Raw genomic sequence first — 70,927 nt, forward strand, 5'->3', positions numbered from 1 at the left:
TTCCGGCCTGAGTTCCAAATACAGATTTACAAGTAACGTATCAGCTACATTTTCTAGGATTTTCTTCTCGTTGTCTTGGTATCAGAGTGAAAGAGAAACAAATTTGAGAGACAGAAATCTAAGATGAACAAGCTATCTTTCTCATAAAATTAAAACACACTCTTCAGGCTACTTCACAACTTCATCGTCTAAGAAGGCTTGACATTCAGTAGCTCTTAGCTCAACACAGCAACATATTAGTCAATCAAACTAAATTTCTCCACCGGATCATTCATAAATCAGGAGACTTCGGAGTGTACATGGATAGTCTCGCAATCGTGAAGAAAAAATTTCAAATAATAATAATTAGAATATTTTATAGATTGTATGTTCCCTATATAAAGCCTGTAACTCTCTTACTAAATGAATCAATGAATTGAAAATATACGATTCTTCAATTAAACATAATTCTCTCTGCTTTCTTCTACAAGTTCATTTTCCATAATACTTTGTCACTTAATCTCATGTCTATTATTTATGACAATATGAATTTTGCCTGGTGAGCTCCAGTTAAATTGTCCACGCTAATAAAAAAATATTATATATATAATTATTTTACTTTTTCAGAGGAATAACCTTATTTTATATATATATAATTATGTAAATGCTAAACTAGTGATAAACTTGAACAGAGTGTCTTTTGTACAATAGACTAAAGATATACAAAATACTATGCTTACAAATAAATCTTACAAATATTTTCATACAAAGTGAGGTAGCAAAATATGAATGGAAGAGTGAAACAAAAAGTCAAACTCATTAAATTCACTCTTTCATTCATTTTCTGTCACATCACTTTGTATGGAGGTCTTTGTAAAATTTATTTATAAGTATAGTATTACTCAAAGATATAAGTAATATAATATACTAATATAGTATAACATTTTTAAATTAATAACATTAGGATTTGATAAATTCTATTAATTAAAAGAGGTATTAATTAATCGATAAATTAATAATTTATTAATTTATAGAACATACATTTAATTAACTAAAAATTCATTATATTTTACCAATCTAATCAATTGAATATAAATTAATCCACTAAAGATACATTAAAGCATTAATTTAAATTCATTGTACTTATGTACTTAATTAAATAATGTTCATTGTATATAATAAATTCATTGCACTTATTTACTTAATCAAATAATATTCATTGTATATAATTGCATTAATTTAATTAAATGTATTCAACAAAAAAATCTGTGTATAATTTAATTGAATTAAATGTATTCATTGTACTTGATATTTTTAATTGTATTAAATGTATTCAACTAATTAGATTAAAAATAATCTTTATACTTTATAAACAAATACAATGTCTTACTATATTTCATAATTATAATGGCTTCCCATCTAAAATTGCTAAAAAATCAATCATGACAGATTTAATAAAATATCATAGTCAATTAGCAAATTATTTAGTTATGATATGAATGAGATTATAGAGTTATGTAAGATTTTCAAGAAAAGTATTATTTTATTAATTTATTGCAATTATCAATTTAACCCACTAGCTCAAATCGGAACCGTAAGAAATTATTATATAATAGATGTTATTAATTTATCGAGTATTAATTTATAGAGGTTATATTGTATAGTGTTAAAGAATATACCCCCCCTGGGGTAATATAAAATAACAAAAATACCCCTTTCGTTAATATACTATTAGTTGATCATTAAATTTTCCTTGTTAAAAGTTCATAAATATTACCAAGTTGCCTCTCTACCCTTTTTTTTAACACCCAAACCTTAAAGGCGGGGTACTTTTATTATTTCTGAAACCTCAAAGAATTATTTGTTACTTTAACAAACTTTTATGAAATAGTTGTGCAAATATTATGATATAAGAGATCAATGTATCTGAAATTTAAACATTCAAAACATAACTCTACTTCAAATAGTTCTTCTTCCAAACAACAACAAACACTCAAATATTGAACTAATACATTATTATGAATAACTCTTAATTAAATAGGAATTGGGTGAATGATAAGCTTGGTGATGTAATCTTTCAAAGCCTCTGGGCATGTAACTCCATCTTTTTCTTTGTAGAGAATTTCTATTACGCGCGCACTATTGATAAGTGTAATTAGGACTTTTGATGACGCAGCTGTTGGCTTCATGCACTCCTCATTCAGATCCTTCCATCCATCACTCTTAATTCTCTTAAACTTTTCAACTGTTTCCTCTTTCGAGATGTCATATTCCTTCATGCAACATTCCACGGTAGAGGCAACATGTCCCCTCTTTTGCTCATCCTTCAAATATCAATTTATAATTAATTAGATACATACAAATTCAACACATTTATAGGGTCGGAATTGAGTCTAGTTTTTATATATTACTTCTTTAAGCAAGTTCTACTGTATTACACGAATTGATATTGCTACAAACAAATTAAAGATTGATATATATATATAAAATACCTCGTGAGATACAATATCACACTGGAGACGGCCGATTATATATGCAGCTCTAACAATTTTAGGGTCGCTCTTCAGCCATTCAAATTCTTTATTCCCTGCAGCTCCCATTCCAACAAAATAAGTTGCTGCATAGAAGGAAATACTACCAGCTGGGGCTAACTCACTGTTCAAACGTTCCTCAAATGGCGGGACAAAGCCTTTACGGAACCATTCAGCCTCAAGAAGGGAGACTTTCAGCAGGTCCTTTATCTGAATATTATAAACGAAGTATATAAATAAATAACAAACATATACACCTGAGATGGAATACTCATTAAGAGTAAACTTCTCTACGCAGATTTTATCTCTGATTTTTCATCCAAAATGATTTCTATTTATGTTACAATGTTTTCATAAAAATAATGTCATGATGTGGTATATACCTAACAAGGCGGTATTATTGCTGTTAATTTGTAATAAAAAAATTTCCATGCTACAGAGTTTGCACAAATAATTCCTCAATGCCTTACATATGGAAGAAGTTGATTACAAAAATAAATATTTTTAAACTCTTACGTTAAATTAAAGAAGAAAAGCCGTAGTAGTTTAGGAACTCTTCTGTTATATGCACTTTTTGGATCTTCAGAAAGAAAATATATTCATATATATGTGAGAAATTTATAATAAATAAATAATTAATAGCGAAGCAGACGTACTGTATCCTTCATGCAAGAAACACAATAAGATCTTCCTTCCTTGCTCTCCTCATCTTCCAGTTCATCATAAAAATTCAAGAGCGTGGTATAAAGAAGTTTCATATAATCTGGCAAAGTACCAACAGCATTAATATCCCACCTGAAAAGTAATTGAACACGTTAATTACACATCAGATACAAGCACAACTGGAAATCTAGCTCTCGACAAATTTTATACGATATTTTTCTTCATCTCTCTCTTTTGTTTTGATTTGTTTGTTTGTTTGCTTGTATTTAAGGAAACATATAAAAAAATGTTCGATCTATATATATTTGAATAAAAATTTTAATCGCAGAAGCATAAGACGATTGCATGCTGAATGTGATATCCTAAAATTTTCCTTTGTGTATATTGGAGTAGAGCTTTTATAAAAAGTTTGTTAGTTGTTTGGTTAGGAAAATATAAAAGAGCTTTCTAAAATTAATTTATTAAAAAAAGTTTTAATATAATAGATCCAAAGTTATTTTTGAAATTTCAACATTTTTAATGAGGGCAAAAAGAGTTTTTGCTTGAGCTTCTCTTAGAAGTCACAAAATAGTGTTTTTTATAACTGTATTAGCACTTTTAAAATGCAACAAAACAACCTAAAAAAATTCTAAAATACTTATAAGATTAAAAAAAAAAAATTATTTTGTCCAGTAAAGAAATCCAACCAAATAGGCTCCTAGGCCCTAGCATGGGTGAAGCAAACAAATTCCAGAGTATATTTTATTGGTTAATATTTTTTTCTCAGTATCTCCTTTTTTACATGTGTAGCCTAGGCATGGTAATATTCCCTAGGATTTCGGGACCATCTTGCCCCGCCCCATATAGCCTTGGTTTTTTTTGGGGATAGGGCAGGGGTGAGTGATGCCTTTCCTCAACCTTGCTTCGTCCTATATATAATATATAAATTTAAAAATTATATATATTTACTTTTTATTAATACCTTTATATTTTATCTAATTACACAATTATCCTACCTATATAAACTCATATTTTCTCAATTCTCTCACCCTAAATAATTGAACAAAAACAAACACTGACCCATATTTATGTATATATAATTAATTATGTTTAAACGATTAATTTAAGTATTTATCATGTGGACGAGAATTAACTATCGTGTTTAGTAATACTCAAATTAATTTATGTTTATATAAAATTAACGAGATAAGGACGGGCCTCTAACATTCTCCTTTGGGGCATAGAAGGAGGATAGGCGGGGGTGGAAAGTGATTTTGAGGGCGAAGATGGATATAATGAATGAGATCCCGTCCCGTCCCGCCCCATTGCCATGCCTAGTGTAAACAGTCAAATTTAATAGAAAATCGGTGGAAGATAAATATTATATAATAAGATAATATTCACCGTCCACCGACCAGAAATTTTATTAAGGTTCATATATATATATATATAATCCACCTAATTTTCTACTACATTAAATGAGAACCCATACCTTTCCCATCACATGGATGATGGCATCAACTTAATAGAATGATCACCTTCTAGGTCACTCCTTTGACAAGTATTAATTCAGTTTTAAACCTACTATTTCAAGATGCTTTCGAGATAGCTCCTTTATCTTTTTCACTCCAGAACGGAACATTGATTTGATCCATACATGATTCCGGCCACAACCAAACCAAACCAAACTCTCAGTATTTTCACTCTCGAAAAGCCAAATGAGAAGTTGTATATTATATAGCATTCCTTTTAATAATACGACATGGGCTAGTGGTTTGATCAATATGGTACTTCAATGTAATGTTTTGCAATATTTGGGAGCTTTTAAGATTATGAAATATATTGTATATGGTCATCGGTCAAAGCCAAAGTCGCGTTATCGAAACAGTCAATTCATCTTTCAGGACAAAAAAATGGGAATCTGTGAATATTTCTTGGATCGTGTAAAACAATTATTTTTGTTCTTAATGATTCCTCCTGCCCTCAAAATTGAGTATATCAACTGTGGTGGGTATGAAAGATAAAATATGGTACACTTCATTTGGGAGTGTTTGAGAATCATATGGATGTGTTTGAGAAAGGAAAACGAGAAGAGAAGAGCGAGCGCACAGATATTCTGCAAAAAAATTAATTATGAAAATAGCCGCTGGCTACCACGTAGCATTTTGAACGTTGTGTATAGTTTATTTAGTCACCTCAGCGCATCATCGAAACTTTCAATTCATCTTTCAGGTTCAGGACAAAATAATGAGAATCCGTGAAAGAGTTATTGATTTATTGCAATTTTTCAGGACAAAATAATGGGAACCCGTGAAAGAGTTATTGATTTATTGCAATCGTATATGCACTCAAATTTTGGTCGATCAATTATAAATAAAAATATATTTTATATTATAATTTTTTTATCCTGTCTTACAGATTTTATTTCTTTATTATAATACTAATTTATATTATATTATGTTCAATTTTTATATATCCTTAACTTTCAACTTTAAAAGTTATAACCAGGTTTGAAAACATGGTCCAAGTAAACCCGATAAAATAAAATCTCTAGTTAACCGGTTGAACCAACAGACTGATGACATCATCATTGACCCATTTTTATCCCAGTAATACTACACTTACCGATCAAGCTACCGATTTTCACATACCGACCCACCTGTTCAATTACCCAAATCTCAAAATTTAACTCAATTCACATGAGTCAGTATGTCAAATCGATAGTTTAATCGGTAAGTCAAGTATTATAGTTTTTATCCTCATCACTGCATTTATGTTTTCTGTTGCATGCACTTCTCCTTTTATCTCATTGGGCCATCAATCCCTCGCTCTTTGATGTATCCACTTCTCCTTCCTTTGTCTCATTGACCATCAATCCCCCACCTCTAGTTCTTTTTCAATGACATTTATTAAGCCTCTTGATGACATTTAGGCATGGTATGGGGCAGGGCGGGGGAAAGGCATCACCCACCCCCGCCCCATCCCCGAGAATGGGGATTAAAACACCCCCCACCCCTATCCCCAAAAAAACCAAGGCTTCTCTGCTCCATATGGGGCAAGGCAGGGCGGGACGGGTCTCAAAATCCCGAGGAACATTGTCATGTCTAATGACATTTAATAAACCAAACTCTGTTGACTTTTTCTACGAAAGTTTATTGAATGCAATTTATTTTTAATCTCTTCCATGTTAAAATTGTAGGAACGAAGAACAGTAGAGAGAGAGCTTCAACAGCTTCTTTCTCCATCTTTCTTTCTTGTTCTTCACTCTTTCATTTTTACTGTTTTAATTTTTAAAGCTCTTCCGGCTCTTCAACTTTCTTCTAATCAAAGGGTGCACGCCTTCTACACCAAAACACACAAACACATTCACTCTTCTCTTTTGACAAAATCCTCATTTTCTTCTCTCTTATTAGTTGTGTGTCGCTACTATTATATGCGCCTCCACCATTCTCCACCACCATCGCCACCGCAGCAACAACGGCTTAGGGTTTCAACTCCTCTCATTTGTTAGTTAGTCTTATTTTTTCCTTGATTAGCCTAAAGTCTTTAATTGAAAATCATAATAGGGATTTTAGATGCTAGAATGTAGTAATTTGAGTTGACCTGGTTTTGTGCCAAAACCAGTTGGACCGGCAGTTAGCTACAGTAATCTCAATCTAACTACGGCTCATACCAAGTGAATTTATATCACCAGTTTTTATGCGGCTCGACTCGGTTTAATTGCCAGTTCCTAGTCGAATTGGTTAAACTAATTAGGCTGGATCGAGTTTTAAAATACTGATTATAACCTCATCATAGTAATAAAATTAGTTTGATCTCATTATCATGACTATTGAGATGTTCTTTCTCTCTCTCTCTCTCTCTCTCTCTCTCTCTCTCTCTCTCCCTCTCTCATCTCTCTCTCTCTCTTCTCTCTCTCTCTCTATATATATATATATATATATATATATTATATATATATATATATATATATATATATTAATATATAATATATATATTATAATATATATATATATATATATATTATATATATATATATATGAAATTGTCTTACTAAGGCACAAATTTATGTATACTTGTTCCAAGAGGGGTAAACATAAAACTATGTTGAGTAGGGTTTTTTTTTTTTTTTTTTTTCAAATAAAACACAAAAAATATTAAGAAGAAAAAAAATTTATTAGATGAATCTTAACTATATAAGAGCCTTTTCAACAAAATAAAAAAAATAAATAGAGACAACACTTTCTAATAGATGATATAGTGAGGATTACCTTAAATAATAAGATATATTCACTGTCCACTGACCAGAAATTTGTTAAGAGTTCATACCGTTATTATCTAAAATCCACCTAATTTTCTATTAAACCTGACTCTCTACACATGCCAAAAAGGAAATACAGAGAAAAAAATTTGACCAATAAAAATTTGTTTGTTTCAGTTTCACATATGCTGAGAGCCTGTTTGGTTGGGCTTCTTTACTAGACAAAATAGCTTTATTTATTTATTTTTATTCTTTAAGCACTTTCGAGTTTTCTTTAGGTTGTATGGTTGCCTTTCAAAAGTGCTTATACTGTTATAAAAAAAGCTAGTTTACGGCCTATGGCCTATGGGAGAAGCTTAAACATAAACTCTTTTTGAGCTTATAAAAAATGTTGAAATTTCAAAAATAACCCCGTTCAATCTTTTAAATTTCTCTTGATCTGTGTATATTAAAACCCCTTTTCGTAAATTAATATCACAAAGCCCTTTTACTTTTTCCTAGCCAAACAAACTCCTCTAATAAGCTCGTCTTCTATAAACTCTTTTTCTTTAAGCTATACCTGAAGAAGCCGTATAACTCGGACCTTGAAATTTGCCGGAAATTGGATTTGAAATATAAGTTTGAGCCTAGCCCAAATAGAAAATAGTATGGGCGAACTTATAAAAAGGATGAACTCACTCAAGTAAAGCCCAACAAGGCAAAGCCCAGAAGTTGAATTTAGAGAAGGAAAGCTGACTTTGGAAGATGATGGAAGAATCTCAACATCTTCAAGCAATAAATTCAAAACTCTTTTTCAAGGATTATCCAAGCTTGAAATAACATTGAGCAATTGCATTTGCCTCGTTTGTCACATGTTGGATTTCCATGTATGTCCACCCTCAGTATTCTCATACATAGTGTTCATTGAAAAGCAACTCTTCTCCAAATCGAACTCAGGTTTCAACTTTTATCGCACCATGTTCTCCATCAAGCAACTCTTGTCAAAATCTCGAAGGGTGTTGAGTTGGATTCTGTAATAGAGTTTAATTACTAGACATTGCTTAAACAATGAGTTATCGTCATCCAAATTCTCTATGAATGTTTCAAACAAATTCTATTAGCCCAAGTTATGAACTACAAACACTTACAAATTCTATTACGCCAATGTAATACTCTTGAATTCCTGAAACAAATCCACGCTCAAGCAGTAACACTTGGAATTCTCCACCATCACCAACCTTTTGCGTGCAAATTACTTAACTCTTACGCCAAATTGGGAACCTCACAGGAACCCAACACACTCTTTAGTCAAATTCAAAACCCAGATATAGTTTCATGGACATGTCTCATTAATCTTCACGTGCAAGTTCGAGAACCCAGAAAAGCTTTGTGGGTATTTTCTCGTTTAATTTGTAAAACTATAGAACCTGATAGCTATTCTGTTGTTGCTGCTTTATCAGCTTGTAAATGTATAAAAGATTTGGCTTGTGGTAGGATAGTTCATGGGATAATTGTCAAGTTTTCATTAGGGTTTGACCCAATTGTGGGTAATGCGTTGATTGATATGTATAGCAAGAATAAAGATATTGAATCGACTGAGAAAGTTTTTAAATGTATGGAATGTAAAGATATTGCTTCATGGAATAGTTTGCTTAATGGGTTTGCAATGGTCAATGATTTGGAATCTTCTCGCCTGGTGTTCGATGAAATGCCTCAGAGAAATTCGGTTTCTTGGAATGCAATGATAACGGCTTATGTTCGAGGGAGGGAAATAGTTGAGGCATTGGAACTTTTTAGGGAAATGAAAGCAGGAGGAGAGTATTGTACGGTGATTACTATTGTGGCTGTATTGTCGGGTTGTGCTGACATTGGAGCTCTTGATCTTGGTAAATGCATTCATGGTTATGTTAGTAAAAGTAATCTTGGTTTTGGTGTTACTGTGAATAATGCTTTGATGGATATGTATGCAAAGAGTGGATGTCTTGATATGGCATTGAAGGTTATTAGTGAGATACGGGAGAAGGATGTGTTTTCATGGACTACTTTGATATCAGGATATGCATTTCATGGTAAAGGAAAGAATGCTCTAGAGGTTTTTGGTGACATGATAGAATTGAAGATCAAACCGAATGAGGTTACATTCTTGTCAGTTCTATCAGCTTGTAGTCATGCAGGGTTACTTGTTGAGGGTCAGAGATTGTTCAATAGGATGAACAAATTCTATGGTTTGCAACCCAAGATTGAGCATTATGGTTGCATGGTGGATCTTCTTGGCCGAGCTGGGCTTTTAGAAGAAGCTAAAGATTTTATTGAACAGATGCCAATCAACCCGGATGCTGTTATTTGGAGATCATTACTTAGGGCTTGTTTGGTCCATGGGAACTTGAATTTAGCTGAAATGGCTGCAAAAATGTTAATTGAATTAGAACCAGATGATGATGGGGTTTATATACTATTATGGAATATTTATTTTGCTGCAAATAGGCAGGAAGATGCATTAAAGATGAGGACGTTTATGCAAAATCAAAAAGTAAAGAAAAAATCTGGGTGTAGTTGGGTTGAGGTGAATGGTGTTACTCACGAATTCAAGGCTGACTATGTGATGCACCACGCCGGAACAGAAATTTTCTTGGTTCTAGAAGGGATCAATGAGCAAACAAAGTTGGATGGCCAATTTTTCGTTTTGGAATGAAAGTGGACAATTATGTTGAGGGTGAATCATTTTTGGAAGACATTATGGCCATCGAGAACCTAAGGTAGGAAATAATTCATTCATCTCTGGTTTTTTTGTTTTTCCAATTTCTGTTTCAAAATGAGGAAGTGTTACACTTCCTTTATTACAATCTTTCTTATTGTGATAATAAACACACCAAACAGTTTATTCTTGTCATTCCTTTTATATTATTCAAATTAGCACTTCAGGGTTCAGTCAGTTATTGGCGCCAAAAAGCTCCTACATGTGCACGTGTTAGGTGAATTTTTTATACTTTTTCTCATTTTATACAGCATTATGTTTGCCATATATTTAAGTGATTGTGTTTATATGTAAGGGTAGTTGGTTTCTAAAAACTGTGTTTTTATTTTTGGTATTCTGTACTTCTGTTTATTGAGATCAATCTAAAACTATGTAATCAACTCAAAATTATGAACTATGATACAGAATGTGCTCATTATTAAAGGGTTAACTTTTGCCTGGGGTAATGGTAGCTGAATAGTATGGCTTTGATTGTTTGATTGACAACTGTATTAATACCATTTCAGGTTTTAAACCAAGGGAACAAGACTACAGCCTCCATGAATTTATAATATAGTTTGTTCAGGTTTCTTCAAGCAGTCTGTAAAACTCATTGCAAAGATAAATAGTTCCTTTTGACATGATTTATCTCGAGGTAAATCTCCTTTGCACTTAATTTAGTGAATAAAAAGCAGCCAATTGGAAATGTTTTATCTCTGATATTTAATTCTTCATGCAGAAACACGGCACAGAGTTACCAGGTTTGAATCATATGGCAAGCTTGTCTAACACATGCAATCCTGTTGAAAACAATGACACTCTTGCATGTAAATTCCATCAACAATTTCAAGTAAAAAAACTCAACACATTAATTCAGCACAAACTTGATTAGCCTTATTTTTTCAGGTTTGTTAATTAGTCTTATTTTTTACTTGATTAGCCTAATGTCTTTAATTAAAAATCATAAAAGTGATTTAGATGTTAGAATGTAGTAATTTGAGTTGACATGGTTTTGTGCCAAAACTAGTTGGACCGGCAATTAGCTACAGTAATCTCAATCTAACTACAGCTCAAACTGGGTAAATTTATATCACCGGTTTTTATGTTGGCTCTGGCTTAATAGCCGGTTTCTGATCAAACCGACCAGGCCAGGGCGAGTTTTAAAATACTAGTTATAACTTCCTCATAATAATAAAATTAGTTTGGTCCCACTATCATGACTAACTATATATATACACTTTTATTATAACAATTAATAAGTTTATAATCTATAACATACATTCAATTGTTGGATCAGGAAATTGTGTTATTAAGTCACAAATTTATGTATACTTGTTCCAAGAGGGGTAAACATAAAATTTTGTTAGATAGGTATTTTTTTTTTTTTTTTTAAACAAAAAGGTCTGATTATTTAAATATTTTTAACTATCCTATTCATACTATTTCCAGAATACTAGTTTGTTTCTCTATTCTGAAAATACTATTATATTTTCTTCAACTACATTTTAAACCCCTTAAGTTGATTAATTTAACTAAATACCCCCATAAAAAAGTTTAGAAATTGATAAAAACACCCTCACCCACCCACATTTGTCAAATTCCAGCTACCACAAACAGAATGTGGTCGGAATCTGGTTTAATGACTCACTACCTACTGGATATGGCCGGTAGTGCGCCGTTCTATCATTTTCTGGCCAGATCCCACGGCCAAAGATGACAGCCAGATCTTTCACCGTAGCTGGTCTTCAATGAGGACCATATCTTGGCCGTCGTTGATGACCAAACATGGCTAGATCTAGCCGTAGATTTGGCCTTTTCCGGCCAGATCGATTGTGGATCTGGCTAGAAAATGTCATCTCGGCGCACGATCAGGGAATGTTGGATTACTGGAAAGTTAGATTACCTTGAATATTACTGGAAATCTTTAGGAAAATGTGTTTGGTTAATTGGTGGGTATGTTATATTAATATGTTTGGTTGGGAGGAATAAATTAGTGGGTATGTTATATTAATATGTTTGGTTAGGAGGAATAAATTGGTGGGTATGTTATTTAAATTACTGAATTGTCCTCTAATTAAATATTATTATTATATTAATTTTTAATATTGATTGTTATTTGGATTATTATAACCCCCCAACATTTAAAAACTTAGCAAAAACAACCCCATAATAAAAGTTTAGAAAATCAATAAAGCACCCCCACCAACCCAGCCGCTGTTGACAACCATTGCAGGTCGTCGGCAACCTAACGGCGCACGGAAGGCAGGAAGTGGCTTCTGTGAGTTGTCTGGCCGGAAATGGCCAGACGTGACAGATCTGGCTGTCGACGGCCAGATCGATGACGGATCTGGCCATCAACGGCTAGATCAATAATGAATCTGGCAGTCAAAAACCAAATCGATGGCCGTTGACGGCCACAGACGTGGTCGTTGGCGGCCAGATCCACGCACGACGACCATTTTCGGCCTTCAGTGTGTCGTTCCGATGGCGGTCGCGGCAGTGGGTGCTAGCGGCAGCAAGTGGGTCGGGGTGGTGGCTTGGGTGGACTACAATTTGTTTTGAATTCAAGGGTAATTTTGCCTAAAAAATTAATTAATTGGAGTGAAATAGTAAAAATCATATTCATGTAAATAAATTTAAAAATAAAGGCATTATTGTCTTAAAATTTTATTAATAAGGGATATAATTATAACAAAAAAAGATAACCTTGGTAATCTTAGAATACCTAAAAAAGTAAAGGGAATCAAATTACCTCTAATATTACTAATAGTAACCACTATTGGTATTTGAAGATTACCAGTATCTTATATTACTTGACAGTCAAACATGGTAATCAAGTAATATAAGATGACTTAACTCCAGTAATCTCATGTAACCCCAACTAAACGCTCCATAAATAATAAGATATATTCACTTTCCACTGACCAGAAATTTGTTGAGAGTTCATACAGTTATCTAAAATCCACCTAATTTTCTATTAAACCTGACTCTCTACACATGCCAAAAAGGAAATATAGAGAAAAAAATTTGACCAATAAAAATTTGTTTGTTTCACCTATGCTGAGAGCCTGTTTGGTTGGGCTTCTTTACTAGACAAAATAACTTTATTTATTTATTTTGATTCTTTAAGCACTTTCGAATTTTCTTTAGGTTGTATGGTTGCCTTTCAAAAGTGCTTATACTGTTATAAAAAAGCTAGTTTACAGCTTATGGGAGAAGCTCAAACATAAACTCCTTTTGAGCTTATCAAAAATATTGAAATTTCAAAAGCAACTCTTCTCCAAATCGAACTCAGGTTTCAACTTTTATGGCATCATGTTCTCCATCAAGCAACTCTTGTCAAAATCTCGAAGGTTGTTGAGTTGGATTCTGTAATAGAGTTTAATTACTGACATTGCTTAAACAATGAGGTATCGTCATCCAAATTCTCTATGAATGTTTCAAACAAATTCTATTAGCCCAAGTTATGAACTACAAACACTTACAAATTCTATTACGCCAATGTAATACTCTTGAATTCCTGAAACAAATCCACGCTCAAGCAGTAACACTTGGAATTCTCCACCATCACCAACCTTTTGCGTGCAAATTACTTAACTCTTACGCCAAATTGGGAACCTCACAGGAACCCAACACACTCTTTAGTCAAATTCAAAACCCAGATATAGTTTCATGGACATGTCTCATTAATCTTCACGTGCAAGTTCGAGAACCCAGAAAAGCTTTGTGGGTATTTTCTCGTTTAATTTGTAGAAATATAGAACCTGATAGCTACTCTGTTGTTGCTGCTTTATCAGCTTGTAAATGTATAAAAGATTTGGCTTGTGGTAGGATAGTTCATGGGATAATTGTCAGGTTTTCATTAGGGTTTGACCCAATTGTGGGTAATGCGTTGATTGATATGTATAGCAAGAATAAAGATATTGAATCGACTGAGAAAGTTTTTAAATGTATGGAATGTAAAGATATTGCTTCATGGAATAGTTTGCTTAATGGGTTTGCAATGGTCAATGATTTGGAGTCTTCTCGCCTGGTGTTTGATGAAATGCCTCAGAGAAATTCGGTTTCTTGGAATGCAATGATAACGGTTTATTTTCGAGGGATGGAAATAGTTGAGGCATTGGAACTTTTTAGGGAAATGAAAGCTGGAGGAGAGTTTTGTACGGTGATTACTATTGTGGCTGTATTGTCGGGTTGTGCTGACATTGGAGCTCTTGATCTTGGTAAATGCATTCATGGTTATGTTAGTAAAAGTAATCTTGGTTTTGGTGTTACTGTGAATAACGCTTTGATGGGTATGTATGCAAAGAGTGGATGTCTTGATTTGGCATTGAAGGTATTTAGTGAGATACGGGAGAAGGATATCTTTTCATGGACTACTTTGATATCAGGATATGCATTTCATGGTAAAGGAAAGAATGCTCTAGAGGTTTTTGCTGACATGATAGAATTGAAGATCAAACCGAATGAGGTTACATTTTTGTCAGTTCTAGTAGCTTGCAGTCATGCAGGGTTACTTGTTGAGGGTCAGAGATTGTTCAATAGGATGAACAAATTCTGTGGTTTGCAACCCAAGATTGAGCATTATGGTTGCATGGTGGATCTTCTTGGCCGAGCTGGGCTTTTAGAAGAAGCTAAAGATTTTATTGAACTGATGCCAATTAACCCAGATGCTGTTATTTGGAGATCATTACTTAGGGCTTGTTTGGTCCATGGGAACTTGAATTTAGCTGAAATGGCTGCAAAAATGTTAATTGAATTAGAACCAGATGATGATGGGGTTTATATACTATTATGGAATATTTATATTGCTGCAAATAGGCAGGAAGATGCATTAAAGATGAGGACGTTTATGCGAAATCATAAAGTAACGAAAAAATCTGGGTGTAGTTGGGTTGAGGTGAATGGTGTTACTCACGAATTCAAGGCTGACTATGTGATGCACCACGCTGGAACAGAAATTTTCTTGGTTCTAGAAGGGATCAATGAGCAAACAAAGTTGGATGGCCAATTTTTCGTTTTGGAATGCAAGTAGACAATTATGCTGAGAGTGAATCATTTTTGGAAGACATTATGGCCATCGAGAACCTAAGGTAGGAAATAATTCGCTCATCTCTGGTTTTTTTTGTTTTTCCAATTCTGTTTTGAAATGAGGAAGTGTTACACTTCCTTTATCACAATCTTTCTGATTATGATAATAAACACACCAAACAGTTTATTCTTGTCATTCCTTTTATATTATTCAAATTAGCACTTCAGGGTTCAGTCAGTTATTGGCGCCAAAAAGCTCCTACATGTGCACGTATTAGGTGAATTTTTTATACTTTTTCTCATTTTATACAGCATTATGTTTGCTATATATTTAAGTGATTGTGTTTATATGTAAGGGTATTATTCAAATTAGCACTTCAGGGTTCAGTCAGTTTTTATTTTTGGTATTCTGTGCTTCTGTTTATTGAGATCAATCTAAAACTATGTAATCAACTCAAAATTATGAACTATGATACAGAATGTGCTCATTATTAAAGGGTTAACTTTTGCCTGGGGTAATGGTAGCTGAATAGTATGGCTTTGATTGTTTGATTGACAACTGTATTAATACCATTTCAGGTTTTAAAGCAAGGGAACAAGACTACAGCCTCCATGAATTTATAATATAGTTTGTTCAGGTTTCTTCAAGCAGTCTGTAAAACTCATTGCAAAGATAAATAGTTCCTTTTGACATGATTTATCTCGAGGTAAATCTCCTTTGCACTTAATTTAGTGAATAAAAAGCAGCCAATTTGGAAATGTTTTATCTCTGATATTTAATTCTTCATGCAGAAACACGGCATAGAGTTACCCGGTTTGAAGCATATGGCAAGCTTGTCTAACACATGCAATCCTTTTGAAAACAATGACACTCCTTGCATGTAAATTCCATCAACAATTTCAAGTAAAAAAACTCAACACATTAATTCAACACAAACTTTCAATTTAAACATGCAAGCTTGAATTTGAAGGAAAATCTTAGTTTTTGCCACTCACAACTTTTGATGTTCAACCATTAAGCTGAAGAAGGTTTGTGGTCCTCTAACGGTGCTCCCGGCTTGTCTTTCGGTATACAAAATCCAATAATTTCTTCGTACAGAGGTCTCCCTGTGTTAACACATCAATATTAATAGACTCAACTGAATTGGCTTGGTTTTGTAGCTTGTTCTCTGAAATTGGACTGCATTTGACTGAAGTTCCTGTCATCTGGTGTGATAACCAGAGTGCTGGTTCCCTGGCTTCCAATCCTGTCTTTCATAGGAGGACTAAACACATTGAGTTAGATACTCACTATATAAGAGAGCAAGTCACATCCAACAAGCTTAAGGTACAGCATGTTCCTACTGAATACCAAAAGGCTGATATTTTCACTAAAGCTCTTCCATTTTCCAGGTTTGAAATTCTTAGAGAAAAATTGACCATCAAAGCTCCTGCTGCTGCTGCTAAAATCTGTGATTCTGTTGCTTCTACTTCTGCTAAATAATTTGTTGATTTGTCAAATTGTCTCATTTGAGCTTGTTGAAGTGTTTACAATGTTTACCAGTATATGGTAAGATGAACTAACTGAGAGGATCAGTTACTGAGTAGTATAGTTATTTTACAGGTTCTGAAATGTTGCTCTATGCTGAAACTGTGATGTTCTGCAATGTTGCTCATGACACTGTGATGGTTTTATAACATAAACCTGACATGACTTACTTGGGCTGCTTTGATAAGGACGCTGAGAAATCTGTAGTTTGTGTGATAATTTGAAAATTTATTGATTGTTGAAGCTGCAGAACAATTAGTATTTTGAAGACTAAGTCGTTTGTGTACTTTGAAGACTAAGCCATATGTATGCTGAGAAATCTGTAGTTTGTGTTGATAAAGTTGCAGAGCAATTAGTACTTTGATGACTAAGTCGTTTGTATACTTTGAAGACTAAGTCATCTGTATGCTAAGAAATCTGTAATTTGTGCTGATGTTTTGAAGATTTATTGATAGTTGCTGAAGTTGCAGAGCAATCAGTAGTTTGAAGACTTGAATTCCGAAGTCTCAAGAAAGATTAAAGAATTCAGAAGCTTAAATTAAGGAGAAATGTTAGTAAGTACTGAAGTAGTGGCAAGTTGTGGAGTGTTTTTTAAGGATGTTAGGTTATGAAAATGATGACTACTGAGGTAGTGACAGGTTGTGGAAGTTTTGTTTAAGGGAGGATGTTAGGATATGGAAATGTTGACAAAGTTGGCCAGTTAGCTAACTGTTTCAGTAGTTACTTTTAAGTTTTGTTTAACAAAATTGTATATAAATGCTTGTAACAACTATTTCAATAAACTAATAAAGAATTACAAGTCTTTCTTCTAAAACATTTTCTCTGTTTTCTTTCTTCACTATCATCATTCTTCACTTCACTATAAAGATATTTTACTGTATATACAACCTCTTTAATTCAGTATATACATGGTTATGCATGTTATCTTAAAGTCGAATAATTTTCTCATATTCATATTAAAATTCAAAATAATTAACAACATATATGAAAGATAGTCTTGTGAATGACAGACGAAAGAGGTACATAACAAGTTTTTATTGCATTGTAGTACAAAAACAGGCTAAAATATAGCCAATTAAGCTAGACGTAAACAGTCACAACCCTAATAACTTAAACAAACCACGTAACTAAAAAGTAAAATACATAGCTCTGATCAAACAGGTATTGGATCCACGAACAACTTGATGATGTAATCTTTCAAATCCTCTGGAAATGTGAATCCATCTTGGTTCTTGTACAGTATTTCTGCTAATCGTGCAAAATTGACAACTGTAACTAAGATGTTTCTTGAAACATCAGTTTGTTTCATGTACTCTTCATTAATATCCTTCCAAGCATTAGCAATCAATATTTTTTCAAACTTTTCAACAGTTTCCTCTTTGGAGATGCCATATTGCTTCATGTAGCAGCCTACGGTAGACGAAACATGTCCTCTCTTTTGCTCAAACTTCAAATATGTTTTGTATTGGTAATTAATTAGATGGCCTACATGAAATAAATACAGAAAATATTTGTGCAAAAAAAATTAATTTTTTTTTTAATTTACCTCGTGAGCTTTGATGTCACCCTTGAGACGACCGATTGTAAATACAGCTTCAACAATTTTAGGATGATTTTGTAGCCATTCAAATTCGTTGATCCTCGCAGTTTCTCCCATCCCCACAAATGATGCTGCTATTACGAAACCAGTACCTGCTGTGATTATTGCATTGCTTAACCGTTGGTTGAATGATGGAACAAAACCTTCATTGAACCATTTGGCCTCTTCAAGACAGGCTCTCACATACTCTTTCAGCTGGTTATTAACAAAAATAAATAAATAGATAGATGTTAATAAAATTAAAAAAATTGATTTGCGAAAATTTACAATTATGAGTTTTGAAAAGTAATAGCAAACAGATATGATTTACCTTATCCTTCGTAATTGATACACTATAAGATCTTCCTTCCTCGCTCACATCATTATTTAATTCATCAAAGAGATTAAGGATAACACTATATAGTGTTTTCATATAATCTGGCAAGTCACCAGTGGCATGAGTGTCCCACCTGAAAGTAACATTATGATTTTTAAGATTTGAATTAATTACACAGATTACCTTGACCATACACACACACCCACACACATACACACACATACATATACCTTTCTAAGGCGTCTGTAAAACTTTGAAGCTCTTCAAGTGTACCATATGCATCATATGTATCATCTGTAATCGTTAATATCATCATAAGTTTGGTCTGTACTATACGGGCACGTGAATAGCGAGGCTCAAAATAATTTGCAGTCGTCCAGAAGTACATCTCCACAATTCTATCTCTTGAGTAAGAAAACTTTGATGCAAATTTATTATCTTTCCACCAACTGAAATAAGAATGACAACACAATCTAGATTTATTATTATATAAAATAGCTACCTGATCTTCAAAAACACGTAGCTAGGTATCCAATCATATGAAAGATGTTGGTCTTAGGGGTTGACATGGTCAGCACTAATTACTAAAAAAATTCAGCAAACTTACCGGGTGACATGTTTGAGCTCTTGTTGGTGCAATAATTGTACCCGATTAAAATCTAGTTTTGCAAATATGAGTAGAGTTTCATTTCTGTATTCGCCTAGATCTTCTTGGTAGAAAGAGATGTATTTGTGTGTCTCCAATCTTGGTACATTTTTGTGCAAGGGCGCTTCTAGAGCACTTGTTATATGTTTTGCTAGATGATCTGGACTTGATTTAGCCAAGGACTTGAGATTAGTTGTTGTAAAATCAAGGGCCTCCTCAAGAATATCTTCTCCACGTACTCTCAAATGAGTAGCTTCATACAAACTCAGCATGCCCCTTGCATCCCCGGCTAAGTTTTCCTTGAACGTACCATTACTATCCTTAAATTTGTCAAACACACCTGATACTTACAAATATATATATATAAGAGTTGTTTAATCATTATGTTTATTTCTTTAATTTATATAATAAAACTTGAGATCTACTTACCGCAAGACATCTTGAAACCATGTTGTCTAAAAACTCGAAATAGAAGAGCAATAGTGTAGAGATCATAATCATTATCTTCCGCAAGGTTAGGTTGTGCTTCAAAAATTTGATTTAGTTGTTCTTCAATTTCCGTCTCAAAGTGATATGACACACCAAGTCGACATATAGAGTCAATGAAACAAACTTTCTCCGCCGGATCACTCGCAGAAGCAATTAACATTTCTTTCACCTGTTGCTTAAGCTCTTCAGCGAGTTTATCATTTGATTCAATTTCCTAAAATCAAAACAACATAAAATTTATGCATCAGAATTTAGTAAAACAAAGAGAATAGAATATTCATATTTCAAAAAATAACTGGTAATAGGAAATTAATTAGATAGAGCTAATTATTTACGATGACCAGTACTACTATAGCATAATTAACTTAATCAATTTGCTAAAACACGAAGATTAATATGGCATGGAAAGGAAACTAATATAAATTAATTATACCAATTGAGGTATTTCAGAAGTGAAGATGTTGGGGTCTTTCCAAATGGAAGGGGCAAAGTTTGCCAATGGACGATAAGCTTCTTGGTTGTTATTAGATGCTAAACATGGCTGCAGCCTCCTTGATGCTTGCAGTGATTTTGCAGAATGCTTAACAATATTGCTAGGAGAAGCAAAAAAATCATGAACAAATATTTTAGAGGGAGGATTTGCGGTTGATGGTGGAAAGCATTTCGAGGAGTTCAGTGCTGATACATGAGTTTGCAAAGCCATTGATGAGTTCATGGAAATGTAAATGAAGTAAGATAGATGACCAACTTGTGCTAATCAAAGGCTCAAATGGACCCTATTTATAGAAAGCGTTCCGTCATGTTCTGACTAGTGAATAACTTGCTCCATATTTATCAAGCTCTTAGATCATCCTCTGACAGCCTATTTTAATGTGTTCAGGCTCTCAGATTATATTCTGACAGGCTATTTTGATGTGTTCATATCGACCTTATCCTTTTGTAAATAAGTAATGCTACCAATCCGACTATGAAAAATGAAAATGACCACATTGTGAAAGAGAAATTAATATCGTTTTGACTGTGAAATATATTGATCGGCCATTGACGCGTCATCTAATAATAAATGTGTACAGCAATAAGTCTAAAACTCTTTTATCACAAGTTTTGCCAACAGCGGGCGAAATGGAACATTGCCTTCCTCCGTGTTCATCGCATGTTGGAAAAAAATTTATAGGCCCTATCTTTTTGTGAAATAACACTTTCTTACCCTTGGTTTTGGAAACTATCAACCGACGTCCATGCATCTTTTTGTGAATAGTAATCTCCCATCTAATCTTAATTATTTAGTGTGTTTTACTAAATCCCCTCCATTTCTTTACTGTCTACATGTGACCCAGTAAAATAAGAACATTTCAATTAGAACCCGACCTTTCCCATCACATGAATGATTTCTCACCCAATTTAACATCATCAACTTAATATATTAAAGTTATAAGTAATACTACATCAGTAACCCTTTCTCACAAACTTTCTCTCACAACCCTGACGTGGTAACTCGTAATTGGTCAACTCGTAATTAATTAGTAAGACTCATGTGAGACCCATTATGAATTAACCAATTACAAGTTATCACGTCAAGGTTGTGAGAGAGAGTTGTTGGTATAGTATTACTCTAAAGTTATTGGCTAGTAGTTTGGGCAATATGGTACTTCAATGTAATATTTTGCAATATTTAGGTGTGTTTGAGATTCAAGACAAGAAGAGAAGACAGAGCAAAAATATTTAGAAGCAAACAGCTTTCTGCAAAAAAATCACTTTCAGGACAAAATAATGAGAATCCGTGAAAGAGTTTTTGATTTATTGCAATTTTTAGCCAATAACCTGCTTGAATTATATATATTTCCTAGTAAGGCTAGGCTCAAACTTATATTTGGATAATGATTGCTCACAACCAAATTTTATTAAGATCTAAAATCCCTCTGATTTTTTGCTACATTAAATGAGAGAAACCCCTACCTTTCCCATCACATGGATGATGGCGTCAACTTAATATAATGATCACCTTCTAGGTCACTCCTTTGACGACTATTAATTTAGTTTTAAACCTACTATTTGAAGATGCTGTTAAAATAGCTCCTTTATCTTTTTGACTCCGGAAATGAACATTGATTTGATCCACACATGATTCCGGCCACAACCAAACCAAACCCTCAGTATTTTCACTCTCGAAAAGCCAAATGAGAAGTTGTATATTATATAGCATTCCTTTTAATAATACGACATTGGCTAGTGGTTTGATCAAATATGGTACTTCAATGTAATGTTTTGCAATATTTGGGAGCGTTTCGGATTCTGAAACAAGAAGAGCCAACAACGTCCTACAAAAAAAAAAATTAATTGTGAAAATAGCCGCTGGCCACCACGTAGCATTTTGAACGTCGTATGTAGTTTATTTAGTCACCTCACTGCTCAGACTGAAAGCCGCATCATCGAAACTTTCAATTCATCTTTCAGGTTCAGGACAAAATAATGAGAATCCGCGAAAGAGTATTGATTTATTGCAATTTTTCAGGAAAAAATAATGGGAACCCGTGAAAGAGTTATTGATTTATTGCAGTCGTGTATGCACTGAAATTTTGGTCGATCAATTATAATAAAAATATATTTTAGATTATAATAAATTATAATTTTTTTATCCTGTCTTACAGAATTTATTTTTTTATTATAATACTAATTTATATTATATTATGTTCAATTTTTATATATCCTTAACTTTTAACTTTAAAAGTTATAACCAGGTTTGAAAACATGGTCAAGTAAACCAATGTTCTGAAAATCAGACCGGACAATGACCCGTTCAAGAGTCCAGTTTTCAGTTTGACCGATTGGATCGGTCGGTTTGACCGTAATTTATAAAATTATTTTTAGTCCCTAAAGGTTTGAAATTCATAAACAACACCCCTTATAATACTCCCTTAAGGTTTGAAATCTATCTAAAACACCCCTGTCGCGAGAAGATTCTGGTGAGTGTGGGGCAGCGACGATCGACGGCCAATCGAAGCTGGAATCTCGGGGCTTTTGATGTGCAGGTGCCGACGACTCTGATGGTGGTGCGACGGAGTTCCATCAGCGTCGGAACTCGCTGGAATCAACGAAAGAAATCCGACGTCGCGTAAAGCCGTAAACTTTAGGTGGACGGCGATTGACGAAGGCTAGACGACGGCGACTGAAAATGGATGGGTTTGGTCGTGGAAATGTCGTCAGTCGAAAGATGCCGGAATCCGACGGTGATTGGACCGCGATTCGGCACTATTCTGGTGGTTCAACCGCAGTCCAATCCGGTTTAACTTCAAATAGCGGTTTTTTATATATACCGGACTGGATTTGCTGTCGGTTGCCGGTCTAACCGGTCCGACTAGGTGGTCCGATCCGGTTTTCAGAACACTGAAGTAAACCCGATAAATAATCAAATCTCCAGTTAACCGGTTGAACCAACAGACTGATGACATCATCATTGGCCCATTTTTATCCTCATCACTGCATTAATGTTTTCTGTTGTATGCACTTTCTCCTTTCAATAATGCTACATTTACACCACCCATTACACCATTTTCATTACACCATGATATAGCATATCCCACATCCACACAAATTTTTAATTATTTTTAATTTTTAATATTATAATAAAAAAATTATTAGTAAAATGGTGATGGTGTAATGAAAATGATGAATGGGTAGTGTAAATGTAGCATTACTCTTCTCCTTTTATCTCATTGGCCATCAATCTCTCACTTTTTTATGTATCCACTTCTTCTTTTGTCTCATTGACCATCAACCCCCCACCTCTAGTTCTTTTTTAGATATGGTAATGAGCTCAATATTTTTTGGTATTCAGTCTAGTTTGATCCAAAAAAATCAGATTTTATCTAATATTTATGGGTTTGAGCTTGAGCCTAGGCCTGATTTTAAAGCTCGATTTTTGGTACGGGTCAGGTCTGAGTATGTTTTCAGGCCCGGCTTGGCCCAATAATTTTAATATTAATTATAATAAATTACCCTTATACTATATATTTAATTACAAGATTATCATATATATATATATATCCCCTCATTTTTCCCAAACCCTATATGGATAGATGGATGCACTTTGTGGAAAGTTATTTATATATTTGCTGAGTATTAAAAAATAAATTAATATTTAAAAATTGTTTCTAGAATTAAAAATATAAAAAAAAATTAAAATTTATTAATATTTAAAAGTTCATATTATAAAAATGAGCGGGCTTGGGCCGCGCTTGAGGTTACAAAAAGCCTGTCGAGCTGAGCTTGGGCTTTACTTATCATACCTGCGACGGACCCGGATCAAGCTTGGGCCTTTGTCATGAAGTCGAGCTTGGGCCTAGGCCAAGGGGTACTCAATCACTATTCTTTTTCAATAACATTTATTAAGCCTTTAATAATTCAATAGCTTTTTTCTCTATCTTTCTTTCTTGTTCTTCACTCTTTCATTATTACTGTTTTAATTTTTAAAGCTCTTCCGACTCTTCAGCTTTCTTCTAATCAAAAGGTGCACACCTTCTACACCAAAACACACAAACACATTCACTCTTCTCGTTTGACAAAATTCTCATTTTCTTCTCCCTCATTAGTTGTGTGTCACCACTATTATATGCACCTTCACCATTCTCCACCACAGCAACAACGGCTTACGGTTTCAACTCCTCTCGTTTGTTAATTAGTCTTATTTTTTCCTTGATTAGCTTAATGTTTTTAATTGAAAATCATAAAATTAGTGGCAGATCCGAGATTTTTATAGAGGGGGGCTCTGCAGCTCTTTCATTGTTTGCTAAACAACTAGTAAAAACTTTAAAAAATTATCAAACATTTAGCAAAGAAAATAACACGATATCAAAAACTTGAGAGAAAAAAATATAATAACGCAATACTTTCCTATTTGAATAAATCTATGAGAAGCAAAATTTTGAGTAAATATATTAAGTAAACCTTGAGCAAAACCTTCTTTTAAGTTTCATTTTTTTTTTTTTTTTAAGCTTTCAAAGATTATTATATTAATTTAATAACTTTGACCATTATAATATTAATTTAATGACTTTGACCAGACCTGACTTAAGCTAAAGTCAACCAAAACTTAAATAAAGTCAACTTTGCATTGACTTTTAATATGAATTAATAAAAAATTAAAAAAGAATTTTCTTGATATAAACATAGATAGTAACTCAAATTTCTTTAATTATTTTGAATAACAAAACGGTGAAATTTGAAATGTAGGAAAGTAATGGGTGAAGGGTAAAGAATAACGTTCTTTAAAATATAGTTAAAGTTTTAATTTAGGAAAGCAAGTTCATTCTTAGATACAAAACACAAAATAACCTCTTAAGATCCATATATTTTCCCCTCAAATTTGAATTAAAAAAAAAAAATCATTCAACCCTAAAATAAACTAAATTGAAATGAGCAATACACATACTTAAAACTGATAAAATAAAAAAAAAAAAAGCTAATTGTGATATCTTGAGTAGTGAAAGCTTCAACAATTTTAAATTTCAAAAGTTTTAAGATTAAATAGCATGAGGAAGAGAAAAAAAGAATGAGAGAGTAAATAATTTTGAGGATAAAATCATAAAAATTAGTTAAAGTCGTGGAGAAGAAGAGTGGAGAGAGTATTCAACTTTTAATATAATGTGGACTTTGAATATATATATTAATAGCAAGTTTTTTGTGAGCTTAAATATATGTATAATAATTATCATTTTTTTTTTTAAATCCGAGAGTGAGCCTAGGTATATATATTAATAACAATTTTTGTGGGTCTATATATTAATAATTTAAAAAAAAAAAAAAAAAATACTTGAGGCCTACCTCAAAGAGGTTGAATCTGCCTCTACATAAAAGGGATTTTAGATGATAGAATGTAGTAATTTGAGTTGACCTGGTTTTGTGCCAAAACCAGTTAGATCGACGGTTAGCTACAATAATCCCAATCTAACCACGGCTCATATCGAGTGAATTTATATCACTAGTTTTTATGCTAGGTAGACCCAGCTTGATAGTCGGTTTTTTATCAAACCAGGTTAAACTAACCGGGTCTGGGCAAGTTTTAAAACACTAATTATAACCTCCTCATAGTAATAAAATTAGTTTGGCGCGACCCAACCTAATAGCTGGTTCCTGGTCAAACCGGTTAAACTAACCAGGTTGGGTCGAGTTTTAAAACACTGTTTATAACCTCTTTATAATAATAAAATTAGTTTGGTCCTACTATCATGACTATAGAGATGTTCTAATATATATATACACACACACACACATAACATTCAATTGTTGGATCAAGAATTTGTCTTAGAGTCTGTTTGGCTGAGTTTATGAAAATTAGCTTATAAGCACTAGCTGCTTATAAGCTAATTTATAATTACATTTTATTATTAAAATAACTAAAAATGATGCTATATTATTTTATCAAATAATAAATTATACCATGGAGCTTTAAAATTAAATAGGGATAATGTGGTAATATATTTAGTCAAATTAGCTTAAAAGCAGAGTGCTCATAAGTTGCAAATTTTTTTTTTTTTTTTTTTTTTGGCTTATAAACTCAACTTATAAGCTCAAACAAATATGTTAGTTTAATTTTAGAGCTTATAAACTAATTTGACCAGCTTATAAGCTCAGACAAACACCTCCTTACTAAGTCACAAATTTATGTATATTTGTTCTAAGAGGGGTAAACATAAAATTGTGTTAAGTAGGTTTTTTTTTTTTTTTTTTTTTCAAATAAAACATAAAAAATATTAAGAAGAAAAAAAAAATTATTAGATGAATCTTAACTATATGAGAGCCTTTTTAACAAAATAAAAAAAATAAATAGAGACAGTACTTTCTAATAGATGATACAGTGAGGATTATCTTAAGGGCCGTTTGGATCGGGTTTAAATTTTTTAACAAGAGTAATATTTGTTTAATTGAAATTTTTTAACAAGGGTAATATTTGTTTAATTGAGTAGATTACCATGTTTGGCATTTTTGTACAAAAATATTACGGGAAAATAAGATGACAAACCGTGCTCAAAGGGGAGTAAATTGCCGGGAATATTTGTACCTCATTGGGGGGCTATTATTAAAACATTACCCAGGTAATCATAATTTATGTCCAATCTTGCCCCTAAACAGTATATTATGCGGACGAAAATATCATTGGCTTGGTTAATAATTACAAAACACCCAATTTGTAAAATGACAAAAACATCCCCACCACCACAATGCCAGATTCCGGCCACGGAATCTGCCGTTACAACTCAGAGTGGTCAAATCTGGCCGGTGCTGTGTCAATCTGGCCGAAAAAGGCAGAATGACGACCATTTCTTTGGCCATTGCTGATGGCCAGATCAGTGAATAAATGACCATTTTCGGTCGTTTTTAGGCCGTTGTGACAGATTACGGCTACCACTGACGGTGGTTGCCGGAATCTGGCAACTATGGGTGGGTGGGGTTGTTTTGTTAATTTTTAAACTTTTTTTTTCTAGGGGTGTTTAATTAAGTTAATAAACTTAAGAGGTCTAAAAATAATTAAAAAAATACAATAGTATTTCCCAAAATAATTAAACAAAAAAGTAATAATTAAACAAAAAAATATTTTGGGAATAGGATAAAGAATAAGGTTTGAAATAATAAAACAAACAAGCCCTTAATAATTTATATCTAGTAATCATCTAAAGGGTATTTTAATAAAAGGGTATTTCAAGACATCTGTTATTACTATCAACCAAACACATTAATTATTACTACATTCCAATTGAACCAAGTACAATAATAATTTAAACCCGATAATCTACAATGTAATTTTTCTTTCCGGTAATCTTATTATTAAGATAAAAAAAATTATATGATCCAAACGTCCCCTAACTAATAAGATATATTCACTGTTCACTGACCAGAAATTTGTTAAGAGTTCACACAGTTATCTAAAATCCACCTAATTTCTATTAAACCTGACTCTCTACACATGCCAAAAAGGAAATATAGAGAACAAAATTTGACCAATAAAAATTTGTTTGTTTCACCTATGCTGAGGGCCTGTTTGGTTGGGCTTCTTTACTAGACAAAATAGCTTTATTTATTTATTTTTATTCTTTAATCACTTTCAAATTTTCTTTAGGTTGTTTGGTTGCCTTTCAAAAGTGCTTATAATGTTATAAAAAAGCTAGTTTACAGCTTATGGGAGAAGCTTAAACATAAAACTCTTTTTGAGCTTATCAAAAATGTTGAAATTTCAAAAATAACCCTGTTCAATCTTTTAAATTTCTCTTGATCTATGTATATTAAAACCCCTTTTCATAAATTTATTTCAGAAAGCTCTTTGACTTTTCTTAGCCAAACAACTAACAAAATTTTCATAAAAACACTACTCTAAAAGCTCGTCTTCTATAAACTTCTTTTATTTAAGCTATACTTGAAGAAGCCGTATCACTTGGACCTAGAAATTTGCCGGAAATTGGATTTGAAATATGAGTTTGAGGCTAGCCCAATTAGGAAATAATATGGGTGAACTTATAAAAAGGATGAACTCAATTAAGTAAAGCCCAACAAGGCAAAGCCCAGAAGTTGAATTTAGAGAGGGAAAGCTGACTTTGGAAGATGATGGAAGAATCTCAACGTCTTCAAGCGATAAATTCAAAACTCTTTTTCAAGGATTATTCAAGCTTGAAATAACATTGAGCAATTGCATTTGCCTCGTTTATCACATGTTGGATTGCCATGTATTTCTACCCTCAGTATTCTCATACATAGTGTTCATTGAAAAGCAACTCTTCTCCAAATCGAACTCAGGTTTCAACTTTTATCGCACCATGTTCTCCATCAAGCAACTCTTGTCAAAATCTCGAAGGGTGTTGAGTTGGATTCTGTAATAGAGTTTAATTACTAGACGTTGCTTAAACAATGAGGTATCGTCATCTAAATTCTCTATGAATGTTTCAAACAAATTCTATTAGCCCAAGTTATGAACTACAAACGCTTACAAATTCTATTACGCCAATGTAATACTCTTGAATTCCTGAAACAAATCCACGCTCAAGCAGTAACACTTGGAATTCTCCACCATCACCAACCTTTTGCGTGCAAATTACTTAACTCGTACGCCAAATTGGGAACCTCACAGGAACCCAACACACTCTTTAGTCAAATTCAAAACCCAGATATAGTTTCATGGACATGTCTCATTAATCTTCACGTGCAAGTTCGAGAACCCAGAAAAGCTTTGTGGGTATTTTCTCGTTTAATTTGTAGAAATATAGAACCTGATAGCTACTCTGTTGTTGCTGCTTTATCAGCTTGTAAATGTATAAAAGATTTGGCTTGTGCTAGGATAGTTCATGGGATAATTGTCCGGTTTTCATTAGCGTTTGACCCAATTGTGGGTAATGCGTTGATTGATATGTATAGCAAGAATAAAGATATTGAATCGACTGAGAAAGTTTTTAAATGTATGGAATGTAAAGATATTGCTTCATGGAATAGTTTGCTTAATGGGTTTGCAATGGTCAATGATTTGGAATCTTCTCGCCTGGTGTTCGATGAAATGCCTCAGAGAAATTCGGTTTCTTGGAATGCAATGATAACGGTCTTATGTTCGAGGGAGGAAATAGTTGAGGCATTGGAACTTTTTAGGGAAATGAAAGCAGGAGGAGAGTGTTGTACGGTGATTACTATTGTGGCTGTATGTGGGTTGTGCTGACATTGGAGCTCTTGATCTTGGTAAATGCATTCATGGTTATGTTAGTAAAAGAATCTTGGTTTTGGTTTACTGTGAATAATGCTTTGATGGATTGTATGCAAAGAGTGGATGTCTTGATAGGCATTGAAGGTATTAGTGAGATACGGGAGAAGGATGTGTTTTCATGGAAACTTTGATATCAGGATATGCATTTCATGGTAAAGGAAAGAAGCTCTAGAGGTTTTTGGTGACATGATAGAATTGAAGATCAAACCGAATGAGGTTACATTCTTGTGGGTTCTATCAGCTTGTGTCATGCAGGGTTACTTGTTGAGGGTCAGAGATTGTTCAATAGGATGAACAAATTCTATGGTTTGCAACCCAAGATTGAGCATTATGGTTGCATGGTGATCTTCGGCCGAGCTGGGCTTTTAGAAGAAGCTAAAGATTTTATTGAACAGATGCAATCAACCGGATGCTGTTATTTGGAGATCATTACTTAGGGCTGTTGGTGCCATGGGAACTTGAATTTAGCTGAAATGGCTGCAAAAATGTTAATTGAATTAGAACCAGATGAGTGGGGTTTATATATTATGGAATATTATTTTGCTGCAAATAGGCAGGAAGATGCATTAAAGATGAGGACGTTTATGCGAAATCATAAAAGTAACGAAAAAATCTGGGTGTAGTTGGGTTGAGGTGAATGGTGTTACTCACGAATCAAGGCTGACTATGTGATGCACCACGCTGGAACAGAAATTTTCTTGGTTCTAGAAGGGATCAATGAGCAACAAAGTTGGATGGCCAATTTTTCGTTTTGGAATGCAAGTGACAATTATGCTGAGAGTGAATCATTTTTGGAAGACATTATGGCATCGAGAACCTAAGGTAGGAATAATTCGCTCATCTCTGGTTTTTTTTGTTTTCCAATTTCTGTTTTGAAATGAGGAAGTGTTAGATCCTTTATCACAATCTTTCTTATTATGATAATAAACACACCAAACAGTTTATTCTTGTCATTCCTTTATATTATTCAAAATAGCACTTCAGGGTTCAGTCAGTATTGGCGCCAAACGTCCTACATGTGCACGTATTAGGTGATTTTTTGTACTTTTTCTCATTTATACGCATTAGTTTGCCATATATTTAAGTGATTGTGTTATATGTAAGGGTAGTTAGTTTCTAAAAACGTGTTTTTATTTTTGGATATCTGTACTTTGTTATTGAGATCAATCTAAAACTATGTAATCAACTCAAAATTATGAACTATGATACAGAATGTGCTCATTATTAAAGGGTTAACTTTTGCCTGGGGTAATGGTAGCTGAATAGTATGGCTTTGATTGTTTGATTGACAACTGTATTAATACCATTTCAGGTTTTAAAGCAAGGGAACAAGACTACAGCCTCCATGAATTTATAATATAGTTTGTTCAGGTTTCTTCAAGCAGTCTGTAAAACTCATTGCAAAGATAAATAGTTCCTTTTGACATGATTTATCTCGAGGTAAATCTCCTTTGCACTTAATTTAGTGAATAAAGAGCAGCCAATTTGGAAATGTTTTATCTCTGAAATTTAATTCTTCATGCAGAAACACGGCATAGAGTTACCAGGTTTGAAGCATATGGCAAGCTTGTCTAACACATGCAATCCTTTTGAAAACAATGACACTCCTTGCATGTAAATTCCATAAGTGAAAAAACTCAACACATTAATTCAACACAAACTTTCAAACCCATTGCAATGATCATTTCAATTTAAACATGCAAGCTTGAATTTGAAGGAAAATCTTAGTTTTTGCCACTCACAACTTTTGATGTTCAACCATTAAGCCGAAGAAGGTTCATGGTCCTCTAACGATGCTCCCGGCTTGTCTTTTGGTATACAAAATCCAATAATTTCTTCATACAGAGGTCTCCCTGTGGTAACACATCAATATTAATATCATCAAACATCTCAATACAAATGCTTGAACTTAACTTACTTTTAACTACAAGAGTAATGCTACTCTTACTCACTCCCCATACTCACTTTTGTAAATATAAAGCATAGTACGGATACCATATGTCATTTTAGCAAAGGTGAGTAAGAGAAGTGAGTAAGAGGAGTGAGTAAAGTTAGCATTTTTCTAACTACAACTATCCTCAAAACAAAATGTTGATCACTCTCGAAATTTTCATAACAACTCCATACACCCAATCAAGTTATAATTTTCGATGGAGCATTTTAAACAGATATACATTAATCCAGTAATATTTTCAAGTCATTTCAGAATTAAAAACTATTTCAATCGTGATTTTCTTCTAATCTTTTTTCAAAACTGCCAAATTGATTTCAAAATTGATATCATTGTCTTGGAAAATTCATATGAGATTAACCTTTAATTGAAAATTCATAAAACTTCCCAGAATTAATCAAGACACATGATGAAATCACCAGAATTTAAAATTACTAATTTTGGATGAGTATAGGTGTATCAAATTAGTTCCTAAGAATGCATACTCGGTAGAAAACATAAGGGTCTGTTTGGTAGATTATTTGAAAAATGATATTTTGAAAAAGTATTTTAAGTTGAGTTGGATTAAATCGAGTGAGATAGGATTCTGAGAATGTGTTTGGTATAATATCTTAAAATTATATTAGAGTTGAATAAAATGCTGAAAAGTTATTTGGTACATTTTTGGAAAACATTTAGATTAGTTTTAACTCCCTATATTTGTTAATTTAGTTAAACGCCCCCACAATAAAAGTTTAAAAATTAACAAAAAAACCCCCACCCACCCAAGTCACTGCCGACCACCAGCCACCACCATCGGCCGATAGCCGAAAATAGTCAGAACGGTGCACAATCGATTGGATCTGGCCTTTTCGGCTAGATCGACTATGGATCTAGCCAGAAATATCCAGATCGGTGCACGACCAGTCAAATCTAACTCGCGGCAAGTTGTGGTGGTCTTGGGTGGATTAATTTTCATATTGGAATGAGTGAAAGGTAATTGTTTTTAGTTGAATAGGGTTGGAAAAATGATTTTGAATTGAATTGAATTGAATAATAGAAAACAAGTCTCCCCCTCTTTTCATTTTTAATAGAAAAAATCTTATTTGATTCGGATTAATCTTCAGAATAATGATCTCAATACGTTAACAAACACATATTCGGTTTTTTAATCCAAATAGGACAACAGAAAAATAATTCAAAAGAGTGAAAAATAGGGGCTAAAATTCCAGGATCACAGAACAGATTTCAAAAATTCATAAAAATTCCAATACTTAAAAATATCTGGAATTGAGCTTCAATTGCAAACCCATAGCATAGATAGAATTTTCAGGAATTCATATTGTCAGAATTTCACAGAATAACTGTTAATATCAAAAGTCATAATTAAGCAAACTTTGGTCTTTAAGATCAACCTATATATACATATTCTGCCCATATAAAATTATTGCACTCAACCTACCAATTTCTGTTTAATCTCACGTGTGAGAGCCCAAAAACTTAGTTCAATTCTGTGGCAACCTTCAATCATGCCTTGGATCAAAGGCTGATAAGCTAAAAACGATCCTAGCCATGGGGAAATGCCTTGGATACTGTGTTGCGAATAAACATTTTATGATGGTTCTTGAATTTACTTTAGCTGGAAATCATAGCCATCGTTCATCGATCATAAAAACTACTTGATTTATTAAATATCAAATACTGCTCGATTGAGCTGAGACACTAATACAGATTACATAATAAAAATTTCATCTTGGATAACTACTAAATTTATTTTGAAGCAGCCCTTATAGAACATTTTATTTAATTTTAAGCGCTCCATCAACTTGAAAGAAACATATCCTGGATATGTAAAAACAAATCCATTAGATAGGGATTGGTTCAATGAAGAGTTTGGTGATGTAATCTTTCAAACACTCTGGAAATGAGATCCCATCTTTGTTCTTGTAGAAGACATTCATCAAGCGTGCAATATTCACTACTCTACGTAAAATTTGCATGGAGACAACTGTTGGCTTCATGCATTCCTCGTTTATATCCTTCCATGCATTTGAAATCATTGTGTTAAACTCCTTAATTGCTTCTTCTCTCGAGGCTCCATATTGCTTCATATAGCATTCCATAGTAGAGGCAACATGTCCTCTCTCTTGCTCAAACTAATTAATGATAATACAAAACCGTAAATTAATTAAACATTATAAGATAGAAATACATGAGCTTCACATTAGTAGTAGTTCTATCTACCTTGTGAGATACCATGTCACCCCTGAGACGGATAATTGAATATGCAGCTCTAACGATTTTCGGATAGTTTTGTAGCCATTCAAATTCGTCAATCCCTGCAATTTCTCCCATTCCCACAAATAATGCGGCCGTTTCGTAAAAACAACCAGCAGTGACTGTTGCATTTTCCAAACGTTCTTCGAATGATGGGACAATTCCTTCACGGAAACACTGGGCCTCGAGCAGATAGGCCCTGGCAATCTCCTTCAGCTGTTTATTAACAAAATAAACAAATAGATAAACACCAACTAATGCAACTATTGAGTAGAGACAATCTAAACATGTATCTAAGACAAAAGTAATAGAGAAAGAATGTTGATTACTTTATCCTTCGTAAATGAGACACTATAAGATCTTCCTTCTTTGCTCATTTCTTTGTCCAATTCATCGTAAAGATTCAAGATAGCGCTATAAAGAGCTTGCATATATTCTGGCAAATCAACTAGCGCACTAGAATCCCACCTAAAATTATCAAAGATTTTAATTACAAATTAGATATGTGGATGACAATAAGCTCCTATAAAATGTGTAAGATTAGATTTGTTAAGACTAATAATATACTAATAAAAACCTTTCTAGGGCATCTGTGAAACTTTGGAGCTCTTCAGCTGTACCATATGCGTCATATGTATCATCTATAACTGTAAGAATCGTTATAATTTTAGTATTTATCATCCGGGCAATCGAGAAACAAGGCTCAAAATAATCTGCTATCGACAACATGTAGAACTCGACAATTCTGTCTCTTGAGTAAGGATATTTTGATGCCAAGTCACAATCCTTCCACCATCTGCAATAAGATTGCAGAAAAGTTGATTCATCATGTTCAGAACTTCTTCAGAGCAAAAATAACTAAAGTGATAGATATATTATTTACCTTGTAAGATATTTCATCTCTTGTTGGTGTAGCAATTGTACCCTATTGAAATCTAACTTTGCAAACATGAGTAGAGTTTCATTTCTAAATTCATGGTCTTCTTCATAGAAAGAGATGTACTGGCGTGCTTCCAATCTTGGAATACCTTGGTGCAAGGGCAAATCAAGGGCATTCATTATATGTTTTTCTAAATGAGGACTTGATTTTTCGGCCAAGGACTTGAGATGAGAGGTTGTGAAATCAAGGGCCTCCTCAAGAATTTCTTCCCCATGTAGTCTCAAATGTGTCGTTTCATATAAACTCAGCATGCCTCTTACATCGTTGGTTAAACTTTCCTTGAAGATACCATCACTATTCTTCAACTTGTTGAGCACGGCTGATTAGCAATCAATTGTAGTTTGTTAATCAGTTTTTATCAGCTAAGATATATTTCTATAATTCACATATATACGATGTTCATGCGTTGATACAAATTAAGAGGTACTTACCGCAAGAAATCTTGAAACCATATTGTCTAAAAACTCGAAATAAAAGAGCAATAGTGTAGAGATCATAATCATTATCATCCGCAAGGTTAGGTTGTGCTTCAAAAATTTGAGTTAGTTGTTCTTCAATTTCCGTCTCAAAGTGATATGACACACCAAGACGACATATAGAGTCAATCAAACAAACTTTCTCCACTGGATCACTCGTTGAAGCCATTAACATTTCTTTCACCTGTTGCTTTAGCTCTTCAGCGAGTTTATCATTTGATTCAATTTCCTAAAACCAAAACAACATAAATTTATACGTTAGAATTTAGTAAAACATAGAGAATAGGATATTCATATCTCAAAAAATTACTGAAGAATACGAAATTAATTAGATATAGCTAATTATTTAACTTAACGAGGACCAATCAATTTGCTAAAACATGAAGATTAATATGGCATGGAAAGGAAACTAATATAAATTAATTATACCGAATGAGGTATTTCAGAAGTGAAGATGTTGGGGTCTTTCCAAATGGTTGGGGCAAAGTTTGCTATTGGACGATAAGCTTCTTGGTTGTTTTTAGATGCTAAACATGGCTGCAGCCTCCTTGATGCTTGTAGTGAGTTTGCAGAATGCTTAATAATGTTGCTAGGATAAGCAAAAAAATCATGAACAAATATTTTAGAGGGAGGATTTGCGGAAGATGGTGGAAAGCATTTCGAGGAGTTCAATGCTGATACAGGAGTTTGCAAAGCCATTGATGAGTTCGTGGAAATGTAAATGAAGTAAGATAGATGACAAACTTGTGCTAATCAAAGGCTCAAATGGACCCTATTTATAGAAAGCGTTCGATCATATTCTGTTTGGTGAATAACTTGTTCCATATTTACCAGGCTCTCAGATCATCTTCTGACAGCCTATTTTAATCTGTTCAGGCTCTCAGATCATCTTCTGACAGCCTATTTTAATGTGTTCACATTGACCGTATTCTTTTGTAAATAAGTAATGCTACCAATCCAACAACGAAAAATTGAAAATGACAACATTGTGAAAGAGAAAATAATATCGTTTTGACCATGAAATATATTGATCGGCCATTGACTCGTTATCTAATAATAAATGTGTTCAGGCTCTCAGATCATCTTCTGACAGGCTATTTTGATGTGTTCACATTGACCGTACTCTTTTGTAAATAAGTAATGGCCGAACCGCTTACGTATACCCAAAGTTTGTCGAAACGAAAAGTTGATATTCAAAAGGTTTTGAAACAATAAACAGATATCTTTTATCATGTACTATTAATAATTTCTATTTGTTCATAGTAAAAAGACTAAAATACCTTTAAAAATTTGATATTTTAGATTTTTATAAATTTAAAAATTTCTAAAAAACCTCTTAGGTTTGCTAATTTAACTAAACACCCCATATATAAAATATTTGTTAAATAACAAAAACACTCCCACCACCCACAGTGCCAGATTCCGAACACCACTGCTAAAAAATTGCGTTACGACACAGACTCATCAGATCTATGTCGTAACGTGTCGATCTGGCCTTTTCCGACCAGATCCGTCACGGATCTGGCCGTCAAGGCAGCAGATGGAGTTTTGCGGCCTCGACGGGCAGTTCTGGCCTTTTTTGGCCAGATCTGCCACGGATCTGGCCAGAAAAGGCCAGATCTACGACTAGATCTAGCCGTCGTGCCGCAAAACTCCATCTGTCGCGTCGACGGCCAGATCTGGCCTTTTCCGGCCAGATCAGCCACAGATCTGACGGGAAAAGGCCAGATCGAAGCGTTAAGACACAGATCCGACGGGGTCTGTGTCGTAACGCAATTTCTGGCCAGATTCCTGCGGTGGTGGCGACCGAAATCTGGCACTACAGGTGTGGGGGTGTTTTTGTTATTTAACAAACTTTTTATATATGGGGGTGTTTAGTTAAACTAGCAAACCTATCGGGTTTTTTAAAATTATAAAAAACTAAAATATCAAACTTTCAAGGGCATTTTAGTCTTTTTACTGTTAACTAACATAAATTACTAACAGCACATGACGGAAGGTACTTGTTTATTGATTCAAAATCTTTTGGGTATCAACTTATCGTTATGATAAACCTTGGGTATGCGCAAATCGTTTGGCCTAAGTAATGCTACCAATCCAACAATGAAAATTGAAAATGACGACATTGTGAAAGAGAAATTAATATCGTTTTGACCATGAAATATATTGATCGGCCATTGACGCGTTATCTAATAATAAATGTGTATAGCAATAAGTCTAAAACTCTTTTATCACATGTTTATTGTGGTTTTGCCAACAGCAACATGTTGGAAAAAAATATATAGGCCCTATCTTTTTGTGAAATAACACTTTCTTACCCTAGGTTTGGGAAACTATCAACCGACGTTCATGCATCTTTTTGTGAATAGTAATCTCCCATCTAATCTTAATTATTTAGTGTGTTTTACTAAATCCCCTCCATTTCTTTGTCTCATAGGACCCAGTAAAATAAAAACATTTCAATTAGAAACCCGACCTTTCCCGTCACATGAATGATTTCTCACCCAATATAACATCATCAACTTAATATATTGAAGTTATGAGTAATATTACACCAACAACTTTTTCTCATAAACTTTCTCTCACAACTCTGACGTGACAACTCGCAATTGATCAATTCATAACGGATCTTATATGAGTCCTACTAATTAATTGCAAGTTGTCACCTCAGGTTTGTGAAAGAGGGTTGTTGGTGTAGTATACTCTAAAGTTATTGGCTAGTGGTTTTAGCAATATGGTACTTCAATGTAATATTTTGCAACATTTGGGTGTGTTTGAGATTAGAGACAAGAAGAGAAGAGCGAGCAAAAACATCTAGGAGCCAACAGCTTCCATCCAAAAATTCACTTTCAGGACAAAATAATGAGAATCCGTGAAAGAGTTTTTTATTTAGTGCAATTTTTAGCCAATAACCTTGAATGATATATATTTCCTAGTAAGGCTAGGCTCAAACTTATATTCAGATAGCTTATAATTTGTTAGTTCATAATTTGACAATCAAGGCTCATAACAAATAAATAAGACTCATTTATGAGTTGATTAATTATGAGTTACCACGTTGAGGTTGTAATAAAAAATTTGTAAGATTATGTTATAAATGTAATATTATCTCTTATATTTAAAAAAAAAAAAAATCCAATTTTTGCAAATTTCAATGTCGGTTTGATATGCCTTCTTCAAGTATAACTTAAGGAAAAAAAAAAAAAAAAAAAAAACTTCTAAAAGAAAAACTTATTAGAGTAGAGCTTTTATAAAAAAGTTTGTTACAGCATCTCTAATAATGTTCTTTATTTTGAAGAGTATCTTTTATATAAATAAAGAGCATCTTTATTAATTTTTAAATATAAAGAACACAATTTGTATTCAAATTCAATAGACTCTTTAAATTTAATGAAGATACTCTTTATTTTTTAGAAAGAGACTTAATAAATAAAATGCATAGAAACTTGTAGTTTATTAATTAAAATTAGAATAGAGAATGAAATTTGACTCTCTAAATGTAAAGAGTTAAAGTCATTCTTTAATTTATATTTTAAAGATAAAGAGTTAGTTGGACTCTTGTTTTTATGGATAAAGAGTTTAGGTCATATAAAAAGTTATTTGGAGATGCTCTTAGTTGTTTTTCTAGGAAAATATAAAAAGAGCTTTCTAAAATTTTTTTTTTTTTTAAGTTTTAATATAATAGATCCAAAGTTATTTTTGAAATTTCGACATTTTTAGTAAGGGCAAAAAGAGTTTTTGTTTGAGCATCTCTTAGAAGTCACAAAACAGTTTTTTTATAACTGTATAAGCACTTTTAAAATGCAACAAAACAACCTAAAAAAATTCTAAAGTACCTTTAAGATTAAAAAAAAAAAAAAACTATTTTGTCCAGTAAAGAAATCCAACCAATTAGGCTCCTAGGCCCTAGCATGGGTGAAACAAACAAATTCCAGAGTATATTTTATTGGTTAATATTTTTTCTCTATATTTCCTTTTTGACATGTGTAGACAGTCAAATTTAATAGAAAATCGGTGGACTATAAATATTATATAATATATTCAACGTCCAACTGACCAGAAATTTTATTAAGAGTTCATATATATATATATATATATATATCAATAAATCTATCCTTACAAAGAAGTCTACAAAGAAGCTTACAAAGTGAAGGAAAAAACAAAGAAAAAACGAAAAAAGAGAAAGAGAGAGAGAGAGAAATGATGAAAATGAAGGGTGGAGGTTAACTTTGTATGCCTCCTTTGTAGGCTACTTTGTAAGACTAGCAATGCTGTATATATATATATATATAATGCTACCAACATCAAAATTTTATACTAAATTGTTATATCAAAGGACATGGTAATTAGTCAGATGTGACACATTAGAGTCTTTTATGAATGAATAATCGTCCAATATTTATAGACGTTTCCCCATATTTAATGAACTCTCATTCATATTATATGGACGGGTGTCTATTTATTATGGATACTCATCCAAAAAATTTTAAAAGAAAAAAAATGGGCGTCCATTCATCCTATATAGACGGGTGTCTATTTACTATGAACCTATATAGACGGGTGTCTATTTACTATGAACGAACGTTCAAAAAATTTTAAAAAGTTTTACATTCAGTGGGCAAGCATCCCTTTTAGATGGATGTTTATCCATTGTTTAATTTAAGATGAAATATTTCATCTTTAAAGTATAAAATTTTTAGATGAAATAAAAGAAAAAAAAATTGATTTTAAGTAAAAGTATGGCCTCGCAGTTGGACATTGTGTGAGCATTTCATCTTATATAATATAGACGAAAGTCTATTTCAAATAAACGGTTGTCCAATAACAATGGATGATCATCCATATTTGATGAACGACCATTCATTTGTAGAATATTTGTTAATATGATACATGACTTATCTAATTCAGTGGACACATTATATAAGAATTCGGTGTAAAGTGTCATTGTCCGTAACATTTGTATAGATCTAAAATCCACCTAATTTTCTACTAGATTAAATGAGAACCCCTACCTTTCCCATCATATGGATGATGGCATCAAGTTAAGATAATGATCACTCCTTTGACAAGTATTAATTTCCTTTTAAACCACCTATTTCAAGATGCTTTCAAAATAGCTTCTTTATCTTTTTCACTCCAGAACGGAGCATTGATTTGATCCATACATGATTCCGGCCACAACCAAACCAAACTCTCAGTATTTTCACTCTCGAAAAGCCAAATGAGAACTTTTATATTATATAACATTCCTTTTAATAATACGACATTGGCTAGTGGTTTGATCAATATGGTACTTCAATGTAATGTTTTGCAATATTTGGGAGCGATTAAGATTCGGAAACAAGAAGAGCCAACAATGTCCTACCAAAAAAAAATTATGAAAATATCACATGGCCACCACGTGAAATTTATTGTATATGGTCATCGGCCAAAGCCAAAGTCGCGTTATCGAAACAGTCCATTTATCTTTCAGGACAAAAAAAAAAAAGAGATCTGTGAATATTTGTTCGACGGTGTAAAACAATTATCAAATCTTTTTTGTTTTTAATGATTCCTCCTGCCCTCAAAATTGACTATTGCAAATTTTCAAGTGCTGTGGGTATGAAAGATAAAATATGCTACACTTCACGTGGAATAGAAAACAAGAATCATATGGAAGTGTTTTAGAACAGGAAACAAGAAGAGAAGCGTGCGCACAACTTTCTGCAAAAAAATTAATTATGAAAATAGCCACTTGCCACCACGTAGCATTTTGAACGGTGTATATAGTTTATACAGTCACCTCTCCGCTCAGAGCCGAAGACGCGTGATCGAAACTATCAATTCATCTTTCAGGTTAAGGACAAATAATGGGAATCCGTGAAAGAGTTATTGATTTACTGCAATTTTTCAGGACAAAATAATGGGAACGCGTGAAAGAGTTATTGATTTATTGCAATTGTGCATGTACTAAAATTTTGGTCGATCAATTATAAATAAAAATATATTTTATATCATAATAAATTATAATTTTTTATCCTGTCTTACAGAATTTATCTCTTTATTAAAATACTAATTTATATTATATTATATAATAACTTTTATATATTCTTAATCTTTGAACTTTAAACAGTTATAACTAAAACATGATCCCAGTAAACCCGATAAAATAATCAAATATCTGATTAACCGGTTGAACCAACCGACTGATGACATCATCATTAACCCTTTCTTATCCTCATCACTGCATTAATGTTTTCTATTGTATGCACTGCTCCTTTTATCTCATTGGCCCATCAATCCCTCGCTTTTTAATGTATCTATCCGCTTCTCCTTCTATCGATCCCCCACCTGTTGTTGTTTTTCAATGACATTTATTAAGCCTCTCGATGACATTTAATAATTCAAACTCTATTGTCTTTTTCTAAGGAGGTTTATTCAATGCAATTTACTTTTAATCTCTTCCACGTTGAAATTGCAGGAACGAAGAATAGTAGAGAGAGAACTTAAGGAGAAAAAAAAAAAAAACTTATGGAAGAAAATCTTATTCGAGTTGAGCTTTTATAACAAATTTGTTAGTTGTTTGGCTAGGAAAATATAAAAGAGCTTTCTAAAATTAATTTATTAAAAAAGGTTTTAATATAATAGATCCAAAGTTATTTTTGAAATTTTAACATTTTTAATAAGTGCAAAAAGAGTTTATGTTTGAGCTTTCAGGACAAAATAATATTTGAACCCGTGAAAGACCACAGTGTGAAAGGGAGAAGTCCAAACTCTTTTACCACGAGTTTATTGTTGGTTTCTGCCAACAGCAGGTGAAATGGAACAATGCCTTCCTCCCTGTTTATCACATGTCGGAAAAGTTTATAGGTCCTATCTTTTGTGAAATAACACTTTCTTACCCTTCGTTTTGGAAACTATCATCTGCGGTTCATGCATCTTTTCTCTCAGATAGGTTAAATTTATATTTTACCTTCTTTTCCTATATTTTAGCTTTACTTTACATAGAAATAGAATATGTGCCCTTCGCGCGGAGGGGTGGGGAACGCCAAGATTCTTATCTGTGGGTGGTCGGAACATATTTTATGTTCAACTAATAAAACTTTCTATAATTATATAATAATGGGTGCATTTGACAGGATATTTTTATCCATATTTCTTTTGGAGATAGCGTTTGTTTCATTATTTAGACAATAGAATCTTTAAAATCTTATCCTGCAATTTTTTCTGACAGCTTTTAAAGAGGGAAGAACCCAGATGCTTTACTAAAATTTTCTCTAAGTTTGTGACCTTGAAATTGTATAATTTTCATAATATTTATTTTGTTAGAAGAAAAGAAACCCGAGAAAGTTTAATATCAAATGAATCTACATAATCTTAAAACTTAATATTGCATTATAGGACCCCTCTATTATCAATACGCAATCACTATCTATACTAATTTAGTTCAACTTTATTAAAAATGTATTTAAATTATTAAAGAATGATCATAAAGATTAATAATTAGTATTTTTATCATATATATGTATTAATATGATGTTTTTAAACAGTTGGATTAGTACTTGAAATTAATATGAGTTTTTATTTTTTAATATTTACGGGTGACAAAATTACCAATAAAATGTAAATTGATAAGTTATATATATAATAATATCTTATTTTAACAAAATGCAACAAAATATTATATTAATAAATTATTTATAAAAAAATATATCAATCAAATATTAATCACAAATATCAAGGTCAAAATACTCGACCAAACACATATTCTGTAAATTCTATTCCCGTAATCATAACCCTACTCAATTATCCAATATTATTTCCAAAATTTTATCCAAAATAATGACCAAACACACCCAATATGTTTCACAATTACCCATTAAACATTTTACCTCGTATAATACAGGTTTGAAGTTATGTCTTATTACAATATATATTTTATATATAATGATAGAAAATTTTTTTTTTTTTTTTTTTAATACAAATTTTAAGAGGAAAGATTCTAGAGACCCTTTACAAAAATTTGTTTTATTTACACTTTACAGCACTAAATCACCTCCATTTCTTCAGTGGCTCCGTAGGACCCAGTAAAATTAAAACATTTCAATTAAAGCCGCTACCTTTTCCGCATCCCTGACATCATCATTCTCACCCGATGATGACGTCATCAACTTAATATACCGATCATTTTCTAGGTCACTCCTCTGGCATGTATTAATTTCATTTTAAACCTACTATTTCAAGATGCTTCAAAATAGCTCCATTATCTCTTTCACCCCTTTGTAATAGTGGCATAACCGAAGATTTATCCATACATGATTCCAAACCAAACTCTCAATATTTTCACTCTCCAAAAGCCAAAAGAGAATTCAATTCAATAATATTATCGATCAATTGATCAAACTACAGACATTGGCTAGTGGTTTGATCAATATAGTACTTCACTGTAATATTGATGACATTTATTAACCTCTCAATGACAGTTGATAATTCAAACTCTGTTGTCTTTTTCTGTGAAAGTTTATTGAATGCAATTTATTTTTAATCTCTTCCACGTTGAAATTGCAGGAGCGAAGAATAGTAGAGACTCTCGTATACCTGATATATTTAATATAGATGTAAACATTTTATACCATATATGTTTAATATAGCCGTAAAAGAATTAATTTAATTAAAATATAATATCAGTCATGGTCCACTAAATAAATAGTACACCTGATATATTTAATATAGACATAAACATTATACACCATATATGTTTAATATAGTCGTAAAAGAACTAATTTAATTAAAATATAATATCGGTCATGATCTACTGAATGAATCGTACACCTGATATGTTTAATATAGATGTAAACATTCTACACCATATATGTTTAATATAGCCGTAAAAGAACTAATTTAAGTAAAATATAATAACGGTCATGGTCCACTGAACGAATCGTACACCTGATATGTTTAATATAGACGTAAATATTCTACATCATATGTGTTTAATATAGCCGTAAAAGAACTAATTTAATTAAAATATAATAACGGTCATGGTCTATTGAACAAATCGTACACCTGATATGTTTAATATAGACGTAAACATTCTACATCATATATGTTTAATATAGCCGTAAAAGAACTAATTTAATTAAAATATAATAACGGTCATGGTCCACTGAACGAATCGTACACCTGATATGTTTAATATAGACGTAAACATTCTACACCATATATGTTTAATATAGCCGTAAAAGAACTAATTTAATTAAAATATAATAACGGTCATGGTCCACTGAACGAATCGTACACCTGATATGTTTAATATAGACGTAAACATTCTACACCATATATGTTTAATATAGCCGTAAAAGAACTAATTTAATTAAAATATAATAACGGTCATGGTCCACTGAACGAATCGTACACCTGATATGTTTAATATAGACGTAAACATTCTACACCATATATGTTTAATATAGCCGTAAAAGAACTAATTTAATTAAAATATAATAACGGTCATGGTCCACTGAACGAATCGTACACCTGATATGTTTAATATAGACGTAAACATTCTACACCATATATGTTTAATATAGCCGTAAAAGAACTAATTTAATTAAAATATAATAACGGTCATGGTCCACTGAACGAATCGTACACCTGATATGTTTAATATAGACGTAAACATTCTACACCATATATGTTTAATATAGCCGTAAAAGAACTAATTTAATTAAAATATAATAACGGTCATGGTCCACTGAATGAATCGTACACCTTATATGTCTAAGATAGCGTTAATCGCTTAACCAATCTAGTGAAATGCAATAAAAATAATCTAAATACACTGGATCGCTTAAGAGATTTCATTTCTCGCTTAAGCGATCCTGTGTATTTAGACTTAGTCGCTTAAGAGATCTGGTTGTATTTATGTTATCGCTTAAGCGATTCTATGCTTTTACACTTGGTCGCTTAAGCGATCATAGCGATCACGAACAAGACAGAATCAATAAGTGCCCAGATGCACGATCGCTTAAGCGATTTATTCTATCGCTTAAGCGATCATTTGCTTTTAACCTTGGTCGCTTAAGCGATTTTAAATCGCTTAAGCGATCATGTCCGAGACAGAATAAACTTCTGCCTAGATGCACAATTGCTTAAGCGATTAAGTGTATCGCTTAAGCGATCATGAACAAGACAATAAATAAGTGCCTAGACGCATGATCGCTTAAGCGATCCTTTGATTTTAAAGTTGGTTGCTTTAAACGATTTATAATCGCTTAAGCAATCATGTCCGAAGTAGAATCAACTTCTGCCTAGATGCGCGACCGCTTAAGCGATCTAAAATTGCTTATACCAGATCGCTTAAGTGATCTTCTGTCATATACCAGATCGCTTAAGCGATCCTTTACTTTTACTCTTGGTCGCTTGGAATTTGTTAAGCGATTCTATACTTTTACACTTGGTCGCTTAAGCGATCATAGATCGCTTAAGCGATCACGAACAAGACAGAATCAATAAGTGCCCAGACGCACGATCGCTTAAGCAATTTATTCTATCGCTTAAGCGATCCTTTGCTTTTAACCTTGGTCGCTTAAGCGATTACAAATCGCTTAAGCGATCATGTCCGAGGTAGAATAAACTTCTGCCTAGATGCACAATTGCTTAAGCGATTAAGTGTATCGCTTAAGCGATTCTTCGCTTTTATTATTGGTCACTTAAGCGATCTACAATCGCTTAAGTGATCATGAACAAGACAATAAGTAAGTGCCTAGACGTATGATCGCTTAAGCGATCCTTTGCTTTTAACGTTGTTTGCTTTAAGTGATTTATAATCGCTTAAGCGATCATGTCCGAAGCAGAATCAACTTCTGCCCAGATGCACGATCGCTTAAGCGATCTAAAATCGCTTATACCAAATCGCTTAAGCAATCTTCTGTCATATACCAAATCGCTTAAGCGATCATTTGCTTTTACTCTTGGTCGCTTAGAATTTCTTAAGCGATTCTATGCTTTTACACTTGGTCGCTTAAGCGATCATAGATCGTTTAAGCGATCACGAACAAGACAGAATCAATAAATGCCCAGACGCACGATCGCTTAAGCAATTTATTCTATCGCTTAAGCGATCATTTGCTTTTAACCTTGGTCGCTTAAGCAATTACAAATCGCTTAAGTTTAGCTTAAGCGATCGTGTCCAAGGCAAAATAAACTTATGCCTAGATGCACAATTGCTTAAGCGATTAAGTGTATCGCTTAAGCGATTCTCCGCTTTTATTATTGGTCGCTTAAGCAATCTACGATTGCTTAAGCGATCATGTACAAGACAATAAATAAGTGCCTAGACGCATGATTGCTTAAGCGATCATTTGCTTTTAACGTTGGTTGCTTTAAGCGATTTATAATCGCTTAAGCGATCATGTCCGAAGCAGAATCAACTTCTGCCCAGATGCACGATCGCTTAAGCGATCTAAAATCGCTTATACCAGATCACTTAAGCGATCTTCTGTCATATACCAGATCGCTTAAGCGATCCTTTGCTTTTACTCTTGGTCGCTTAAGTGATTTTAGATCGCTTAAGCGATCATGTCCGATGCTTGGAATTTGCGTCGGCATCCTCCTCTTCAGTTTCAATTTCAACTCTTGCCCTCCCTTGTTCTGCCAATAGAATGTCTTTCGTCGACGTCGTCTCCTCTCGTGGTGGAGCAACTTCAGTCATTGGAAGTTACTCCACCACAACTTCTTCTTCTCCATTTTTGGTAGACCCAGTGGTGCCTACAATTTGGGGAGTAGATGAGTTTTTTTCTGTTTCTTTAAGGATCTCAGCCATTATAACTTAATCGGGAATGGCAAGGAATGACAAAAATGCAAAGAGCAAAGAAATTAAGAAATTGCAGAAAATTGGAAGAAAAAACGAGAGAAAGAAAGGTGTTTGAATCCTGTTGTGAGAAAGAGAAACTGAGAGAAATGTGTTTTGCCTTTCAAATTTTAAATCAACTTCTCTTTATTATACTTTAACCCACAAATGTTTAAATCTTTTCACCATAATCCCTTTTGCTGCTTTAATTACATTTAAGTGTGCCACATCATATTTTTTAACCCAAAAAAAATCAAAAAGATTTTGATGGCCATTTTGTTAAATGGAAACTTGAGATGGCCTGGGAGTTAAATTTCCTCTGATATAGTGAGGATTACCTTAAATAATAAGATATATTCACTGTCCGCTGACCAGAAATTTGTTAAGAGTTCATACAGTTATCTAAAATCCACCTAATTTTCTATTAAACCTGACTCTCTACACATGCCAAAAAGGAAATATAGAGAAAAAAATTTGACCAATAAAAATTTGTTTGTTTCACCTATGCTGAGAGCCTGTTTGGTTGGGCTTCTTTACTAGACAAAATAACTTTATTTATTTATTTTTATTCTTTAAGCACTTTCAAATTTTCTTTAGGTTGTATGGTTGCCTTTCAAAAGTGCTTATACTGTTATAAAAAAGCTAGTTTACAGCTTATGGGAGAAGCTCAAATATAAACTCCTTTTGAGCTTATCAAAAATATTGAAATTTCAAAAATAACCCTGCTGAATCTTTTAAATTTCTCTTGATCCATGTATATTAAAATCCCTTTTCGTAAATTAATATCAGAAAGCTCTTTTACTTTTTATTAGCCAAACAAACTACTCTAATAAGCTCGTCTTCAATAAACTCTTTTTCTTTAAGCTATCACTTGGACCTTGAATTTTGCCGGAAATTGGATTTGAAATATAAGTTTTAGCCTAGCCCAATTAGGAAATAATATGGGCGAACTTATAAAAAGGATGAACTCACTCAAGTAAAGCCCAACGAGGCAACGCCCAGCAGTTGAATTTAGAGAAGGAAAGCTGACTTTGGAAGACGATGGAGGAATCTCAACATCTTCAAGCAATAAATTCAAGGATTATTCAAGCTTGAAATAACATTGAGCAGTTGCGTTTGCCTCGTTTGTCACATGTTGGATTGCCATGTATGTCTACCCTCAGTATTCTCATACATAGTGTTTATTGAAAAGCAACTCTTCTCCAAATCGAACTCAGGTTTCGACTTTTATCGCATCATGTTCTCCATCAAGCAACTCTTGTCAAAATCTCGAAGGGTGTTGAGTTGGATTCTGTAATAGAGTTTAATTACTAGACATTGCTTAAACAATGAGGTATCGTCATCCAAATTCTCTATGAATGTTTCAAACAAATTCTATTAGCCCAAGTTATGAACTACAAACACTTACAAATTCTATTACGCCAATGTAATACTCTTGAATTCCTGAAACAAATCCACGCTCAAGCAGTAACACTTGGAATTCTCCACCATCACCAACCTTTTGCGTGCAAATTACTTAACTCTTACGCCAAATTGGGAACCTCACAGGAACCCAACGCACTCTTCAGTCAAATTCAAAACCCAGATATAGTTTCATGGACATGTCTCATTAATCTTCACGTGCAAGTTCGAGAACCCAGAAAAGCTTTGTGGGTATTTTCTCGTTTAATTTGTAGAAATATAGAACCTGATAGCTACTCTGTTGTTGCTGCTTTATCAGCTTGTAAATGTATAAAAGATTTGGCTTGTGGTAGGATAGTTCATGGGATAATTGTCCAGTTTTCATTAGGGTTTGACCCAATTGTGGGTAATGCGTTGATTGATATGTATAGCAAGAATAAAGATATTGAATCGACTGAGAAAGTTTTTAAATGTATGGAATGTAAAGATATTGCTTCATGGAATAGTTTGCTTAATGGGTTTGCAATGGTCAATGATTTGGAATCTTCTCGCCTGGTGTTCGATGAAATGCCTCAGAGAAATTCGGTTTCTTGGAATGCAATGATAACGGCTTATGTTCGAGGGAGGGAAATAGTTGAGGCATTGGAACTTTTTAGGGAAATGAAAGCAGGAGGAGAGTGTTGTACGGTGATTACTATTGTGGCTGTATTGTCGGGTTGTGCTGACATTGGAGCTCTTGATCTTGGTAAATGCATTCATGGTTATGTTAGTAAAAGTAATCTTGGTTTTGGTGTTACTGTGAATAATGCTTTGATGGATATGTATGCAAAGAGTGGATGTCTTGATATGGCATTGAAGGTTATTAGTGAGATACGGGAGAAGGATGTGTTTTCATGGACTACTTTGATATCAGGATATGCATTTCATGGTAAAGGAAAGAATGCTCTAGAGGTTTTTGGTGACATGATAGAATTGAAGATGAAACCGCATGAGGTTACATTCTTATCAGTTCTATCAGCTTGTAGTCATGCAGGGTTACTTGTTGAGGGTCAGAGATTGTTCAATAGGATGAACAAATTCTATGGTTTGCAACCCAAGATTGAGCATTATGGTTGCATGGTGGATCTTCTTGGCCGAGCTGGGCTTTTAGAAGAAGCTAAAGATTTTATTGAACAGATGCCAATCAACCCGGATGCTGTTATTTGGAGATCATTACTTAGGGCTTGTTTGGTCCATGGGAACTTGAATTTAGCTGAAATGGCTGCAAAAATGTTAATTGAATTAGAACCAGATGATGATGGGGTTTATATACTATTATGGAATATTTATTTTGCTGCAAATAGGCAGGAAGATGCATTAAAGATGAGGACGTTTATGCAAAATCAAAAAGTAAAGAAAAAATCTGGGTGTAGTTGGGTTGAGGTGAATGGTGTTACTCACGAATTCAAGGCTGACTATGTGATGCACCACGCCGGAACAGAAATTTTCTTGGTTCTAGAAGGGATCAATGAGCAAACAAAGTTGGATGGCCAATTTTTCGTTTTGGAATGAAAGTGGACAATTATGTTGAGGGTGAATCATTTTTGGAAGACATTATGGCCATCGAGAACCTAAGGTAGGAAATAATTCATTCATCTCTGGTTTTTTTGTTTTTCCAATTTCTGTTTCAAAATGAGGAAGTGTTACACTTCCTTTATTACAATCTTTCTTATTGTGATAATAAACACACCAAACAGTTTATTCTTGTCATTCCTTTTATATTATTCAAATTAGCACTTCAGGGTTCAGTCAGTTATTGGCGCCAAAAAGCTCCTACATGTGCACGTGTTAGGTGAATTTTTTATACTTTTTCTCATTTTATACAGCATTATGTTTGCCATATATTTAAGTGATTGTGTTTATATGTAAGGGTAGTTGGTTTCTAAAAACTGTGTTTTTATTTTTGGTATTCTGTACTTCTGTTTATTGAGATCAATCTAAAACTATGTAATCAACTCAAAATTATGAACTATGATACAGAATGTGCTCATTATGGGGTAATGGTAGCTGAATAGTATGGCTCTGATTGTTTGATTGACAACTGTATTAATACCATTCCTTTGCATTTAATTTAGTGAATAAAAAGCAGCCAATTTGGAAATGCTTTAACTCTGATATTTAATTCTTCATGCAGAAACACGGCATAGAGTTACCAGGTTTGAAGCATATGGCAAGCTTGTTATTAGGACTTATAACACGAGCAGGTATACATATCTTTTTGTTTTATTATTTGATGGTTGTAATGGTTGCACATGATCTGATAAGCTATATTAACTTCTGGCACGACCCTAACTCCAGCTACTACAATGCACATCTTGTAGTGTGTTCCTCTGGCTTTAACTCCTTTGAGTTATTGCATACCTAACCAAGTCTTATTATTCATTATGCCCTTTGTGGTCAGTAACAAAACTTCTAGCTGGCTGATTTGACCATCTAAGCGTATGCACCTTGTACAGAATAAGCATTCCTGATGCCTGCAGTTTTCAAACTAGGCCGGGAAAAAAAGATCATTTCAAGGAATTTTTAATGTGCATGAAACCAAAGATGTTGCCTATAATCCTAATCAATAATCAAAAGTATAGTTAGTTTTCCGTTCCTTTTCATATATGTTTTAGATAAGGTGATCACAAAATTAACCAGTGTATGACAACACATATAACTAGCAAACAAAAAGGAAAATAAATTTGTTGAAGTTGTGAGAGGCATTGCAATTGAATGCCTTTGGGACTTGAACTGAAGATATTGTAAAGAATGAATAAATATATACAGATCCCTTGTTAACTCAACCAAATTCTGACATTATCATATTGCTTTCAACCATGCCATGTGAACTAAATGGCCAAAATATTGACCAAGACATTTTCAATTCTGCCCTTATCATCTAGATTAGGAAATGAGTATTGCTGAAGGATTAGGGTGTTTTGACTTTCGATTCTATGTTAAATCTTTGACTTCATAATTAAGTTAGGTTTTTAGTTTAAAACTTATGATATTAAATTATGATGGTAGATCTTCCAAGTTAGGCTGCAATTTCACTTAGCAATATGTCAGATTAGCTCAGACAGATTGCTTATACATATATTTTTAGAAAATGAATATAATGTGCTAAATGCATTTTTTGCATTTTCCTTTAGAGAATACTTGATATTTTATATATCGATAGCTTGATTAGCATTGGATCAATTCAGTGCATGAGAAAATCCTTGCTTATCTGAACTGATGGCTTGGCAGGTTAGTCAATTCAAGCCAGCTTTACGTGTCTTCCACAACTCCTCAACGTTTTAATAGAGATCATCTTGTCACGAGCTCTATAAATACGAGCTCTTCTAATTCATTTTCACGTAAAAGCAGCAGTGATAACAATGAAATCTACATTAGGAGTACTCAGTTCTTTCCTTATCTTTGCCTTTGTGACTAGGTCATTGCCTGTGGCAGCCGGTGCTACACCTGATCCAGTGCTTGACATCGCTGGCCAGAAGCTCTGCACAGGCACCCAATATTACATCTTGCCAGTTGTCCGTGGGAGAGGTGGTGGTCTTACTCTTGCCAGCACCGGGAATGAAACCTGTCCTCTTGACGTTGTTCAGGAGCAACTTGAGGTAAAAGATGGCCTGCCATTAACAGTTTCACCTGTGAACCTCACAAAAGGTGTTGTCCGCGTATCCACTGATATGAACATCAAGTTCTCCGCCGCAACAATCTGTGTCCAATCCACTGTGTGGAAGCTTGACAGCCATGATGACTCATTGGGACAGTGGTTCGTGACATCTGGCGGAATCGAAGGAAATCCTGGTCGCAAAACAACGAGCAACTGGTTTAAGATTGAGAAGTATGATAACGACTACAAGCTTGTGTTCTGCCCTTCAGTGTGTGATTTCTGCAAAGTTCTATGCAGAGACATCGGCATTTATATTGATGGCAGGATACGCCGCCTGGCTTTGAGTGATGTTCCATTCAAAGTCATGTTCAAGGAGGCTTGAAGTTGAAGATCCTTTCAATAAAAGTTTTTTCAGTAATGCTCCTTGGAAATTCCTCCTTGCTCATTGAACTTTGTTTCTTGAGTTTAATTTACCTTACACTAAAAATGAATAAATTAAACTCTGTTAATTATGACTTGAGAATGCATAAAGTTTTATTATAATCAAATTAGCAATAGAAACGAATAAAACACCATTAATTATGTTCTGCAAATGCATGAAGTTTGATATAAAACACAAGCTTTAATTTAAATGTGTTGTTAACATGTGTTTAAGTTAATAATAAGACATTTAACACAAAAAAAATATGAAATAAATTTATCCATAACCCATTTTGCTTAAAGACTTTCTAGATACATTTGTAACACAAAGTAAGCACTATAGTTTTAATTGTTGTACAAAATCTAAAAAATTGGGTAATCTGAAAGCTAATTTGGACTGGAAAATATAAAATAATTACATTTGATTGGCCTTGGCAATGGCCTTCTGAAGATTTCGGAAAGCTTTTTCATAGCGCAAGAAACCCATAAACCAAAACTCAAAGTCATCCACTGTCACAATTTCTATGTATTTCTTCTCTGGCTTGTTCAAGTTCTCACTTTCATGAACATTCTTTATCTTCCTTATGGGTATCATAACCTGTAAAAAACATTTCATATAGATCAACACAATTGCATTATCTAAAATGAAAACTTTTTTGACAAAGTCTGAATGATCCTGATATGGATTATAATGAATCGTCGCTCGATTCATTATAATCCATCCGAAACTAAGAATCGTCTCTAATATTGAATTAAATCTTGATTAGAAATGAAATTACCTTGTATGGAGATCTAATGAATTGGCCATCAGAGGAAGAGAAAGTAATGGATCTTTCACTGCAAAATGCAACTTTCTCAGTAGAAATAAATAACAATCCAGCAATAGGACCAGAAGTTGTTGATAAATAACATTGTGAAGCCTTCAATAATTCTTCGTTTTCTCCCAATCCAAACACTTGCTTGAAAATATTTTCCCTCCCTCCTTGTTGAATAATTCTTGCCCCCAAACTCAACTTCCCCTTCACTGTCTCTGAAAACTTCACCCCCATTTTCACTGAAATTTCACAAAAATATTTAATTATTAACATGCAACGTCACATTCATAATACATATTGCCGTGTTACAGATCGATAATGTTATTAGACCAATAGTAAATTTTTATTTTTATTTTCCTTATATTAGTGTTATAATTAGTTATAACATCTTGATTTATAAGTTAATTTCTAGTATGTATAAATTATTTGTGTCGATAATGTTATCAGACTAATAACGTTGTGAGATTAGGAAGAAATTACCATGATCACAGAAGCTGTATGCAAAATTAGTGTTTTTCCTATCAATTTTTTTCACCTCGATCATCTTCTTTTCTTCTTTACCTGCAGTTATGGAGAATAGGGTTAATCTAAACTTCTTTGTAAAGAAAAAGTACTATATCATACAAAAGAGAAGAATAATAATAAAAAATAAAATAAAAAACAATTTAAAAAATATATATAATATATTATATTATAAGATTTGTATACTTTAAAAAATATTTAGGATGAAATTGTATGCCAATTTAATAAGAACTTTCAGAAGATAAAAATTAAAAAATAATAATAATAAAGCAAAGAAATGGAGCAAAAGAAAAAAAGAAACTTACTGGTTTTGAAGGTGGGAGTGGCATAAGAAGAAGAAGAATAAGATGGACTTGGAAAAGAGAAAACAGTTTCAGAAGTGGAAGAAAATCTTTCTGGGCTGCTTTCAAATGACTTCGTTAAGTTATAGTCTTCATCTTCTTCTTCGTCATCTTCTGCAACAACAACAACATCATCATGATTCTCCATGTTCAATAAATATTTCTGTGAGGATGAAGATGAAGATCAAAATGTATATAATAAAGGATATATAATGTCACATTAATTATAAACCTTGATTTAGAAATTTAGAAGTTTCTTGTAAAGTTCTTTACATGAATCTTCAATAGATGAAGAAGGGAACAGTCAAGTTCGTCGATTAGTTGATGTGAATTCCAGGCAGTTTCTGAAAGCTTGGAAGTCTTTTATAAGTTATATTCTCCTCCTCTTAAGATAAGAATATATCCTCTAGTCAACAAAGATGACCCGTGTGGAATCAGGGCCCATGAGGGCCCATCTGTTATTGTCTTATTAACTTCACCAACCCAAATAGTAGGAAAACTTATTTAAAAAATAATAATATGAGATGAAAATTCAAATGGGCCTCAAATGCTATTTATTGGGCTGAATATGATTAAGATGTTAAGGCCCATTAACATACCATTGAAAGAGAAGCTTTGTGAAATTGAATGCTTTTGAAGAGCAGCTCCACTATTTCACTTTATTTAAAATACCTCTAAATCATCCAAGTGATCTAACTCAAATAAATATCTTAAGAGAGCGTTTGGTTCAGCGAATATTGGATTACTGAAAAGTTAGATTACCTTGAAGATTACTGGGAATCTTTAGGAAAATGTGTTTGGTTGATTGGTGGGTATGTTATATTAATATGTTTGATTGGAAGGAATAAATTGGTGGGTATGTTATTTAAATTACTGAATTGTCCTCTGATTAAATATTATTATTTTTCAATATTGATTATTATAACCCCCCTGCATTTAAAAACTTAGCAAAAACAACCATTTTCGGCCTTCTGTGCGTTGTTTTGGCTACGGCAGTGGTTGCCGGTGGCAGGCGGTGACAGGTGGGTGGGGGTGGTGGCTTGGGTGGGTTGCAATTTGTTTTGAATTCAATGGTAATTTTGTCCAAAAAGTTAATTAATTGGGGTGAAATAGTAAAAGCCTTTTTCATGTAAATTAATGTAAAAATAAGGGCATTATTGTCCTAAAATGTTATTAATAAGGGATAAAATTGTAACAAAAAAAGATTACCCTAGTAATCTTAGAATACCTAAGAAAATGGAGGTAATCAGATTACCTCCAATATTACTAACAGTAACTACTATTGGTATTTGAAGATTACTGGAATCTTATATTACTTAACAACCAAACGTGGTAATCAAGTAATATAAGATGATATAGCCCCAGTAATCTCATGTAACCCCCAACCAAATATCCCCTAAATATAATGGAGTTCACCATCTATTTTTATCTACTACACTCAAATACTTGCCAAAATACGGTCATTCTGTAGTGGGTTATGATATAATATCGGTTTGACAACATTATCGATCAATTCAGCCTCTAGGCAATACTACACTTATAATCCAATCTCACAAAATTTCTCTCACAACCTCGACATGGTAGCTCACAATTGGTTAGCTCCCAAATGGGTCTCGCTTGCTCATTATGGGTTCCGTCTGCCCAATTACGAACTATCACGTCAAGGTTGTAAGAGAAAGTTTGTAAAATTGGGTTGTGAGCCAATATCTATAAATTAAAAAAAANAAGTGTTTGTTTACAATTAAGAAAATGCTAAAAATGAGTCGCATTATAATGTTGAGACCACATTTATACATGCATATTACAAATTCTATGGTTTAATGTTGCAAGTTTATTGTCATTATTATAACGATAGACGTGTAGTATGTTCATCAAGGCTTCTAATATATATTAGATTTATTTAAAAAAAAAAAATAGTAAATAAGTGTTAATTTGTAGTAACTAATAGTAGATCCTTATTTATGACTAGGGGTGAAAATCGAGCCGAGCGGCTTGAGCTCAACTTGACTTTGGCTCGAACTCAACCCAGCATTATTCGAATCGAGTTCAAGTACCCATATACTCGACTCTATTTCACCCCTACTTATGACAGAGAATAGTTAATTTGTAATAATTAATTTATATGCATAATTTGACAGAGAAGGGTTAATTTGTAATAAATAATTTACGTGCATAATTTTTCTCCAGTATTATGAAAAGATGCTAATTTTAAGATGCCCATAGAAGTAGCATGACAACCCTTAAATTTGAGTAAAATACATATAAGCTCACATATTTCTGATACTAGCACTAACACCTCCACTATAGCCATTGTTATTATTTGCCTAAATCTAAGTAATGCGGCCAGAGAAAATTTAGCTGCCTGACCATCCCAAGTTTCGATTTAAGAAAATGGCCTTGAAAATGTTTTTCATTTTTTTTTAATTTAGAGAAGATGACGTGGCATAGTTAAGATTAATTAAACACGTAAAATGGGTTAAAATGAAAAGATTAAAACATATGTGGGCCGAATATAAATAATGTAAGTTTTTAAAATTTGAAATTTATCAAAACAAGCCCCACCTATTCACCTCGCTTAATCGAAATTCATTAGGGCAAAAAGCGATTTCTTGAACCAAAGGGAGACACTGCGATTTTTTTCGATCGAACCTGCAAATTTGCACCCTAAAATCAATTTCTTGAAACCTAAATGGAATACAGTCGCGATTTTCGGAGATATAGTCGCGATTTTTGATCGATTTCTTGAACCCTAAAATCGATTTCTTGAACCCTAAACAGAATCTGTGCGATTTCCTGCGATACAATCCACATTTCCAATCGAAACTGCAAACTTTGACACCAAATTCAATCCAAAACCATGGCTGACACTCACAATGAGGAGGAAAACCCAACGCCACTTCGAATCCTAGATTCCGGTGGCACAAGCAGTTCAATGGCTGCTCTAGTGGATCATCCGATCAGTGAAGGTGGTCCACAGGCAGAGGAGACGACGGCGACACCACAACAGAGAGAAGAATCAGCAAACGGTTCTAAAGACGAGGAGTCAAGCGAGAATTCAAGCTAGGAGGAGGAGTCCGAAGAGAATTCAGGCCAGGAGGAGGAGTCCGGTGAGAATTCAAGCGACGAGGAGGAGGCCGACGAAGAAAGGGTACGTATTTGTTTTGGGAATATTGCTTGTACTGTCGCTTAAGCGATTAATCTCTTTTACTCATGATCACTTAAGCGATACAAAGGATCACTTCAGCGATCTTAGATCTGGGCAGATGATTAAGCGATTGGTTCAGTTTACTCTTGGTCGCTTCAACGATTTCAGATCGCTTAAGCAAACTTGTTGAGGCAGAATCACAGATATAAGATCGCTTAAGCGATCTTTTGTATCGTATAAGAGATTCTTTCAGTTTACTCTTGGTCACTAAAGCGATTTCAGATCGCTTAGGCGATCTTGCACGAGGTAGAGTCAAGATCTTTTAAGAGATCCGAAATCGCTTAAGTGACTACAGTGGTAATTTTTTGTTGTTGATATTTTGTTTATTAGTTGTTTTGGTTTATTTTTGTTGTTGAAATTTTGTTTATATCGATTGTGTAGATTGTGTGGACCGTAAACTATAGAGACTACGAGTTGGAGCTTATAAGTGAGAAGGTACCCTACTTCCCTACAAGGGTGACGGTGAGGTCGAGTTGGGATGTTTTTGATAGAATAAGGGACATTTTAGCTAGAACGAGGCATGGTGCAAGAGATTTCTGTTGCACTTGTTTCGGTCAGTTTTTAAGAATTGAAACAAATTGGAAAAAGGCATTTTGGGGGCAAGGAGTGCATTACATGTTGCTGCACTCAGTAAAATGCAATAAAAAAAAAAAGAAATATGGTTCGTGGTGGACGGAAAGCCACTACTGTTTGGAATGATGGAGTATGCCTTGGTGACGGGCTTAGGATGCGGGGAAGTGCCATATAAGGCAGAGGCGGATGCAATAAGGACGAGTCCGGGAGCCAAAAGGTTTCGTAAGAAGGTTTTGCAGGGGGCAAAGTCTATTACAGGACATGTTTTAGAGGAGAGGCTAGAAACAGTTCGGTTTAATGATGGAGAGAAGATAAAAGTGTGTTTGCTATTGTTTTTACATTTGATCTTAATGGCTGGTGACTCAACAAAAGCTGTTGAGAATGATTGGTTGTTGTTTGCAAGCGACTTGAAGTTCTTTAATTCTTATTCGTGGGGACGGATATCATTTGAGCGAACCATTAACAGCCTAAAAAAACCAGACATGGCGTTAAAGCAGGCCCAATGGGCTGGGAAGGATAAACCAAGCACGTACAATTTGTTTGGCTTCTCATGGGCAATGCAAGTAAATATTAATAGCTTTTTGTTATATTTTTTATAATATATGTGTTTGAATTATGATATGGACTGTTTTTTTACAATGTAGGCTTGGATGTATGAGGTCATCCCTGTCTTCGCTCAGGCTGGGGGGAGGAGCAACAGTTTGGATGAGCAACAACAATTTCTTAGGATGTTACGTGTCATGTTGAGAGGTGTACCCATTGGGACTACGACCAAATAGACATTAAGATTGAAACGGCTAGGGTAAGATCAAAGGATTAAGCTTTTGAATATGCAATTGCTTTAAAATGTAGCTTCAATTTAATTGATTTTGTTTCTTATTGCAGGGAGTCGTCTGTCCCTTTCTCACCGCTACTGGGGATGAAGCGGAAGAGGATTATGTCACATCTTTCAAAGCATTGGAGGATGAAAGGGATGAACGGATAGACTGCCTGATGCAGGACCTAAAAGGGGTCACACATGTGACGGTAGTTGCAGGGCCACTGCTTGACAACGTGGTTGATGCCGAGGATGATGAAGCTCCAATCGGCGGAAGGCACGAGGATGAGGAGGAGAATAGGGAGGAAGAGGTTTGTATGCCTCAGCAAACTGGTATAACAAGTACCGCTTTGCTGAGACATCGGCGTCGGGAGAATGAGGTGGTTGACCTCATAAACAGCCTGTTTGAGAGTTTTACAACAGCCGTTTATGACAGGTTTGACAAGATGGAAGAGCGCATGAAAAGGGTGGAGGAGAAAGTGGATAAGCTGGTAGAGAAAGTTGGTACAGTGGAGAAGGAAGTTGGTACAATGGAGGAGGAAGTTGGTGGAGAATTAAAGGCGGTTGAAGTGCAAACTGGTTTGAAAATATAGAGCCGAAAGAGCAAGTTTGTGAAATCGCCTTACATGGTAGTGACATAGGTAAAGAAGAAGAAAATTAAGAAACAAATGGAGGAAGAACCAGAAATGGAGGAGGTTGAGATGGTTGGTGGAGGAAGTGGGGCGGTGATAATGGAGGAGGGCAAGGTAGGAGGCGAAGGAAGCGGGGATGTAAAAATGGAGGAAGTGGGCAAGCGAAAATGGATTCAAATATCGATTTGTATAGGCCAATAGAGGAAAAGAAAAAACTCTTCTATGCCTATTACAATGGATCAGGAAGTAATGCCCATATAAAGTGTAAGACAGGGGATTATCCCTGAGAATGGTTTGAGAAGTTGTTGACAATGAGCACGTGGCTTGAGGACTCGGTGAGTTATTTTCGCTTAATTTTTCTTATTTTTGCCTATGCTTTCCATACTTATCTTGTTGTTTTCATTTGATGCAGCACATCGATGAGATATTGGCACTGATGAGGCTACGACAGACTACTGATGGTGATCTATTGTATCCCGACTGTGCCATCACCGATGTGGCGTTTGGCCAAAAGCTTGTTTCGGCATATCGCACTTCAATTAAAAATGTAGTTGCTAGTGGTGTAGCAAAAGGACTGAAGCGAAAAATATTGGCCCTATAACAGTTGGACTGCATCTCTGATGATTTTCATTTTGATGACAGGATTATGCAATATATACGAGGGGATCGGCCTAAATATGGCCACGGTTGGGCCTTTGTTAAAAGAGTGTACTGTATCATCCTCGTCAAACAGATGCGCTGGATAGCAGTCATTGCGCATCTAGAGGAGGGGTTGCTGAAGATCCTTGATTGTAACCCAACTATTTATCGAGACAAGCAGTTGGAGGTCGAGTTGGAGCCACTGTCCAGGTTGTTCCCGCGGTTGTTGTGTGACAGCGGAATGTTTGAGCGCTTGGGTGATCAAGTACTAACCGGAAAGTGGCCAATTAAGCACTCTACCGGCCCAATAAATGAGTCAAGGTAAATTTTGTATAAAACTAACTTACATAATACAATTGTTCTATAAGTTTATTCTAATGCTAATGTCTTCTTCCTATTGTAGTGCTGAATGTGGGGCATATGCCCTGAAATTTATTGAGTTCAACATGACCAACACCCCAATGGACGGCTTGAATGAGAAAACAATGAGAGACTGTCGGGAGGGCTGGGCTGTCGACTGCTTCCATGGGTAGATGGATCCGTTTTGAGTGAGTAGAACCCAATCAAAAGTTATGAAAGTTGGACTTTGAATTTTGTAGTTTATGTGATGTTGATGTTGATACTTGGGTTATGGTGCTGATGCTGCAGGTGTCATGCTTATATGGAGCTTTACCGAAAGAGACGGACTGAGTGAACTTCTCACTACCCACTCTGTAACTTTTTTACGTGTTTTTTTTTTATTTACAAAAGTTGACGTGTATGTAGGTGTGTGCTGGATAATTTTGCATGTTCTTAGCAAACAATGAGAGGAAACTTCTCAAAGGCTAGTTGGCAGGAGGAGGCATCTACAATAAAGGGATTGTGCAAAGGTGTTAGTGACATTAAACTCTTTGGCATCAAAAAGTAAATTAAAGGCAGTGTATAGGAAATTCTCAAGTCCAGATCGTTGTGTTGTGGCTCTTCTTGCGGTAGCCAAAAGTCTTGTGCCTACAGAATCATTGTAAAGAATTGGATCTGACATTTGGGAGATTTTTTTTTTGTCCATATAAGATATCTCATTAGCAGTTTGAATTTACTATGTATGGTGTGATCATTTGCTTCACCCAAGTTGGATAATGGTTTTTTAGCGTTTTGTTTCATTTTGTGTATCACTATAACGTGTGATGTACTGGTGTGATTATTTGATTCACCACAGTTGGGGCTAATGGTTAGCTTGTCCAAATATTTCGATACTTGCCGCATCACATGCCTATTTTTTATTTTGTGTTTCGATAAACAGGTTACATTGATGTCTCTTATATTTTGATTTGTGATAAATTAGATTGATATAAATTACTTAATTTTGCGATACAAATTCTTTTCAGATTTGGGAGGGAAATGAGTGATGTACAAGTTTTTCCCAATCACAGTCATTTCAAAATTAATTAACTTAAAGAATGGCATGGTACCAAACAATTACGTATATAACCAACCACATATATCTCTTAAACGATCAAGACTTTTCCAGATATGATCGCTTAAGCGACCAAAAGTCTATTATGAAGCATTGCTTAAGCGATACATAAGATCGCTTAAGCAATTACCCATCTGGGCAGATGTTCATTCTGCCCCAGAACATATCACTTAAGCGATCCCAAATTGATTAAGCGACAAAGACTCTTTTAGGAAGAGTCGCTTAAGCGATACATAAGATCGCTTAAGCGATCATAGATCTGGGCAAATATTCATTCTGCCTCGGACAAGATCGCTTAAGCGACCAAGAGTCTTTTACAAAAATCGCTTAAGCGATTATAGATCTGAGCAGATTCATTCTGCCTTGGCCAAGATCGCTTAAGCGATCTCAAATCGTTTAAACGATCAAGAGTCTTTTACGAAAATCACTTAAGTGATACAAATGATAACTTATGCGATTTTCAATCTAGGCATCTGTCGCGAACTAGATCGCTTAAGCGACCAGGAATAAAAGCAAAGAATCGCTTAAGCGATACATACGAATCACTTAATCGACCAGAGTAAAAGCAAAGAATCACTTAAGCGATACAGACGGATCTCTTAACCGACTATGTAAATACAGAGGATCACTTAAGTGATCCTATGTATTCAGATATTATTTATTGTATTTCAAAGCATCGGTTAAGCGATTAATGCTATGCTAAACATATAGGGTTTACGATTCGTTCAGTGGACTATGACCGTTATTATATTTATATTAAACATATAGTTCTTCTACGTCAGTATGAAACATATAAGGTGTAGAATGTTTACGTCTATGCTAAACATATAGGGTTTACGATTCGTTCAGTGGACTATGACCGTTATTATATTTTTATTAAACATATAGTTCTTTTATGTCAGTATGAAACATATAAGGTGTAGAATGTTTACGTCTATGCTAAACATATGGGATTTACGATTCGTTCAGTGGACCATGACCGTTATTATATTTCAAAGGTAACCATAGAATCTTAGTGAGCATATGTTCTTCTTCTTTGTTCATAATATAAAGGGTGCGTTTGGTTGAATATTCCTATAAATATTACAAATCTTATTCCCAAAATATTTCTTTGTTTAATTATTTAGGAAATATTAGTGTTTTTTTAATTAATTTTAGACCCATTAAGTGAATTAATTTCATTAATATCGCCAAAAAAAGTTAAAAAATTAACAAAAACACCCCCACCCACCCAACTTCCCAGATTCCGGCTACCACCGACGGCTACAAACGATCAGAAATGGCCGTATGTTCACAGAATGTGACCTTTTTTCGGCCAGATCCACTGGTGGATCGGTGCCGAAAAATGTCACATATGGGCTCGCATCCACTTTCAAAGAAATGGCCGACTTGGATATCCACGACTGACCCAATATTTGGCTGTCGTAACGGCCAGATGGTGACTTTTTTGTCCATCGACGTGCCAGATCTGCCGTGATTTGGCCTTTTCCTGGCCACATCCGATGTCGATCTGGCCGAAAAGGCCATATCGACGCCCTATCTGCCTGATCCGACTGCTGTGCATCGTAACGCCCATTCCCGGTTGGATTATGCAGTGGTGCCGGAATCTGGCACCGTGGGTATGGAGGTGTATTTGTTAATTTTAAAATTTTTCGTTGGTCGATAGCGATTGTACTAAAAGGAACTTCGTTTACACAGGGTCGCTTAAGCGATCCGAGATATCGCTTAAGCGATTCTTGTCTTTTTGTCTTGGTCGATTAAGCAATCGAGATAACTCGCCCGCTTACATTCTTGTCTTTTGTCTTGGTCGATTAGCGATTGTGGATCGCTTAAGCGTCATGTGATTAGCAAATCAATATCTACCCAGGTGCACGATGCTTAAGCGATCTGTATCGCTTAAGCGATCTGTTTGAAAAACCCTTTGTCGCTTAGCTATACTTTAGTTGCTTAAACGATCATGGGCAATATATACTTTTCCAGCTTTTCTCCCTGAATTTTGACAAACTAAAATTACCAATACGATTAATTCCATACTTTCTCCTCAATTTGAACACCTAATTCCAACTAAAATCACCAACAAATATTTAGGCCATGTACAAGAATATAAAGAATGATTTGTTAAAGGTAACAGAAAATTTAAAACATCATACTTGAAAACATAACTCATCAACGGTTGCCTTTGCAAATCCCTGAATTTCATCATTCTTCGAACCTAATTTTCTAGATCTGCATGTATTACTTCTAGCAACTGTTTCTCTTGTGGCTAGGTTGCTTACAAATTGAGCACTTATTCATCTTCTGGGGAACCTCAGAGCTGATGGAATACGCTTAACTCTTTTTCTCCCTTTACTGTCTTCTTGAATGGCGGATGGATGAATAGTCAGCCAACTCTGGCAACACTACCCACTGCTCTTCTGGAGGCACTGGATATATTGTTTCTGAATAAGCTAGCATGTAGTGATCTACCATATAGAGAGGGAGAAAGTTCCATGTAAATTCTTGAACCAAAACCGGCTTCCGTTGGTGTTTCAGTGCTGCTATGCATGAGGACAGGTAACGTTGAATCAAGCACTTTACAGCTTGCAAGTTTACTACAAGGTTAACTAGAGCATCCAGACCAACCGCGCACAGTGAACTCTTGCATTAGAGGATAGGCAATAGTGATTTGACAGTTCCTACGTTCTCGCAATAATTTTTCAGCTGACGGAACAAGGTGTGAGTAAAATTATCTGACTCTGTACGATGCTCATGGAACCACCTGACAATGTCCTCTGGATTGCATCAAATTGTCAACTAGGAAACTCCTCTTTCTATAACAACTTCGAATTTATAGACTCCGTTATATTCGTGGTCATGACATCAAACCTTTTTCCTAAGTAAGCTTCTACTCATCGCTCGAAACCAATATCTGCTCAGATACTTAGCAACTTTATCATCCTTGATTCGGATTTGGAAGTGCTCCTCGAACTATCAACCCGATAAGCTTTTGCTGCCATGTAGTATGTCTAAAGGGCCACACACTTAAACTTTTTGTTTTTATGTTCTCAACCAAGGTGCCTCATACAGAATCTGTGATGTGCTTGACGGTAAATGTGGCATTCCCCTTCTTTATAGAGTGTGGCCTATCGGATATTATGCACAACTCGTCACTGTCAGCACTATCTTTCGTAATTACTGAAAAAACCAAGTCCCACGACTCGCCATTCTCAAAGTCAACCACACACCTGCAACAGATATGTGATTCTCGCTGTCCTGTGTAGTGGCCACCAACAATGTACCTCCATACTTTCCCATCAGAAAGCAACCATCAACATCCAACACCTTTCTCATGTTTACAAAACCCCTTATGCAAGAACTGTAAGCAACAAAAATATTTTAAACATCATATTCTTGTCCCACTTCAAACCGTCTGCTACCTTGGTTTGTCAACTCAAGTATTAACGGTACGCTTCTAATACTGCGTACCGGTGCTCCGCGTGTAGTATGGCAATGGTCCGGCCTGGGCCGGTACCCCCTTGGCCCAGGCCAAGCCTAGCCTCAATGACACGGCCCAACCCGGCCCGAGCCCGCTACGGGTATGATAGGCAAAGCCCAAGCCCGGCCCGACTGGTTTTTTATAACCGCAGGCCCGGCCAAAGCCCGCCTTTTTTAATAATGTTTATTTTTAAATATTAATAAATTTCAAATTTTTATATTTTTAATTTTAGAAATGGTTTTTAAATATTAATTGGTTTATTTCCACAAATAATTTAAGCAATAAGTGAGCAATTAAAACTCTATAATAGTTGATTATACTAACTTTCAGCTGTGCATAATATGTTATGGTGAAATCCACTTTAATAATTTTAACTAAACCCATCTAACCCTTTAAAGGCAATTTTAACATGTTAAACCTTTAATATGGGATGAAATTGGAGGTAGGGTTTGGGAAAATGATATTATATTATATATATATATATTATATATATATATCTATATATATATTATATATATATATTAAAGAGATAATATGTAATTAAAATATATAGTATAGGTAATTAGTAAATCAATACTAAAATTTTCGAGACGGTGGGGCCGGGCCTAAAGATATACCCTGCCCGGCCCGTACCCGAGTTCGGGCCTTAAAAATCAAGCCCAGCCCGACCCAAGCCCCAACCTCGGGTAAGCCCGCCCCTTTCGGGCCGGCCGGCCGGGTACCCGAAATGTCGGGCCATTGCCATCTCTATCCGCGTGCCCCTCATAACTTGTGCAGTTGTCTCCCTTTCCAGCATTTCCAGTAACTAACATCACATCCCACTCTATGCGCACAAGTCTCTGAATGTCTTAGGAGATGGATCTTTCCCTTCAACGAACCGACTTTTGACAAATTATCCAATAACATGGCGGACGCTTGTCGATGCTCACCTGAAATATGTCTCAAACCACATGTGTGCTCAGAGTATATGTGCAGTAAGTAAATTTTTCGAACTCCACCACCTTCTACAATAAACCCGCCTTGGGTCACGACATGCAACCGTCATAACCATGAATGTGACTTTTTGGTGATGAACTCAAATTACCTCTCACGGCAACAATTTTAGCTTCCTCTACCACTTCCTCTTTGTTGTCAAATAAATACTCTATGCGCACTCCGATCCATCCGTAAAAAACATGTAGCTGATTCCCTACTACCTCCAATTGCCCCCTCTGAACCTATAAAACGACCATAGTGTTCTCTTCCTCATAATCTACTACGCCTTCTGCATAATCTGTATTTAAAGGAATCTCTACATCTGTGGGAACATTATGGGTTCTCCTCCTCAACATTTTTCATTCTGCCCCCCATCACCAACCTCTTCTACAGTGTCCTCCCTCACCACCCAATTCACTGTCTACTCTTGATTTTCAACTAACAAATCAATGGCCTCGTAGTTCAAATTAAAACCAGCAAATCTCTCGCCTACTTCCTCGTTATCCCTTCCTTGAACCAATCCAAAGGTTTTTCTACAAAAAACCCTTAAAATCGGCCTCGAACCATTATCGCCATATCAATCTATATAACTTCACACTTCATCCGACTTTAATATAGTAGGAGTACCTTATAATGTTCAAGAACTCTGCTTAAAACATACTTCACAACTATATCACTACGCGAGCAACTCAAATTACCTCTTCTAATTATTTCATCAATCAACTCATCAAAACTAACCTCTGTGCTCATAGCAATTGGTATAACTTCTTTGCTCTTCCCAATCCACTTCCATTTACTTTCTTCCTCCACCCACTCACCAAAATATTCAACACCCAAAACAACTTGTCCCATGAGTAATAATAGCCAACTACCTGTAATGCAAGAAAAAAAAAATACTCTTAAATGCTGTACTAAGGGTTTAAATATTTTAAAAAGAATCTGCACAGTCGTTTATATGGTCTGGTGTATCACTTAAGCGATCATGGTTATTTATACTGGATCGCTTAAGCGATCAAGTGATCTTATGCCATTTACTGATTGCTTAAGCGATCTGCTCCTATACACCAGACTTTTAGCAGATCGCTTAAGTGATCTATCTGCTGCATTACCAGATGTACCAGATTGCTTAAGCAATACACCAGATCGCTTAAGCGATCCATCATACCTAGAACACATTTTTAGTCATTTCTACCTACAATCGATCCATCAAACCCAGAACACATACCCAGAACAAATTTTCAACATATTTCATTCCTTTCAACTTCCATTACATCAAACATAGCCCAACAACCTAAACAACCAAATCAAAATCATGACCCAAACCCAATCAATGCTAAATCAAAATCATAACCCAGATCTTTGTAAATTGAAATATGAAATTGAAAGAGAGATACACATACCTGGACGAAATGTCAGGAGGAGGAGAAGGATCTATGTTGGAGAAGAAGATATTAATGGCGGAGGAATGCGTTAACGTGGCGGGAGGAAGAATAAGAAGGTGTTTGGGTTTATTTGCAAGAATTTCGACTCTTTACAGACATATTATAATTTTTAAAAGATTACATAATTATTCATTAATCCTAATTAACCTCTAATCATATTTAATTAAGCTTAATAAAAAATAAGCCTATTTAGTTAACATTTACAAACTACATAGACTCCGTTTGTTTCGTTTTTGAGAATATTATTATTAGTATTCCCAAAAAAGTTAAACGGTAAAATGTCATTATTACCAAAATATTATTCTATATTTTTAAATTTCTTTTAAACCTCCTAAATTTGTTAATTTAAGTAAACACCCTCAAATATTTTTTTTAGAAATTGCAAAAACACTTCGGCCACCCTCCGACGGTGGTGGGCGTTTGTCTGTATTTAATAGGTGGGTTGGGGGTGTTTTTATTAACTTTTAATAATTTATTATAGGGGTGTTTAGTAAATAAATAAACATAAGAGATATTTTTATTAATTTTCAAATCTTACATCATAATACCCATCCAATTTAATTTTTTTCGAAAGATTATTTTAAAAACTATTAGAATAATGAATCAAACGGAGCCATAGTCTTTTAATTAAATTTTAACTCCAAATGTCTTTTTAATAAACTGGCCCGTGCGTCTGTGTAAACCAACGGCCGGAGGCGCCATGCCCGCAACATAATATGCACAACTACAGGCTCAGAGCTTTACTCTCGGGCTCTATACGCTCACTCTCTAACCCCACCAATCGTCACTTACTTCACTGCTCTCCTTCTAGGCCGAACGCCAACGCCTTGTTTAACTTACTTGCGCTACTTCCACTTTCTGCACCAAAACGACGCCGTGGCTTCTGCGGCTACGCTGCCGAGCAGTTCTCCGACGACGAGTACGAGTGTGACTATGAAACCCATCAGGTATTTTCTGTTCCGGGTCTTTGTTTAATTTTTGTTTTCAGTTTCATTTTGAAGTAAGAACAAGGGAAATATCTATTGTTATTAGAGTTTTGAATTGGCCAATTTGCGTGATTTGAAAATAGAGAGACTTTACTTGTAGTGGAGGATTATCATATTTTTTATAAAACTTGTTTTAATTGTTTATGGCTTCTTTGTTGAGTTTGTGAAATTGGAATAAGAAGAACAAATTTAACTTTATTGACAATTTTTGTCTCTGCGATATCTGGTCTAAATCTGTTTGGGTGCTGAGAAAGTGAGAGTATGTATTGTGTAACTAGAAGTTTGAAATGGCCGACCTGGTTTGGAAAATAGGTGGAGAAAAGGAGGTTTTGATTAAATTTTATGGAAGAAATTCCTAAAGAATTTCATGATGGGATTTAGAATCTCTCTTGCAGATTAGGCTTGTGATAAGTACATGAAATTTCGAGAAAATTCTCCAATGATTTTAGGGAAAGCTTAGTTTTGGATGAATTTCAAAACTTGTGAGGCTTGCTTTGGTTTTTGCCGAAGCTGATGGGTGTGTTCAGTTAGATTTTTCCTAGCACGTTTGGTCTCTGTACTTTTTTGGAAAATGTAAAACTCTGCTAAGCTATGTCAAATAGTTCAATTAGGCATGTAAGACATCAAATATTTTATGGATACTACACGTGATCAATAAAAAGAATTTTGGTGTGACTCAGGGGAGATAAATTTTATTTTATTTTTTTAACGGAAGGTGGGAGTTTAACTGCATTGAAGTTGGTTCCTTTTCCTTTTACCTTACCAAAGTTTGGTGTAAATGACTATGGGAAAGGTTTGATCCTAATTTCTAGTATTTGATCATAGGCGTCATCAACGGTGGCCAATATTGACGAGTGGAAATGGAAACTCAGTGTGTTGTTACGCAACGAAACTGACCAAGAGATCATCTCCAGAGATAAAAGAGATAGAAGAGATTATGAGCAGATCTCAAATCTTGCTAAAAGGATGGGGCTTTACAGGTACATAACTGCCATATGCCTTTTTTTTTTTTTCTCTCTCTCTTTTTCAGTATTTTGTCAACCGGTAGAGATGATAATTTATGTGTCTTGATCACTGAGTGATTGTATGTTATTTCACCTTACATATTATTTGTTGCTGTGACAGTCAAATTTATGGAAAAGTAGTAGTTGCGAGCAAGGTTCCTCTTGCTAATTACCGGCCGGATTTGGATGATAGGCGGCCACAAAGGGAGGTAATGGTTTCTGGAAGGTCTTGAAAGCTTTCAGTTCTATATTGCGAAGGGTTTTTCTTTTTCCTTTTTTTTTTCTGTATCTGAAGAGTTGACTTTTTGATGCTTCATTTGTGTAGGTTGTGATCCCCCTAAGCTTGCAGAGGAGAGTCGAAGGTCTCCTGCAGGAGCACCTTGATAGAATTCAGTTAAGTTCCGGAAAGGTTACTGAGAGTTCAGATGAATTGAAGTCCATTGATCGGGTTGAAGATGTGAATCTGGATGAAAATCCAGATTCTTTCCTCGATCGGTCTGTTATGGAGAAGGTTCTTCTAAGGAGGAGTTTGCAAATGCGAAATATGCAAAGAGCTTGGCAGGTATGGTTCTGGTTACTTTTATGTGCAGCGTGTAATATTTCGTTTGTGGCGCCATATGACACATTGAACTTCTTTTGTCATTTTTTCAGCTTAAGATACTTAGCTGTAGCAACTTTTTTCTTTGTGACCACTTATGACCACTTTAATTTTTATAGATGTTGCGAATTATTTGTTTTTTCTTTTCTCCAAGATAGAAGTAAAAGAAAAAATGGCTATAGTTGGTTACAGTAGATATATGTTCACAAAAGTCTTAAATATGAACACTCTCCAGAAGTTACAATTGTTTTACAGAATTTTTTGAAAAAAACCTAGTATTAACTCTTTATATTTATTATAATTTTTGTATCCTATTCCTTTTATTTAAGAATGTTACAAACAGAGAACTGATTGTAATTTTCTTATATTGTATTGATAAATTATACATCAATATATAGGAAAATAAAGAACTAATCTAGGAAACAAATAATCTAATCTAGGAAATGAATAATCTAACTTCCTATTTTACAGATTTGTTCCTAATATATATTGATTACAATCCTAATATCCTATTATAGATTTATACACTTAATCATGCAATACTGTAAGATTTTGCATGATTATCTACAACACTCCCCCTCAAGATGGAGCATAGATGTTAATCATGCCCAGCTCGTTACAAATATAATCAATCCGAACCCCATTCAAAGCTTTAGTGAAAACATCTCCTAGTTGCTCTCCAGTCTTCACATATCCTATAGAGATTAAATCTTACTGTATTTTCTCACGAATGAAATGACAGTCAATTCAAATGTGCTTAGTTTATTCATGAAATACGGGATTAGAAGCAATATGAAGAGCGGCTTGGTTATCACACCACAATTTCGCTGGCAAAGAGGTCATAAGACCAATTTCAGTCAAAAACTGATATATCCATATTACCTCACACACAGACTGGGTCATAGCCCTATATTCCGATTCTGCACTAGATCGAGACACAACAGTTTGCTTCTTACTTTTCCATGAGACCAAATTTCCACCAACAAAAACACAGTAGCCCGTAGTGAATCTCCTATCTATTTTGGAACCCGCCCAATCTGCATTAGAGAAGCACTCAATATTATTATGTC

The 70,927-nt window shown here is 34.3% G+C and overlaps 10 protein-coding genes across 10 annotated transcripts in view; 6 read left to right on the plus strand and 4 right to left on the minus strand.

Moving 5' to 3' along the window:
• Positions 1–2,012: 2,012 nt before the first annotated feature.
• Positions 2,013–4,484, minus strand: LOC116139292 (probable terpene synthase 6). Its single transcript, XM_031424969.1, has 4 exons — positions 4,378–4,484; positions 3,167–3,305; positions 2,472–2,720; positions 2,013–2,303 (listed from the first exon to the last, which is right to left on the minus strand). Exons 1-4 carry the CDS (start codon positions 4,482–4,484, stop codon positions 2,013–2,015), a joined length of 786 nt encoding a protein of 261 aa, XP_031280829.1.
• A 4,037-nt stretch (positions 4,485–8,521) lies between these two features.
• On the plus strand, positions 8,522–10,148 carry LOC116139348 (pentatricopeptide repeat-containing protein At2g29760, chloroplastic-like). Its single transcript, XM_031425027.1, has one exon. It carries the CDS (start codon positions 8,522–8,524, stop codon positions 10,082–10,084), a length of 1,563 nt encoding a protein of 520 aa, XP_031280887.1. The 3' UTR covers positions 10,085–10,148.
• A 3,444-nt stretch (positions 10,149–13,592) lies between these two features.
• Positions 13,593–16,640, plus strand: LOC116139293 (pentatricopeptide repeat-containing protein At2g20540-like). The gene is made up of 2 exons (XM_031424971.1): positions 13,593–15,157; positions 16,319–16,640. The coding sequence occupies exons 1-2, from the start codon at positions 13,593–13,595 to the stop codon at positions 16,638–16,640; spliced, it is 1,887 nt and encodes a 628-aa protein (XP_031280831.1).
• A 1,121-nt stretch (positions 16,641–17,761) lies between these two features.
• On the minus strand, positions 17,762–20,439 carry LOC116139294 (probable terpene synthase 6). Its single transcript, XM_031424972.1, has 7 exons — positions 20,170–20,439; positions 19,677–19,950; positions 19,209–19,587; positions 18,832–19,050; positions 18,596–18,734; positions 18,232–18,480; positions 17,762–18,132 (listed from the first exon to the last, which is right to left on the minus strand). The coding sequence occupies exons 1-7, from the start codon at positions 20,437–20,439 to the stop codon at positions 17,839–17,841; spliced, it is 1,824 nt and encodes a 607-aa protein (XP_031280832.1). The 3' UTR covers positions 17,762–17,838.
• An 8,253-nt stretch (positions 20,440–28,692) lies between these two features.
• Positions 28,693–29,909, plus strand: LOC116139295 (pentatricopeptide repeat-containing protein At4g14820-like). The gene is made up of 2 exons (XM_031424973.1): positions 28,693–29,413; positions 29,728–29,909. Exons 1-2 carry the CDS (start codon positions 28,693–28,695, stop codon positions 29,907–29,909), a joined length of 903 nt encoding a protein of 300 aa, XP_031280833.1.
• Positions 29,910–33,267: 3,358 nt separating this feature from the next.
• Positions 33,268–35,794, minus strand: LOC116139296 (probable terpene synthase 6). The gene is made up of 7 exons (XM_031424974.1): positions 35,525–35,794; positions 35,051–35,324; positions 34,563–34,938; positions 34,257–34,475; positions 34,009–34,147; positions 33,647–33,895; positions 33,268–33,558 (listed from the first exon to the last, which is right to left on the minus strand). Exons 1-7 carry the CDS (start codon positions 35,792–35,794, stop codon positions 33,268–33,270), a joined length of 1,818 nt encoding a protein of 605 aa, XP_031280834.1.
• Positions 35,795–48,183: 12,389 nt separating this feature from the next.
• LOC116139321 (pentatricopeptide repeat-containing protein At2g29760, chloroplastic-like) lies at positions 48,184–49,938 on the plus strand. Its single transcript, XM_031425000.1, has one exon. It carries the CDS (start codon positions 48,312–48,314, stop codon positions 49,872–49,874), a length of 1,563 nt encoding a protein of 520 aa, XP_031280860.1. The 5' UTR covers positions 48,184–48,311; the 3' UTR covers positions 49,875–49,938.
• A 1,785-nt stretch (positions 49,939–51,723) lies between these two features.
• LOC116139322 (kunitz trypsin inhibitor 5-like) lies at positions 51,724–52,375 on the plus strand. Its single transcript, XM_031425001.1, has one exon. It carries the CDS (start codon positions 51,725–51,727, stop codon positions 52,340–52,342), a length of 618 nt encoding a protein of 205 aa, XP_031280861.1. The 5' UTR covers position 51,724; the 3' UTR covers positions 52,343–52,375.
• Positions 52,376–52,397: 22 nt separating this feature from the next.
• On the minus strand, positions 52,398–54,422 carry LOC116139323 (putative GEM-like protein 8). The gene is made up of 6 exons (XM_031425002.1): positions 54,291–54,422; positions 54,023–54,172; positions 53,676–53,756; positions 53,160–53,434; positions 52,800–52,978; positions 52,398–52,440 (listed from the first exon to the last, which is right to left on the minus strand). Exons 3-6 carry the CDS (start codon positions 53,737–53,739, stop codon positions 52,431–52,433), a joined length of 528 nt encoding a protein of 175 aa, XP_031280862.1. The 5' UTR covers positions 53,740–53,756; positions 54,023–54,172; positions 54,291–54,422; the 3' UTR covers positions 52,398–52,430.
• A 13,557-nt stretch (positions 54,423–67,979) lies between these two features.
• Positions 67,980–70,927, plus strand: part of LOC116139249 (DExH-box ATP-dependent RNA helicase DExH3) — a 25,727-nt gene continuing 22,779 nt past the window's right edge. Inside the window, exons 1-4 of the mRNA XM_031424921.1 lie at positions 67,980–68,216; positions 69,081–69,235; positions 69,381–69,468; positions 69,585–69,821. Of these exons, the coding sequence (XP_031280781.1) occupies positions 67,986–68,216; positions 69,081–69,235; positions 69,381–69,468; positions 69,585–69,821 (711 nt within the window). The 5' untranslated portion in view covers positions 67,980–67,985. The remainder of the gene's footprint in view (positions 68,217–69,080; positions 69,236–69,380; positions 69,469–69,584; positions 69,822–70,927) is intronic.

Source organism: Pistacia vera, unplaced genomic scaffold (assembly GCF_008641045.1).
Source record: "Pistacia vera cultivar Batoury unplaced genomic scaffold, PisVer_v2 Contig35, whole genome shotgun sequence".
Classification (NCBI taxonomy): Eukaryota; Viridiplantae; Streptophyta; class Magnoliopsida; order Sapindales; family Anacardiaceae; genus Pistacia; species Pistacia vera.

What these genes read in the sequence shown, in the direction of transcription:
- LOC116139295 (XM_031424973.1), top strand. Translation starts at nt 28,693, where the DNA reads ATGAACTACAAACGCTTACAAATTCTATTACGCCAATGTAATACTCTT. An exon ending in GATTACTATTGTGGCTGTAT is followed by an intron (nt 29,414 to 29,727) that starts GTGGGTTGTGCT and finishes TGTGTCATGCAG; the next exon opens with GGTTACTTGTTGAGGGTCAG.
- LOC116139323 (XM_031425002.1), bottom strand. Translation starts at nt 53,739, where the DNA reads ATGATCGAGGTGAAAAAAATTGATAGGAAAAACACTAATTTTGCATAC. An exon ending in ATACAGCTTCTGTGATCATG is followed by an intron (nt 53,435 to 53,675) that starts GTAATTTCTTCC and finishes GTGAAATTTCAG; the next exon opens with TGAAAATGGGGGTGAAGTTT. An exon ending in TCATTAGATCTCCATACAAG is followed by an intron (nt 52,979 to 53,159) that starts GTAATTTCATTT and finishes TGTTTTTTACAG; the next exon opens with GTTATGATACCCATAAGGAA.
- LOC116139292 (XM_031424969.1), bottom strand. Translation starts at nt 4,484, where the DNA reads ATGGCAATGGGGCGGGACGGGACGGGATCTCATTCATTATATCCATCT. An exon ending in TTTCTTGCATGAAGGATACA is followed by an intron (nt 2,721 to 3,166) that starts GTACGTCTGCTT and finishes TATAATATTCAG; the next exon opens with ATAAAGGACCTGCTGAAAGT. An exon ending in GTGATATTGTATCTCACGAG is followed by an intron (nt 2,304 to 2,471) that starts GTATTTTATATA and finishes TGATATTTGAAG; the next exon opens with GATGAGCAAAAGAGGGGACA.
- LOC116139294 (XM_031424972.1), bottom strand. Translation starts at nt 20,439, where the DNA reads ATGGCTTTGCAAACTCATGTATCAGCACTGAACTCCTCGAAATGCTTT. An exon ending in CTTCTGAAATACCTCAATTG is followed by an intron (nt 19,951 to 20,169) that starts GTATAATTAATT and finishes TTTTGATTTTAG; the next exon opens with GAAATTGAATCAAATGATAA. An exon ending in TGGTTTCAAGATGTCTTGCG is followed by an intron (nt 19,588 to 19,676) that starts GTAAGTAGATCT and finishes TGTAAGTATCAG; the next exon opens with GTGTGTTTGACAAATTTAAG.
- LOC116139321 (XM_031425000.1), top strand. Translation starts at nt 48,312, where the DNA reads ATGAACTACAAACACTTACAAATTCTATTACGCCAATGTAATACTCTT.
- LOC116139296 (XM_031424974.1), bottom strand. Translation starts at nt 35,794, where the DNA reads ATGGCTTTGCAAACTCCTGTATCAGCATTGAACTCCTCGAAATGCTTT. An exon ending in TGGTTTCAAGATTTCTTGCG is followed by an intron (nt 34,939 to 35,050) that starts GTAAGTACCTCT and finishes ATTGCTAATCAG; the next exon opens with CCGTGCTCAACAAGTTGAAG. An exon ending in TTCACAGATGCCCTAGAAAG is followed by an intron (nt 34,148 to 34,256) that starts GTTTTTATTAGT and finishes TGATAATTTTAG; the next exon opens with GTGGGATTCTAGTGCGCTAG.
- LOC116139348 (XM_031425027.1), top strand. Translation starts at nt 8,522, where the DNA reads ATGAACTACAAACACTTACAAATTCTATTACGCCAATGTAATACTCTT.
- LOC116139293 (XM_031424971.1), top strand. Translation starts at nt 13,593, where the DNA reads ATGAACTACAAACACTTACAAATTCTATTACGCCAATGTAATACTCTT. An exon ending in TTTTTCGTTTTGGAATGCAA is followed by an intron (nt 15,158 to 16,318) that starts GTAGACAATTAT and finishes TTGGTTTTGTAG; the next exon opens with CTTGTTCTCTGAAATTGGAC.
- LOC116139322 (XM_031425001.1), top strand. Translation starts at nt 51,725, where the DNA reads ATGAAATCTACATTAGGAGTACTCAGTTCTTTCCTTATCTTTGCCTTT.